At 47.7% G+C, this 72,089-nt stretch overlaps 2 protein-coding genes across 3 annotated transcripts in view; one reads left to right on the top strand and one right to left on the bottom strand.

The window, feature by feature from the left end:
- The window catches only part of LOC116958259 (uncharacterized), an 8,590-nt gene extending 60 nt beyond the window's left edge, over window positions 1–8,530 (top strand). The window contains exons 1-3 of the mRNA XM_032980785.2: window positions 1–317; window positions 2,109–2,295; window positions 4,657–8,530. The exon at window positions 1–317 is cut by the window's left edge and continues 60 nt beyond it. Of these exons, the coding sequence (XP_032836676.2) occupies window positions 247–317; window positions 2,109–2,295; window positions 4,657–5,445 (1,047 nt within the window). The 5' untranslated portion in view covers window positions 1–246 and the 3' untranslated portion in view covers window positions 5,446–8,530. The remainder of the gene's footprint in view (window positions 318–2,108; window positions 2,296–4,656) is intronic.
- A 19,556-nt stretch (window positions 8,531–28,086) lies between these two features.
- Window positions 28,087–41,618, bottom strand: EDF1 (endothelial differentiation related factor 1). Of its 2 annotated transcripts, none has more exons than XM_076056159.1 (5): window positions 40,774–41,618; window positions 34,271–34,322; window positions 32,899–33,059; window positions 32,333–32,426; window positions 28,087–32,002 (listed from the first exon to the last, which is right to left on the bottom strand). In XM_076056159.1, the coding sequence occupies exons 1-5, from the start codon at window positions 40,849–40,851 to the stop codon at window positions 31,935–31,937; spliced, it is 453 nt and encodes a 150-aa protein (XP_075912274.1). In that variant the 5' UTR covers window positions 40,852–41,618; the 3' UTR covers window positions 28,087–31,934. The 2 variants fall into 2 exon arrangements, with proteins under 2 accessions (XP_075912274.1, XP_075912273.1); XM_076056158.1 differs by lacking the exon at window positions 40,774–41,618 and adding an exon at window positions 34,856–35,183.
- Between the last annotated feature and the right edge of the window lie 30,471 nt (window positions 41,619–72,089).

Here is a 72,089-nt window from a genome sequence, read left to right as displayed (position 1 = left end):
TCGCACGTTTCCTTCTCACCCCCCCTCCCTCTCTCTCTACGCGATGACGTCCACCGGGGTGGATGGGCGGGCTGTGGGCGGGGCACGTTTGGGGGTGCCCACGTGACCCCGGGGTGAGGGAGAAGAAGCCCCGCGCGGCCGCCATCTTAGTCAAGGCGTTCGTGAGGCCCCCGCGGTTTTCCCGCGCAAGGCGGGCGGGAGGGGGGCGCCCCCCACAAAATAAAAAAGTAAAATCCCGGCTCCAGGATGCCCACGACGTGCGCGGCGTTCGGCTGCAAGTCCGTGGTAAGCAAGAACAACGACATCAGCTTCCACAGGTGAGCGTTGCGTGGACCGCGCGCCTTAGGCGACGGTGGGGGGGGGGTCTTTACGCGCGCGGTCTAAACGCCGTTGCGCGTGCGTGAGGAACGGCGCGAGATTTCAGGAGGAGGGGGGGGAATCGCCCGAAACGTCGGGCCCATTCGTTCGTTGTGTTCATTTTTTTTTAAACTTCGAGCGCCGCGCGGTGTTGTTGAGGTGAATTGTGTGTGGAGTCGGTGGCGCGTACGCGCGTGTGTGTGCGTGTCTGTGTGTGTGTCTGTGTGTGTGTGTACCTCGCTCACAGCACTTGCCCCCAGCAGCTCGTTGAGGCTATACGGGGGATCTTTGTGGGCGTGTGGTGGTGGTGGCGCGCGTGCGTGGTTGTGGCGGGGTTTGCGTTGGGAAGTGTCACTGAGGGAGCGGTGGCGCAGTGGTTAGCGCACCGCGGAGAGCGACTCGAGAGTTCGATTCCCGCTCAGGATGCCGACTGTTTGAACTCGGGTCGTGGGCCTCTCCCCTAGGTCGACTCGGCCCTCAAATGAGTATAACCCGGTGCTGTGTGTGTAGTGAACATCGCCACTGGGGGGAGACAAAGGCGGCCGGGCGTGGTTGCTGGCCACCCACCCCCCCTCGTGTGCCACAGTGCCGGTAGCCTTCATAGCTGCTGCTGCTACTCGCTAACAGCACTTGCCGCAGCAGTCTGCTACACGGGGGATCTTTGTCTTTGGTGGCTAACAGCTGTGAAGCTACGGGGGGGGGGCTTACTACGTGGTGAGCGGCGGAGTGCGCGAGTGGTCATCAATCGAGTGGCCGGGTGAGCGGGTGGGCGAGCGAGTGGCCGGGTGAGCGAGTAGGTAGGCGAGCGAGTGGGTGGTGGGTGAGCGAGTGGGTGAGCGGGTGGGTGGGTGAGCGAGTGGGTGAGCGGGTGGGTGGGTGAGCGAGTGGGTGGGCGAGTGGGTGAGCGGGTGGGTGGGTGAGCGAGTGGGTGGGCGGGTGAGCGAGCGGGCGAGCGGGCGAGCGGGCGGGCGAGTGGGTGGATGAGCGAGTGAGTGGGCGGGTGGATGCGTGAGCGAATGAGTGGGTGAGCGAGCGGGTGGATGGGCGAGCGAGCGGTTGGGCGGGCGAGCTTCCGAAGTGAACGATGGGTGACGATGATTCGGACGAGTGAGAGATGTGCGTGGGGCGAGAGGGGCGCCAGAGGTAACGGTCCCCACCCTGGCAACATCCCCTTGGTGCAAGGGAGTCACAAAGTGTGGCGGTGCACAACGCGGCGGGCTGCAACACCGCTGTGTGTAGGTGTGTGTGTAGGGGTGTGTGTGTAGGTGTGTGTGTGTAGGTTCGATTCCCGCTCACGGCCAACACCAGTGACGATTATCTGAACCGGTCCCGGGCCTCCCCTAGGTCGACTCAGCCTCAAATGAGTACCTGGGGCGGTGTGTAAAGGCGGTCGGGCGTGGTGCTGGCCACCCACCCCCTCGTGTACCGTTCCGGCCTTCATAGGTGCTCGCTAACAGCACTTGCCCCTACAGTCTGTTAAGGCTATACGGGGGATCTTTGTCTTGTGTGTAGGTGTGTGTAGGTGTGCGTACGTGTGTGTGCGTACGTGTCTGTGCGTACGTGGGGAGCGGTGGTGTAGCGGTTAGCTCTAACGCTGAGCTCCGAACCTGGCGACTTCCCCTGTCCACAGCCAACACCAAGTGACGATTATCCGAACCGGTCCTGGGCCTCCCCTAGGTCGACTCACGACTCAAATGAGTAACCTGTTGCGGCGTGTGAACATCACCTCCCCTCCACCACGACCCCCCAAGGTTCCCGCTGGACCCGCTGCGGCGCAGGGAGTGGGTGCGTCGCGTGCGGCGGATCAACTTCGTGCCGAGCCGCCACACCTCGCTGTGCTCCAAGCACTTCCACAGCTCGTGCTTTGACCGTACGGGGCAGACGACGCGGCTCCGCGACAACTCCCTCCCCTCCATCTTCAGCTTCCCCAAGTACACGGTGAGTCGTCCGTGAGCACACGTGTCGTCCGTGAGCGTGTCGTCTGTGAGAGTGTCGTCTGTGTGAGCACGCGTGTCGTCTGTGAGAGTGTCGTCTGTGAGAGTGTCGTCTGTGAGAGTGTCGTCTGTGAGAGTGTCGTCTGTGAGAGTGTCGTCTGTGAGAGTGTCGTCTGTGAGAGTGTCGTCTGTGAGAGTGTCGTCTGTGAGAGTGTCGTCTGTGAGAGTGTCATCTGTGAGCGTGTCGTCTGTGTGAGCACGCGTGTTGTCTGTGAGAGTGTCGTCTGTGAGAGTGTCGTCTGTGAGAGTGTCGTCTGTGAGCACGCGTGTCGTCTGCGTGTCGTCTGTGTGTGTCGTCTGTGAGCGCGTGTCTGCGCGTGCGTCTCCAAGTGTCTCTGCACAGAAGCATACACAGACAACAACAACCGCCATTCACCATGAAGTGCCGGTGACGTCACCACGGCGCTTGTACCAGGCTATGTGCACTTTAGGGCCAAGCCGAGTGCGATATTTTGCACGAACTTGAGTGAAGGTGGAGGGGTCACTGGGCCCCCCACACCCGTCCAGAGCCCCCGTTTGGCCGCTGCGGTGGCTATGAGCTCCATGAGAGATTTAGCGTTCCTTCCGTGTCATTGCTCACGTCCACGGTGTTACCGTCCGGCACCACACAGACAAAGACCCCCCGTGTAGCCCGAACAGACTGTTGGGGCAAAATGCTGTTAACGGGCACCTATGAAGCCTGGTACGGCACGTGACGGGGGGTGGGTGGCCAGCATCACGCCCGGCCGTCTTTGTCTCCCCAGTGGAGATGTTTACTCAACACCGCACCAGGTACTCATTTGAGGCTGCGTCGACCTAGGGGAGGCCCAGGACCGGTTCAGATAATCGTCACTGGTGTTGGTCGTGAGCGGGAATCGAACCCGGGTCGCCGGGTTTCTAAGCGCACCGTAGCGCTAACCGCTGCAGCACCTCTCTCCACTCGCTTGTGCACGCATAGACACACAGACATAGAGACAGGGACGCACAGACAAAGAGACACAGAGACACACGGACACAGGGACATACACAGACACACAGAGACGCCCAGACACACACAGAGACGCCCAGACACACAGAGACACACAGACTCACAGAGAGGCCCAGACGCACAGAGACACACAGAGACGCACAGACACACAGAGACGCACAGACACACAGAGACGCACAGACACACAAAGACGCACAGACGCACAGAGACACACAGACACACAGAGACGCACAGACACACAGACACACAGACGCACAGACACACAGACACACACACAGAGACAGAGACGCACAGACAAACACAGAGACACACAGACAGACACAGAGACACACAGACACACAGAGACGCACAGACGCACAGACACACAGACAGACACAGAGACACACAGAGACGCACAGACACACAGACACACACAGACACACAGGGACACACAGACAGACACAGAGACACACAGACACACAGAGACGCACAGACACACAGGAACAGACAGACACACAGAGACGCACAGACACAGAGACGCACAGACACACACAGACAGACACAGAGACGCACAGACATAGGGACGCACAGACACACATAGAGACGCACAGACACACAGTGACGCACAGACACAGAGACGCATAGACATACAGTGACACACAGAGACACCCAGACACAGGGACGCACAGAGACACACAGACAGACACACAGAAACGCACAGACACACAGGGACGCACAGACACACAGAGACACACAGAGACGGACACACAAAGAGACGGACAGACACAGAGACACCCAGACACAGGGACGCACAGACACACACAGGGACACACAGACACACAGAGACGCCCAGACACAGAGACGCACAGACATACAGAGACACAGAGACGCACACGCAGACACAGAGACGCACAGACAGACACAGTGACGCACAGACACACAGACACAGTGACGCACAGACACATAGACGCATAGACACAGAGACGCACAGACACACAGAGACGCACAGACACACAGAGACGCACAGACAGACACAGAAACACACAGACAGACACAGAGACGCCCAGACACACACAGAGACGCCCAGACACACAGTGACGCACACACACACACAGTGACGCACAGACAGACACAGAGACACCCAGACACAGGGACGCACAGACAGACAGACACACAGAGAGACAGACACAGAGACACCCAGACACAGGGACGCACAGACACACAGTGACACACAGACAGACATAGAGACACCCAGACACAGGGACGCACAGACACACACAGAGACGCACAGACAGACACAGAGACGCACAGACACACAGAGACCACCCCACGTAGCCTCCGTCTCTCTCTCTCCTCCAGGCCTCCACCTCCCGACGGCGACTCAAGAAAAAGAAGCTGCAGCTGCAACTGCAGCAGCAGCAGGAGGAGGAGGAAGAATCACAGTCCCAGCCGCCACCGCAGTTACAGCCGCTGTCTCAGGAGCAGGAGCAGCAGTATGAGCTGCAGCTACAGCAGCAGCAGCAGCTCCAGCAGCTGCTGCTGCTGGAACAGCCGCAGCCGCAGCTGCTGGACCCGCAGCTGCAGCAGCCGCAGCCGGGAGATGGCGCCGACCCCGCCGCCGACTCCGCCGCCGACCCCGCCGCCGCCGCGTCCCCTCACCCCAAGCGGCGGCGCCGGCGCGTCAAGCTCCTGGACGACGGCTCTGTCGCCGGCGAGCTGGCCACCTTCGTCAACGCCACGCACTTCATGCCGAGCCCCGGCCACGACGGCCACGACGGCCGCGACGGCGACTCGCCGGCCGACGCCGCCGGCGCCCCGAGCCGGGCGAGCGCCGTGGCGACGGTGGGGCGCCTCCTGTCGGTGGCGGGCGTGTGCGCCCCGCCGGCGCCTCGCGGCGTCGGCCTCGAGCACAACTACTCGCTGGGGACGCCCGGCGTGGCCAAGCGCAAGATCGTGCGGCTCGAGGAGGAGCTGGAGGGGGCGCGGCGCAAGCTGAAGCTGTGCCGGCAGCGCGCCCGCCGGGCCGAGCGCCGCTGGCGCGACCTCCGTGAACTCGTCGAGGAGCTGCAGGCCAAGGAGCTGCTGCCCAGCGGGAGGGCGAGCACCATCCTGCAGAGGGCGCTGACGGACATCTCCCTCACCATGTAGGGCGGCGGCGACGGCGGCGCCGGCGATTTCCCCGTTACAGCCTTGACAGATTGTTGGGGCGAGCGCTGTTAGCGAGCAGCAGCAGCAGCACCCCTACGAAGGCCGGCGCTGCGGCACACGAGGGGGGCGGGGTGGGCCAGCACCACGCCCGGCCGCCTTTGTCTCCCCCGGTGGCGATGTTTTACTGCACGTCGCACCAGATACTCATTTGAGGCCGAGCCGACCTAGGGGGAGGAGGCACCAGCACCGGTTCAGATAATCGTCAGCGGTGGTGTTCGTGGTGGCCGTGAGCGGGAATCGAACCCTGGTCGGCGGGTTCGCAGCGCTAAGGGGCTATCCATTTCGTACGTATGGAGGGGGGAGGGGGGGGGAGTGAACCCAAATGCGTTCGCTTGCGTATGGGGGGGGTCTACTGACAAGGTGCGTACGCATCGGAAACGGTGGGGGGGGGGGGGGGGTGGTGTTGAAGGATAACAATTTGTCTACATTGGCCTTCAAATGAGCCACAGTCCAGTTTCTTCAGCTGTACCACCGTGCGAAGTGGGCCTGTGGGAGAGGTGTCACCTGACTGCGGCTATCACGCAGCTCAGCAGTGAGTCTGACATCGTCTGGCAGGCCCGCCCCGCCATGGATCACCGCACATCCTTCAATCTGGCCTCACTGAGGACTGCCGCTGGCTCGAGGTTTTCGCTGCCGCGGTGATCCGTGTTAGTGCCGCTGCTGCTGCCGCTGCTGCTGCCCGGACTTCGGTACTGACTCTGGTCTGAACATGGGGCTGCTGTCACAGCAGATGTTCGCCGAGTTTGTGTTTTTAAGATCACAATAGACGTTTAAATCTCGACTGCCGGAATTCATATTCTTTGGGTGTTTCGGTAAAGTCACGTAGATAGCTTCAAAGAAAATAATAGATCCTTTGAACCGACACAAAATATCGGCCGTTCTGTAGGATTATGGGGGGTTGGGGGCGTGCGTCAAGCGAACGTACGCGGGGGTTTGGAACGGGGGGGAGGGGTCAAATTTCGACAGATTTTTGCGTACGTACTAAATGGGTGGCCCCTAACCGCTACGCTACTGCTCCCGACGTACACAAGTACGCACGCACGCGCACCAACTCATGTACGGCGTAGGGCGTGCGTGTCCACAGTACACACACACACTCACGTACGGCAAGTCCTCGCTTAAGCTGTGTTCGCACTGGTTAGCGGCGTTCGCTGTAACGCGCTTCTGCCATTTGGGAACGCCTTTTTGCACAACGCGGGGCGCCCGCCGTCGTGACGCTTGGGCGAGCGGCGTTGTGACGCGGGGCCAGCGGCGTTGTGACGCGGGGCGAGCGGTGTTGTGACGCGGGGCGAGCGGTGTTGTAAACGAACCCCGTTGTAACGCGGGACGTTCGAACCACACTTTATCATCGTTACATCATTTATGGGGAAATTGTTTTCGCTTAGCGGGGCACTTTCCAGGAACTCGCACGTTAAACGAGGACTCGCTGTGCGCACGCACGCACTCCAATACACGCACACACGCCAGTACACACACACACGCACGCCAGTACACACACACACGCACGCCAGTACACACACGCACGCCAGTACACGCACGCACGCGCCAGTACACACGCGCACGCTAGCACACACACGCGCCAGTACACACACACACACACGCCAGTACACACGCACGCACCAGTACACACGCACGCCAGTACACACACGCACGCCAGTACACACACGCACGCCAGCACACACACGCACGCCAGCACACACACACACGCCAGCACACACACGCCAGGACACACACGCACGCCAGTACACACACACACCAGTACACACACACCAGTACACACACGCACGCCAGTACACACGCACACACAAGCACGCCAGTACACACGCATGCACCAGTACACACACACGCATGCACTCTCACGTGTACGCAGAGTACCATGTACATATGATGATACAACCCTTTGTTAATCTACTGCCGGACGAAGGCCTTTTCCCAGTCGTGTCGGTCGTAGTAGGGTGGGGGGGGGGCTGTTTGACCATACTTCACCACGTTGGGTCAGCGCGGGTCGGTGAAGAAGTGGTGGGTAGGCTATCGGTTCGGACACCTCTCTTCATAGCCCCGGGCCCGCGGGTGAATTGAACTCGCACGCCAGTACATGCACGCCAGTACACGCACACGCGCACGCCAGTACACGTACACGCACACACGCACGCCAGTACACGCACACGCACGCCAGTACACGCACACCAGTACACACACACGCGCACGCCAGTACACGCACACACGCACGCCAGTACACGCACACACGCACGCCAGTACACGCACACGCACGCCAGTACACGCACACGCGCAAGCCAGTACACGCACACGCACGCCAGTACACGCACACGCACGCCAGTACACACGCACACCAGTACACGCACACGCACACACGCCCGCCAGTACACACACACGCCAGTACACACGCCCGCCAGTACACACACACGCCAGTACACACACACGCCAGTACACACACACGCCAGTACACACACGCACACACGCCCGCCAGTACACACACACGCCAGTACACACACACGCACACACGCACGCCAGTACACACGCCAGTACACACGCCCGCCAGTACACACACGCCAGTACACACGCCAGTACACACACGCACACACGCACGCCAGTACACACACACGCACACACGCCCGCCAGTACACACACACGCACACACGCCCGCCAGTACACACACACGCCAGTACACACACACGCACACACGCACACACGCCCGCCAGTACACACGCACACCCGGAGGGGTCTGCGCTCGGGACGGCCGCGGACGGCTCGCTCCCCCCCCCCCCCCCGCGGTCGCGGCAACACAGCAGCTCCACGCGAACGTTCGGTTCATATTGGATCGTCCTTAAGGGGGGGGGGGGGGGGGGCGGGAGCGGCGAGTTGGCCGCTACGACCTTCCCCCGCGTGACCTGATGGGATGACCCGTCAACGTATTCCGGACGCTCATTCGTTCGGCTCGAAGCGTTTTGAAATATTGCGTCGGGTATTTTTTTTTTGTTCAATAAAATAGCGCCCCCCACCACCACCACCACCACTGAGCTGGGGTCCCGTCTCCTGTGGCGGCGGCGTCGGCTATCCGGCGCGGCTTCGCGGTGTTTTGCTGTGCGTGCGGCGCGAAAGAAGTTGAACACGCAACACAAAGATCCCCCACCACCACCCCCAACTGAGCTGTGTAACTCTTTTGTTCACAAGCGACCCAGGCCAACGCAAATGATAGCAGCTCAACGCTGTGTCGGCTGATGATGATGATGATCATCGTCGTCGTCGTCATCGCGTGGCAATGTCTAGCAGAATGCAGGCCGTGTAGCCTGTTACAGACTGTCGGGGCAAGTGCTGTTAGCGAGCAGCACCGATGAAGGCTACCGGCACTGTGGGTGGGTGGCCAGCACCACGCCCGGCCGCCTTTGTCTCCCCGGTGGCGATGTTTTACTACGCACCGCACCGGGTACTCAATTTGAGGCCGAGCAGACCTGGGGGAGGCCCAGGACCGGTTCGGATAATCGTCACCGGTGTTGGCCGTGAGCGGGAATCGAACTCGGGTCGCCGGGGTTCGTAGCGCTCGCCGCTGCTGCGCCGGCGCTCCCCCTCCGCACGCTCGCTCGCGTGCGTCGGCGGCAAGTGCTTCCCCGCCCCCCGCCGTGCGTCGTCCACAGCGGTCTAGGACCGACTTTGCAGCCTTCATTTTTATGAAGCTCCGGGAACAATTCCTGCAGCCCATTCGGGACGGTCCGACGGCCGTGTCGACGGCGAATCCCGTCCCTGCACGTGCCCATCGATGCGCGGGGAGCGGCGGCCGCTGCAGCGAGCGCACCGAGCTCTGGCCCCCGCTCCAGAACATCAACGCTGCGTGCAAACATCGGCCCCGGGGAGACAAAGGCGGCCGGGCGTGGTTCTGGGCACACACATCCCACCCCCTTCGTGTGGCGAGCCGGCCTTCAAAGGTGCTCCCTAACAGCAATTGCCCCAACAGTCTGCTACAGGCTGTATGGGGGATCTTTGTTCTTATGTACACCTGTGTATGCTAGTGTGTGTGTGTGCATGACCGGCTCCGGTTTAACAGCAGAAGTCTCCGAATCAATCGAGCAGGATTATCTTTTCATCGGTTGCGTAACGCTGTGTGGAAGCTACCTGGTCTGTCGCTCCGCACGAAGCTTCAGGTCTTCTCGGCCACGGTCATTCCCTCCCTTCTCTTCGCTTGCGAAACGTGGACCCCCTTAATGGTAAATCTTCGCCGGTTAAAACATTTAGGTTGGCCTGCCTACGATCCCTCCTGGGTTTAACCAGGCTGGATTGTGAGAGGAGCTCACAAATCCTTGAAAGTCCCATCGGTGAGCTCTTCCGGCAGGCAAGGCTGCGTTGGCTGGGCCATGTACAGTGAGGGAAAAAAGTATTTGATCCCCTGCTGATTTTGTACGTTTGCCCATTGACAAAGAAATGATCAGTCTATAATTTTAATAGGTTCATTTGAACAGTGATAGACAGAATAACAAAATATCCAGAAAAACGCATGTCAAAATTTTTATAAATTGATTTGCATTTTAATGAGGGAAATAAGTATTTGACCCCTCTGAATCAGAAAGATTTCTGGCTCCCAGGTGTATTTTATACAGGTAACGAGCTGAGATGAGCACACTCTTAAAGGGAGTGCTCCTAATCTCAGCTTGTTACCTGTAAAAAAGACACCTGTCCACAGAAACAATAAATCAGATTCCAAACTCTCCACCATCGCCAAGACCAAAGAGCTCTCCAAGGATGTCAGGGCCAAGATTGTAGACCTACACAAGGCTGGATTGGGCTACAAGACCATTGCCAAGCAGCTTGGTGAGAAGGTGACAACAGTTGGTGCGATTATTCGCAAATGGAAGAAACACAAAAGAACTGTCAGTCTCCCTCGGCCTGGGGCTCCATGCAAGATCTCACCTCGTGGAGTTGCAATTATGAGAACGGTGAGGAATCAGCCCAGAACTACACGGGAGGATCTTGTCAATGATCTCAAGGCAGCTGGGACCATAGTCACCAAGAAAACAATTGGTAACACTGCGCCGTGAAGGACTGAAATCCTGCAGCGCCCGCAAGGTCCGTCTGAAGTTTGCCAATGAACATCTGAATGATTCAGAGGACAACTGGGTGAAAGTGTTATGGTCAGATGAGACCAAAATGGAGCTCTTTGGCATCAACTCAACTTGCCGTGTTTGGAGGAGGAATGCTGCCTATGACCCCAAGAACACCATCCCCACCGTCAAACATGGAGGTGGAAACATTATGCTGTGGGGGTGTTTTTCTGCTAAGGGGACAGGACAACTTCACATCAAAGGGACGATGGAGGGGGCCATGTACCGTCAAATCTTGGGTGAGAACCTCCTTCCCTCAGCCAGGGCATTGAAAATGGGTCGTGGATGGGTATTCCAGCATGACAATGACCCAAAACACACGGCCAAGGCAACAAAGGAGTAGCTCAAGAAGAAGCACATTAAGGTCCTGGAGTGGCCTAGCCAGTCTCCAGACTTTAATCCCATAGAAAATCTATGGAGGGAGCTGAAGGTTCGAGTTGCCAAACGTCAGCCTCGAAACCTTAATGACTTGGAGATCTGCAAAGAGGAGTGGGACAAAATCCCTCCTAAGATATGTGCAAACCTGGTGGCCAACTACAAGAAACGTCTGACCTGTGATTGCCAACAAGGGGTTTGCCACCAAGTACTAAGTCATGTTTTGCAGAGGGGTCAAATACTTATTTCCCTCATTAAAATGCAAATCAATTTGTAATATTTTTGACATGCGTTTTTTCTGGATTTTGTTGTTATTGTCTCTCACTGTTCAAATAAACCTACCATTAAAATTATAAACTGATCATTTCTTTGTCAGTGGGCAAACGTACAAAATTAGCAGGGGATCAAATACTTTTTTCCCTCACTGTAGCCTGCATGCCCAGCCACCGCATGCCTTAACAGCTTCTGTTTGGCCGCATAGAGATGGAGTGATGTGGTACAGGAGGACGTGGAGCTGAGTGGACTTGCCGATGACTGGTACAGCGTTGTCAAGATCGGTCTCTGTGGAGGAGGTTCGTGAAGGACGCTACTGGGCAGTTGGAGGCAGTCGCCCTCCAACAATGAGAGGGCAGAGGAGCGACGCTCACAACAACGAGCGAAGCGCCGGGTGGCTAAAGCACAGCAAGTTGGTACATGTTGTATATATAGGTGTTATGAAAATTGATGAAAATAATGAAAATTAAATGAAATTTTCATAATTTATCCGAAATTATGTTAGTGTAATTATGCGCATAAATTATGCTGATTCGAGAGATAATCGTATTCATTTATGCGAGTGGGCGTGGTTAGGATAATGCAGTCGTTATGGATTATCAGGTCGAGCCTCGGTGACTAGGATTGTGTTATGAATTGGAATGACGCAATTAATCGTATGCAGTGACGCAGGCGTTGTGAGCGTGAATGAGAGAGAGTCGATTCGACTCTGCTCTTTAATTCCGTATTATCGATAAGGATACGATTACTCTCGATTGAACATTACGAATTATGTGTGTTATGGATTATGTGTGGTGATAGTGTGCTTATGATAGGTCCCCAGGATTCAGATCTCATACGCAGAACAATATGCAGAATTTCAGGAAGAATCACACACAAACCTGCTTTAATCAATTTTATTTCTAGCTAACTTTAATTTTTGGATAATATGAAAACTCAATCTCGGGATTTTGGAATTTCAACACAGCGTTAACATGATACCATCACGATTGCGTTGTTTCACCTCGATAGCGGCACCTGTGGTTAATTCCCGACGCGTAACGCAATCGATCGGTTGTTGAGAGAGATTAAAAACATGCGAACTATTCTATCAAACCTTAACTTTATAATATGCAAACTCGTATACTTGAATTGTTACACAACACGGCACTTGGTCTTTGATTCGTATCCAATCCTTAATACATTCTGATATGCGAAGTTATGCTTGAAATCGTCAGCACAGTACCACGTTGATGTTCGTTCATTAATTCATAACGATTATGAATTTAAAGTGTTCGACTGAAATACTTCTAATTGCCTTATCAACACCACTCGATGGCCGCAATGCTTCGTTACTTGAATTGTCACAACACAGCATTCGGTCATTGATCATGCGCGGCCCTTAATGCAATTATTGTCACGTTGTTAACAATAGGATGACTGATTATTATGCAACGCTACTCGTTGAAAGGGCACTCCAACCAGTATTATTCTTGGAGGCACAAATATGCGTTTGAATTCGTTATTTCATTCGTGGATACCAGCAAGATTATGTAGAAAGAAAAATATTAACGAACGACTCAAGTATTTCTAATCGACTTCTCAACGCGACTCAATGGGTGGTGATGTTTCCTTTTGAGATCCTTATCTCAGGCCAATCTTTTAATTAATTGTGGCCAGACCCCTGACAGGGAACCGGTTGAACACGCTCTTCACCCCCGCGAGCGGCGCTCCGTGGTGAGGTGCCAAGAATTAATCCTTGTTAATGGGTCAGTTGGTAATTTATGCAGTTAGAAGTACAGCCCCAGCACAATATTACAGAGGAAAATTATGAACACTCTTAAAAACAACGGATTATTCACTCGGTCGTTGCGATGTTTCCACAATCACGGATGGTTCAATGGCTTGAGGTTTTAGGCTTTGTTAATGACCCGTGTGTGTGTCGAATGGTATGAGTGGTGAAAGAGTAGGCCAATGTTCGGAATCGATTCTTTGCATCAAGCAGACGTCTGGTTTGTCGTGTAGTGGGGGGCAGTGTATCATACGTATCAGTTGATTCTTCTTTCAGTAGTTGGTTCGGACTCGACGGACGTTGGTGAACGAGTAGATATGTTGTTGTAGCTGCGATGACCGTCTGGTAGATGGCGTTAGAAGCACGCCCGCAGCGGCGCGGTTGTGCGCGGACGGTAGGTAATGCGCGCAGTGCGTCTGCGAGCAGCTGGCACGCTGGTGCTCCGTCGTCGGCGGTTGTAGATTGCAGGCTCACGATTCGCTCGTGGTGGCGCTGGCCGCTAACAGCGGCAGTGGGTCGCCAATCGGCGACACTCGCCAATTCGGCGAGTTGTAGAGGCGTCTCTGGCGTCGGTGATGGCTGGTCTTCTGCTGAGATGAGTTGAGATGAGTCTTCTGTTGAGCTGAGTTGAGATGAGTCTTCTTCTGTTGAGCTGGCCCTGAGGGCTGATGAGTTTATTTCAATGCTGAAACGGCTCCTTTTTATGCCAAAAATCTCTCTCCTTCTCGGCTCCTCCTCACCAGGCGGAGCTATCTTTGATCTGATCATATGTCGTTGGGGGGGGGTTCGTGTGTCAGTGTGTATGTTTGTGTGTGTGTCATTTATGACACGGTTCTGTTCGGGTCTTTCCTCAAGCCATAAACATCAAGACAACAGACACTTCGATTCATCTTGAAGGTGTCTGGTTGTCTACTCCATCCATCCAGAGAGAGGGGCGGGTCCCCCCCCCCCCCCCTTTTTCGTACACGTTTTCGACGCACAAAGAAATGGTTAAGATTTTTAAAGTTTGACATTTCACATCACAGTTGGTATCTTATCATACACAGTTATGATCCTGCTTGTGATTCATAGTATTTGATTTATTTCCAAGTGAAGATGCTCTTCCGAGCGTATGCATTTTATCACGTGCTGCAGGGAGAGACAAAGGTGGTCGGGAGTACCTATCTCTTTATACTTTCGACTTTATATTTATCAAATACCATTTGGTCCCATGTTCGCCAAGACTCCCGACACCCCTCTCGGTTTACCGAGGTTCGCATTGTTATGATGGAATTATTAAAAAGAAAAATAATTTTCATCCTGAGTTTAAGGGGTCCGTTTCCAGATTGTTGGAATCCATATCCCTTGGTTCTGTAAGGTTCTATAATGGAATATCGTTTAACGTTATTATTGTTATATTGAAATTTCCTTTAAAACGTGTTTGCCTGGTTGCCGTGTGTGGGGTGGGGTGTGTCTCCTCATCAAACCCGGCTGGCTTTTCCAGATGGCCCCTTGTGATAAGGTGTAATTCCTGCTTCTCCGCGCTGTGAGAGAGACAAAGGTGGTCGGGGTTGCTTGGGATATTGTTTAAACTCTTTCGTAAGTTTGCCCGTTCGCCTCATTCCTTCTCGATAACCTTTGATGTGACTCGGTATTCCTGCTCCAAGCTTTGTTTTAACAGTAAAAGTATTAAAGGTGAAAATAATTTGATAGCGAATTAATCATTGAATAATAATTCACTGATGTGTCTGGTGGCCTGTTCTTAATTGGAGTGAGCGTTAGGACCGCTAATTTTATCTTATTCTTGTTGTTGCCTTTTAATTTTTGTTGTTGTTTTACTGGCAAATAAGGAAAAAAATATGTATACGATTTACCCTGTTGGCGTCTCCGTGTCTACTCTCTTGGTGTTCTGACCTCGGAGGGACCTTTCCTAAGGGGCCCATCAAACTCTTGTTCATCTGGAGATTTTCGCAGATAGCTGTTAACATCCTCGCCTTGAGAGTTTGATTATTTCTTTATTTATATGTGGCCTGTTTATGACCGACATCTGTTTTTTTCGTGTTTCTGGCTTACGGGTTTTATTCATTATTAAAAAAAATATTGTTTGTCACGAAAGAAAGGAAAAAGAAATCTATGTGTATGCATCCATAAATATTCTTATGGATATTAATTGTGGAAAAAGGGGCCGTATACAACATTCCGCCCTTTTAAAATTGATCGGTGGTCTGCCACCGGTTATTTTTAATATTAAAGAAAAATGCCTTTTTCCATCATGAACCATCGATTGTCTTCAATTTTTGGCTGATTTTCCTTACAATGCGCGTGTACGTGTCACAACTTAGCATGATTATATTTGAATTAATAAGGGAATGTTTATTTTATTTATTTTTTATTTTTTTGTAATGAAAAGGAAGTATTCTACTGACTACATGTTATAGGGGAAGTTGTTGATTGAATTTTTTTTTGTTATCCCTGGGGGGGGTTGTCAGGCCTTGACTCTACCTTTGTTCCTGGGCTCGAATGGTATGTGGCTTGTACCCGCGATTAGTCTCTTAAGTTCGGCATTCATTTTGGCAATATGGTATGCTAGGGTTAGGATAGCCATGGTTAATACGATCATTCCTGTTGCCCCTGTGATTCCCATTCCCATCTGTTGATTCCTCTGATATCCGGCTTCTTCGGTTGCCCAAGTTAGGTCTGTTACGTTGATCTCTGACTCGCTGATGGCTAATTTCACCGTATGAAATTCCTTGCTGTTCAACAGGTTAGACAGAGTGCTGCTTATTTCGAACTTGTGGCTTCGGAGTGTGTTTACTTCTGCTTGATGTAGGCTTTTGTCTAAATTATATAATACCTTGTCCCCTATGTGTACGAATGTTCCTCTTGGTACTGTGACCAGTGCGACGTGGCTTGGAATCGGCACTTTCATGGTTACGGAGTGTTGGTCCGTGGAAACGGTTGCCGTATCTAGAGGGGTGCTTACTAACCACTGAGCATCGGCTATCATGGCTACTGTTTCGGTTCTTTCTTTGGGTTTACTTAACTTGAACTTGCACGTTTCCCAGGAGCTTAGGTTTGACAGACCGCACATTATTTCTGCTGTATTGATTATAAATGGTTCCCCTGGGCAGAGCCAATGAACTTCTTTCATTATTTGGTACATGTTTAGGTCAGGCACTAGGTACTTAAGGGGACCCTCTTCCTGGTAGGCCACCACTAAGGGGGTTTCCATCTTGGAGTAAATGTCATTATTCCATGTACCCACGTTCAATACTGTCCGCAATCGAAATACATTTCCGGGTTTAACCAGTGGTAAATTTAACAGGAATGCCAGCTGTCTGGTTTGGGGGTCTACATGTATGGGTGTGGCTGTACCCATGTTAAAGGCAATTTGTACTTGTGTTGGACTGATCGTTTCTGGGGATGCTGCTTGCAGCACATTCTTTATCAGTGTTGGAGTTACCAGATATGAAGGGATTTGTCCTTGGATAAGATCACTGATGCTGCCGCTGGTGCTACGCAACCAGTCTTGGATCAACCATTGAATTGGCTGTCGAGTACTCTCTTCTTCGTATAGGTCTCGGATTGCGAAACCCAATTCTTGGATTGTTAAGTTAATCATGGCGGAATGCAGGTTAACAAGAACTACGGTGTCTCTGAGGGTAGATCCCATTTCGATCAGATTATTTTGTTGGTGTTGGATTTGCTGACGGATTTGACGCATATCGAGCTGTAAATTCTCGACGCCTTGTGTGAGGTGTCCAATCTTCACGGCGTTGGATATGGATACTCCTAGTGTGATTAAGGAGCTAAGGCCGGAGAGTATTCCGAAGGCCCCTCCCATGCCGATCGATCTCTTGGAGCGTGTGGTGTTGGCAGTGGTGGGGGGAAGTATCATGGTTCTTTGTAATTGCTTCAGGATCGTTCCGATATTCAGTTTACTGTATCTTAGGAAGTCATGGTACCAGATTCGGGTTGCTCTGGTAGCTGAGGGTGGTATCTTCCCGAAGTGTTTCTCTATTACTACGGCAGGTTCCAAGGAAACATAGACTTGTTGGGTTATTATTTTCGTTTCGGTCACTAGGAAGCTGGAAGAGTCTCTCAGCATCACCCAGGATTCTGGTCCTGGCTTGAGTAGATCTTGGCTGCCCTCTAGCTTGGCAAAGCAAGTTAGCAGGAGCGCGAGCAGGAGGGCTGCCATTCCCTGGAAAACATTTATACATTATCTTAGTGTGACATGCCCAATTTAGTTTAGTCCCCCCCCCCCTTTTTGTCTCTTTATTCTTCCTCTTGTTCTCCCAGCACAGGGTACGGTTTGATTTGATTGATGTGTACCCACTTGTACTGCTGCTCTCTTCCTGTATTTGTGATTTTTAGCTGATATACAACTGGGGACATTTTGTCAACAATCTCGTGTGGTCCTGTCCAGGAAGGGAGGAATTTCCTGCACTTCTTTCTTTTTTCGTAATTGAGGTACAACACCTGGTCTCCGAGCTGGTATTCTGCGTGGCTGGCTTTTTGGTCATAGTATGCTTTGCTCCCCTGAGCCTCTGCTTGCAACTGGTCTCTGACCATAGCGAATGTGCTCTGTAGGTGACTGTTCAGTCCCGCTAGGTATTCAGTGGGCGTCATTGCCGTCGGGGTCTCGTCCTCCAGTGGGACATACAGCAGGTGCACTGGGAGGGTCATTAGTCTCCCTGTCATGATCTCGAATGGTGTCCTGCCTGTAGCTCGGTTGGGTGTGGCTCGCATGGCCATCAAGACTAGGGGTAGTTTCGTATCCCAGTCGCGTCCCGTGGTGGACACATTTCTTTAGGAGGCTCACGATGGTCCTGTTGGCTCTTTCCACCTGTCCTGAGGATTGTGGATGGTAGGCGATGTGTAGTTGTCTTCTTACTCCCAACATCTTCCACACTTCTGTGATGACTTCGGCTGTGAAGTGGCTTCCTTTGTCTGAATCGATTGTTGACGGTAGGCCCCACCTACTGAATATTTGGTTGATCAGTAGGATAGCTGTCGTTTCCGCGGTGTTGTTGGGTGCTGGTAAACACTCTATCCATTTGGAGAATGCACAGGTCACAGTCAGCATGTACTTATTTCCTTTGCTTGATCAGTTGACAGGTCCTATCCAGTCGATTTGTAGGTTGGACCATGGATAGTCTTTTCCCCTCTTCTGTAGGGGTGCCCTATGCTGTGAGGTCGTTGGCTGGTACTTGCAACACACGAGGCAGTTGGACACATGTTCGTGTATGTCTTGACTCATTTTAGGCCAGTAGGCCACCTGCCGCAGCATCTGTCCTGTGTTCATCTCGCATCGGTGGCCGCTGCATGGTTCGTCGTTGGCGTGTTGTAACATTATCTCTCGATATTGTGAGGGGACTACCCATCTAGTTTTACCGTCTTTTTCGTTCGTATATACCAGTAGCCCTTTTCGCATTGAGAACCTTTTGATTTGGTTATGCATGATCTCGAGCTCTTTGTTGTCGTTCAGGTTGTCGGTAGTGATTGGTTTTCCTGTTGGATCCTGGATATGATCAACCAGTGTTTTTAGTGTTTCGTCCTCTTGTTGCATTCTGACTAGATCTTCGGAAGGCTGTGCACTGTTCAATTGGGCTCTGGCTCCAGCTTCTGCAGGGTTCTTCCCACTTCTGGTGATCAGTCTTATTACGGTGGGGTCTTGGTTCGTCGACTCTTGTTGTCCGTCTCTTTCGGTTTGGCTTTCTAGCTTCCACAGTGTGCCTTCCAGGCTTCCCGCTTTTGCTAGGGCGTATGCCTGGTCATTTCCAGTTTTCTCTTGGCCAGGTATCTTGGAGTGCCCTTTGACCTTCTTCCAAAATATCTTCATATCTTTGTTCTGAACCATCGTATCTATGGCCTCGAACAGTTCTTGATGGTGAATTGATTTATTTCTATGGTTCTTCATACCGTTCTTTTTCCATATGGGTAAGTGGTGTAGGAAGCTGTGCTGTACGTAGTTGGAATCAGTACACACCACCATGGTCTGTATTTGGTTATTGGATGCCATTTGGACGGCGATGTGTACCCCGGCCAATTCTGCATACTGGTTGGACTTTGGTCCCAGTTGAAATCCCACTTGAATCGCTGTGAGTGGGCCAGTTTCCCAAACGATTCCTGATCCGGCGTGGAGTTTGTTTTCCTTCATTTTGGAGCATCCATCGATGTACACCATTGGTAGGTCGGCACATGTTTCCTTTTTGAAGGGCAGGTGCCTGTTGTCCTCCGGAGGTACCTTTGCGGCACATGCTTCTATGCTGTTTAGGGTGCAATCATGTAAGTCAGCCAGACCTTGGGCCATTGGACTTTTCTTGTTTTTTGCGTATTTTACTGTGATTGGTAGGCCTTGGAGTGTCAGTGCCCAATTGGCTATCCGGCTGCTGGTTACGCAGCCCTCTCGAATCTTCTTACTGTTGAGGTACGCCAAGGATTCATGATTCGTTTCTAGGATGATTTTCTCTCCGTTCAACAAGTTCCGAAAATGTTGTATAGCCCAGATGTTTCCGAATATTGCCTTCTCGCACTCGGATAACTTTGTCTCTACCCCACGGAGGGCCTTGCTGGCATAGGCAATAATTCGTTTCCCTGCTTCCTGTATCTGGTACAGTACCGAGCTGATACTATGATCTGAGTATGCGGTCTCTAGGTAGTATTCTTTTCCTTTCTCTGGGTATGCCAGGCAGGATGCCCCTGTGATCTGTCGTTTTAATTCCTCCACTGCAGATTCCTGTTCTTGTCCCCATTCCCATGGTTCGTCTTTTTGAAGTAGTTTGACTAGGGGTCGAGCGATCCCTGCGTAGTCGTCCACGAACTGTCGAAGGTAGTTGCAGATCCCTAAGAAGCTCCGAAGGGTCGTGACTGTGGTGGGCGGTTTGAGCGCGTGGAGGGCTTCAAGTCTTTTCGTTTCGGGTAACATTCCTTCAGTGCCGATCTGGAACCCGAGGTAGTCCACCCTTTTACGTGCCCACTGTCCCTTTTGTATTGATATCTTTGCACCTGCTTCTTTTAACTGCTCGAGGGTATGCTGGAGGTTCTCGAGGTGTTCTTCCCATGAGGAGTCCTTGACCAGAATGTCGTCGACATAGACGATGGTGCCTCGCTCTTTTGCGTCACCCATTGCCTTGTGTAGGAATATGTTGAAGTCTGCAGGTGAATTTGAGTATCCAAATGGGCATCGGTTCCAAGTATACTGTATCCCGTTGAATGTGAAGGCCAACTTGTATTGATCTGCTTCTTTCACGGGCATGGTCCAGAAACCATTTGATAGGTCCATTGTGGTGAGTATTTTTGCGCCTTTTATTTGGTTGAGACTTTGGTCGATTTCCGCCATGGGCCATCGAGATAGGGGAACCGTTTTGTTGAGTTGCCTATAGTCGATGGTGAGTCGCCACTTGCCAGTGGGTTTTAGCACAGGCCAAATTGGTGAGTTGTAGGTTGAATTGCATTCTCGAATTATATTCTTCTTGAGTAGGTTTCCCAAGGTTTCTTGGATTGATTCGTAGGCGGCCAGTGGAATCTTGTATTGTTTCACGTATACCGCTGGTGCTCCCTCCAGTGTGGGAATAGATACCACATGTAGGTCGGTTTTGCCGCAGTCATAGGAGTCTTCTGAGAACAGGAAGTGGTATTTCTGGAGCAGTTGTCGGAGCTCGTTTCGTTGAGTGTCATTCTCAAGGGCGTCTGCCACTTCAATTTGTTGTTCAATTTGTTCTTCTATTGTAGGGACTCTTTTTCCTTGGTCTGGGTCTAAGGCTTCTGTGATTCCTGGTTGCTCAGTGGGTTGTTTCCCTTGCGTTATTATCGGTTGAATTGCCTTTGCTTTACTGGAGTGGAATATGCTCTTGATCTCGTGTTGTCCTTCAAAAGTCCCCTGTTCACCTGTTTGACCACTAGTGGGCGGTATATACCCCACGAGGGGACAGTCCTTGGGAACTGCTGGTCGTAGGTCGGCTTCCTCAAGGTCCTTTCCCAGTTTATTTGTCAGCAGTTGAGTGGTTCGTATTCTTGCTGGACGCTTGGTTCTGTTCTTGGTTGTCTGTGATAGGTCGTTGAGTTCTGGTGTGGTTACTTGAATTCCCATAGAGTCTTCTGCGACTTCTTCCTCTTCTGGATCCCTATGCTGCTCCGGCATTGACTGTGCCCGTATTTGTCGGGATTCAAGGTTCATAATGGGTTTAAGGCGATTCAGTAGTTCGATCCCAATGATCAGCTCTTTTCCTGGGTTCTGTACGACATATAATGGATGGCTCATGTTGACTTCGTTGAACTTGAGCTTCATCGTGACCTTGCCCAATGGTCGCATGTGGGTCCCTTCACATCCAGAGTAGGTAAGCTTGCTTGGCATCATCTGCAGTGCTTCATTCTTCCTCTGGAGGGCAGTCTGGAGTTCGTCAAATAGGTCCCTGGATTTTTCGATTTAAAGCTTTCGTGACTGCAATGATTCATCTTCTTTGGTTCTTTCGGTAAAGTCACGTAGAATGAGAATAAAATAATAAATTGATGAAATAAAATAACACAATAATATTCTCATTCTACGTGACTTTACCGAAAGAACCAAAGAAGAGGTCCCTGGTTATCATTGATATTTCTGCTCCAGTATCACAAAGGCCCTGGCTGGTCAGTGTGTCTTGCAGTGTTACTTCCATGTGGACTCGCTCGACCGGTCCTGCGGGAATTAATTATCCCAGATGGTACCCTTTGCCCTCTGGTATCACCTCGGCGACTGCTTTGGTGTTTCTTGAGTTTTCTATTACTTGGGCTACTTTGGCGTTGGGTGTGCCCTCTTCCTGTGTGTGTTCTGTTGGTCTTCTTGTCTTTGGTGTTGGTATCGGAATCTTCATACTCTCTTGGTGTCCTCTTTCCATCCGAATGTGATGGGCGTATCGACTCCTGTTGGCTGACTGTGGTCTATGCTCGATTGCTAGTGGAGGCGGCAGTGGAAGACGATATGGTGTTTGATTCGGTGGGCGTCGGCCCCCGTGGTGTAGGTATGATTCATCACTCACTCTTCCTCCTCCATAGTTCCAGGATCCACCTCCTTCTGTATTCCATGGCTGTGTTGTCCGTGGATGCCAAGTCCCTCTTGCCTCGCTCCTCTCCCCACGTGGAGTGATATTCAGCATGCCGTTGATGGGTGTTGATTGTAGTAGATTAGGCGCCCTCTCCAGGGGGGTTTCATGTCCGTCCCGTATGGTGTTGTTATTATTTCTTGGACATTCGCTTCCCTCCAGATCAAGTCGTTCTTTATCTTTGGTGATGATGTGTGTTTTGGCTATGTTTGTGGTTCTTCGGCCGTTCACCCAGGCCGTGTGAGCCTTGCTTTCAATCTGGCACAGGGAGGCAGTCTCGGGATCCAACATCATTCCTACTATCTTCATTATTTCAGGTCTTAGGGATTGGAAGAACATAACTTTTAATGTTTTCCCTTCTTCTTGGGCGTTATCCACGTCGCTTGCATAATACGCTCTCTTGAGGCGTAGGAGATAATCTCGTGGGTCCTCGTCTGCACGCTGAGTCATCAATTTTGCCGCGTTCAATCCTTCAGACAGTGTGGAGTATTCCCCGAATCTATTAACTACTACTCGGCTTAATTGCTTGAAATCGCTCCTGACCCTATTGGGCAGGGAGGTTACCCATGGTCTGGCTGACTCATGCAAGCTCCTTGATAATAGACATGCTTTTTCTGCTGATTTACACAGACCCCGGATCTTAGCCTCCTGTCCTACTGTGGCTATGTGAGTGTGGATATCCCTGTTCTTGTTGTGTGGATCGAAGTAGGGAATTCTCACGAGCGCTTTATCCATTCGTTTGACGGTTTTACTGTTAAAAGTGTGTTGTTCGTCGTCAGTGGTGTCTGTTCCTGAGGAGTGCTCACTCGAGCTGTCGCTATCACTGTCATGTTTCCCTTGACTGTGCCGTGGTCTCCCTCTGTCCGAGGATTTGTATCTGTCCCGTGGCTTGTGTCCTTTGTTTTTCCTATGTGGGTCTGGTGAATCGTGCTTGTGGGTTGGTGTGTGTGATCTCCTTGAGCTGTGTCTATGTGGTGAGTGTCTTTGTCCTTGACCTTCATGCCGTCTATCACGTGCGTGGTGTCTGCTGGGTGATGTGCTGTGTTTACGTTGGTCTCGTATTTTGTGACTGTCAGGATTCCTGTGTCTGTCCTCTGTGGTGCGGGTTGTTTTGCGTTGGTGAGTTTTATGTGTTGCGCATCTCTCTGGGGAGCTGTCCCTGGTACCCGTGTCATGTCGGTCATGTTTACGTGAGGTGCGTTCCTCTGGTGAGCCGTCTGTGTCTGACTGGTCATTTTTGCGTGCTGTGCGCCTCTCTGGAGAGCTGTGGGTTCCACGTCGGTCGGGCTTGTGTGGAATGTGTCTTCCTAGTGAGCTGTCTCTGTCCTCTGCATCATATCGGTCATTTTTGCGTAGCGTGCGTCTTTCTGGCGAACTGTCTCTGTGCCGCTCATTCCGCCCTGGTTCCGCCCCTTTTGGTGCTATTCGTACTGCGTATCCTGGAAATTTTATTTTGGGTTTTTGTGTCTCTCTAATTTCGAGGTTGTCATCCGCATGTTTTTCCACTTTTATCCCTGTTTCTCCTTCCTTAATCTCGAATTGCAAGGGGGTCTCTCTGTCAAAATTGCTTTCTTTGGTGGCCATACTTTTTGGGGAATTTGGCCCTGGGCTACGTACGCGTGGCTCGGAGTATGGTAAACTGCTACTCTCGTATGTGTTATGTGTATCAACGTCTGGGGGTTTCACTGGTGCAGCTAGCTCTGATCCTTTCTCTCCCACGAGGGCGCGCAGACGTTCTATCTCCCCCATCAGGGACAGTTTATCCTCTCTTTCCCTTTCAAATTTTTCCGCATTCCATGCCCTTTCCCTGTCTGTCTGTATGAGGAGGTGTGAGTCTAACCTTGCTATTTCCGCAATTTTTACATCACGTTCGGCTTTGTTACATTTTATCACGTCCTTAAGAAGTTTTTTTCCGATGTTCCTTAATGTCCTCGATATGTGTCCCCTCCCATATTTCTCTCTGTTCTGCCTGCTCTTTAGCAGTCCGGCCAGTACGTTTTAACACAAGTTCACGGTATTGTTTTTCCATAGATTCCATCTCTTCTGGGGAGGTCCCCTCTGAGTCAGTGGTATGCGTTGGGGTGTCAGCCTCCGAATGTTGCAGATCCAGTTCCATCTATCTTATGTGGTGTAGTTAATAGACTTAAGAGTGTATCTTAATTCTGACATTTCATGTGTGGTGTGAGTTACTCTGGAAATTCCCTTCAGAGCACGTATAAAACAATTGTATCACAGGATATGGTCAGTTTGACTCGAGCAAATAATCTTACTTCAACTGTCTTTGTTATACCCTGCTACTCTGGAATTTCCCTTCAGAGTGCGTTTTTTTGTTTGTTTTACACCCGTTACAGTCACAGGGTAACGTTAGATCATAAAACCTTGGTTAATACAACAGTGATTTGTTCCTTAAAGCATAAACTGTCTGCGAGAGATCCCGGACGACGCCCCCAATATGGTGTATATATAGGTGTTATGAAAATTGATGAAAATAATGAAAATTAAATGAAATTTGAAATGTGCATAATTTATCCGAAATTATGTTAATCAGTGTAATTATGCGCATAAATTATGCTGCTTCGAGAGATACTCGTATTAATTTATGCGAGTGGGCGTGGTTATGATAATGCAGGTCGTTATGGATTATCAGGTCGAGCCTCGGTGACGAGGATTGTGTTATGAATTGGAATAACGCAATTAATCGTATGCAGTGACGCAGGCGTTGTGAGCGTGAATGAGAGAGTCGATTCGACTCTGCTCTTTAATTCCGTATTATCGATAAGGATACGATTACTCTCGATTGAACATTATGAATTATGTGTGTTATGGATTATGTGTGGTGATAGTGTGCTTATGATAGGTCCCCAGGATTCAAATCTCATACGCAGAACAATATTATGCAGAATTTCAGGAAGAATCACACACAAACCTTCTGCTTTAATCAATTTTATTTTCTAGCTAACTTAAATTTTTGGATAATATGAAAACTCAATCTCGGGATTTTGGAATTTCAACACAGCGTTAACATGATACCATCACGATTACGTTGTTTCACTTTGATAACGGCACCTATGGTTAATTCCCGACGCGTAACGCAATCAATCGGTTGTTGAGAGAGAGATTAAACATGCATACTATTCTATCAAAACCTTAACCTTATAATGTAAATTCGTATTTAAACATTGCCCACACAGTACCACATCCATTCATAGACCTTCAAGTCAATTCTTATCACGTTTTTAACAGTAGGGCGATTGGTTATTATGCAACTCAATGACATCAGTATTTTTCGTTATGAATTGATTTTTAATGCACCACCTTGGAGTGGCAACCCTTCTTGATTATCCCGATATGCGTATCGTGTGTCTTCGTTATCACTGGTTCAATTCTTTGCGTAAAGCAGACGCCGAGGTTAGCATCTCGTGTGTCCAAAATGTGTTTCCTGTGTGTTGCGGCGCGGTGGGGGAGTGAGGGGAAGAGTGTGGGGGAGGGGTTTGGGCATACGAACGGCTGCCAGTTTCTGTCCACTGCTGGCTGGAAGAGTCAGCACGACGCTCGCCGTCGTCGCGCTGATGGGTGTTGAGTGCGGGGCCGCTTCCCTCTCAGCCCTGGTGACGCGAAGTTGCGCGCTGTAGCACGCTGGTGGCACGCTGTTGGCACGCGCTGGTGCTGGTGGCACGCTGGTGGCGCGCTGTTGGCACGCGCTGGTGCTGATGCTGGTGCTGATGGCACGCTGGTGGCGCGCGCTCCCTCTCCTTGAAGATGCGCGAACGCGCCCGTGCTGGTTCGCTGACAGCAGTTTCTCTCCACTGCTGGCTGAGCTGCTGCACGCTCTTGCTTGGCGTTGCTGGCCGCGCTCTTTCTCCTTGAAGATGCGCGAACGCGCCCGTGCTGATTCGCTGACAGCAGTTTCCTCCACTGCTGGATGAGCTGCGCCGGTGCGCGCTCTTTCCGCTGCTGTAGTATCTGACGCTGCGCTCGCGGGCGACAGGTTAAGTTTTCTTCTGCTGAGTGAGCCGAGTCGCACGCGCTCTCTTTGTTGAGGTTGTTGGCGGCTCTCTGACAGCAGGTTTCCTCCACTGCTGTATGACTCAAGTCACACGCGCTTGGTCACTGGTTTGCTGAAGTTGTTGGCGGCTGCTCGTGCTTTTCCGCTGCTGGTTGAGCCACGTTGCACGTGCTTTCTTTGTGGAGATGCTCGAGCGCTCTCAGCGCTGATTCGCTGATACTTTGTTGGCGGCTGGCCAAGCTTTTTCTTCAGTTGAGTGAGTTGAGTCGCACGTGCTCTCTCTGTTGAAGTGCGCGAACGCGCCAGTGCTGGTTCGCTGACAGCAGGTTTCCTCCACTGCTGTATGACTCACTTTTGTTGATACATCGCGACTCAGTGATCCTCGCTACTCAGCGAGGCTCGGAGCCAGCCGCTCCATGCGACTGCTCGTCCTGTGGACGTCTTGACTCGCTGATCTGTCTTGACTCTTGACTTAACTTCACTGACTTTTGAAAATGTGGCTGACCGTTATATTCAAAGACAATTCTCTCTGCGCAGTGGAAAAGGGGGGGGGGGGGGGGCGGGGTCTATGTGTGTACAGATGGCTCCTGGATAACGATCTGTTTGCCCTGGCGTGAAATTCCTCTCTCGCGCTCTTCGGGAGAGACAAAGGTGGTCGGGAGTACCTATCTCTTTATAATTTCGACTTTATATTTCTCAAATACCATTTGGTCCCATGTTCGCCAAGACTCGTGTTTGTAACTACGTCCTCCCGACACCCCTCTCGGGTTACCGAGGTTCGCATTGATATGATGGAGTTATTAGAAAGAAAAATAATTTTCATCCTGAGTTTAAGAGGTCCGTTTCCAGATTGTTGGAATCCATATCCCTTGGTTCTGTAAGGTTCTATAATGGAATATCGTTTAACATTATTAATGTTATATTGCAATTTCCTTTAAAACTTTGTTTGCCTGGTTGCCGTGTGTGGGGTGGGGTGTGTCTCCTCATCAAACCCGGCTGGCTTTTCCAGATGGCCCCTTGTGATAAGGTGTAATTCCTGCTTCTCCGCGCTGTGAGAGAGACAAAGGTGGTCGGGGTTGCTTGGGATATTGTTTAAACTCTTTCGTAAGTTTGCCCGTTCGCCTCATTCCTTCTCGATAACCTTTGATGTGACTCGGTATTTTGTCTCCAAGCTTTGTTTTAACAGTAAAAGTATTAAAGGTGAAAATCATTTGATAGCGAATTATTGGATAATAATTCACTGATGTATCTGGTGGCCTGGTCTTGATTGGAGTGAGCGCGAGGACCGCTAACTTAAGCTTATTCTTGTTATTGCATTTTAAATTTGAACTGTTGTTTTAATGACAAAGGAAAAAATATATATATGGTTTAACCCGTGGGCGTCCTCGTTTCTGGCTTGCGGAGGGCTTCCCTCTGCGTGACCTCCCTTAGGGCACATCAAACTTTTGTTCATCTGGAGATCTTCGCAGATAGCTGCTAACATCCTCGCCTCGAGAGTTGTATTATTTCTTAATTTTTTAATGGTCTGTTTATGATCGACATCTGGTTTTTCGTGTGCCTGGCTTACGGGTTTTATTGATTTTTTGTTTGTTAAAAAAATATATTATATAACGCAAATATTATTGTTAATATCAATTTTGGAAAAGGCTCATATACAACATACAGTAGGGGACAGGTGGTGCATCAGCCAGTCATCTGTCGGCCCATGGCACCTGCTGAGTCTGCCCCGTGACCTCTTGCCGGCGGGCGTTCGACACTTCACGTGGCCTTAGCGTGCACATAGCCTGGCACAAGTGTTGTGATAACGTCACCGCCACTTAGTGGCGAATGGCAGTTGTATGCTTGTGTGTGTGTATGCCAGTGTGTACACACACACACGAGGTGCTGCTGCTCCTCGCGAAAAGGACTCTGCACCAAGTCTGTTGGAGGGAATTCTTTATCCCTGCGTCTGCGCGAGAGTGCATCGACCGAAGGCTCGAGGGCTTTTTATCTTTTTCAATGACATTTTTATTTATTAACGAAAATGTGAATTGTGGTGATGGTGGAACGGGGAGGGGGCGGGGGGGGGAGGAGAGAGCTCGGCAAAAAAACAAAACAAAAATCACAAGCGTGCTTTTAGCCCAACACTGTTGTCCGTCGCGAGACAACAACTTGCAACAACCAACAACAGCAGCAGCCACCGCAACCAGCACCAGATTAATGCTCCCTCCCCCCGGCAAGTCCGCGGTTACCGCTCCTCCAGCACCGAGGCAGCAGCAGCAGCAGCAGCGGCGGCAACAACGGCTTCAGCGCTCAACCCAAACCGCTCGGAGATATTGACCGGGAATCGCCGGTTACGTGCGAGCGGTGTGGCCGCGTTGCAACCCGACTGTGGCTGCATGCAACCCCGATTGCATTGCAACTCCGATTGCGTTGCAACCCCGATTGCGTTGCAACCCACCGTTCGGATGCGGACCCCCGCCCCCCCCCCCACCCCCTCCGCTCCCTTCCCCGAGCTTCGAAGGCCGTGACACAGCGGGGAAATTTCTGTATGGCAACCGTCACGGGCAATGGTTGCTGCAGCAATTCTAAATAAAAAAAAAGTATTTTGTGGATTACAAGAAGCAACTTTTGGGTCGGTTAAAAAACGAGGGTACAGTGGGGGGTGGTGATGGTAAATGTACGGTGGTGACCACCGCACACGGCGTGGGGGGGGGGGGGGTGGCGACGGTAAACCCCGTGCCGCCGGCATGGCGACGGCGCGGCCCCCCCGCGCTGCTGCTGCTGCTGCTGCTCCACCACGCCAACGGCGGCGACCCCGAGCGGCTGAACGACGAGCGACCCCAGGGGCGGCGATCTGCCCATTCCGGAGCCGCCGCGTGCGGACCCGCCCCCACGGTTATTTACTAACGGAGCCGCCGCCGCCGCCGTCGTATATTCGCCACTTCGCACTGCGGCTCGGTAACCGGCCCGAGCGACCGTGGCGCTGCCGAGGTTGACCGAGCGACTACGCCGCCCCCCCCCCCCCAACCACGCATCGGATCTGCCGCCCCCGTACACTCCACCCGACCGCCCCTCCTCCGGTCCGCCGACCCCCCGATCAGCCGGGGCACTAATCGGTGGGGGGCGAGGGGGGCGAGGTTGCCCATACGAAAGAAAGAGAAAAGAAAACCAGGTGTGTCAATTAGAATATAAAAACATTTCCTTATTTAGCTGTTTAGAACTGGCAGGGTGGGGAAGTAGTGGGTGGGCTGGGTGGTGGTGGTGGTGAGTGGGGAGACTGAGTAGTTTTGCTTCCGAGAGGAATTGGGAGTCGGAGCGCCGGTAGTGTGGGCGATGGGAGCCGGGGGAAAGGCCGGTGACAGGCGAGGAACAGCAGCAGTAGCTGCTGCTGCAGTTACGACAACGTCGCCAATTAGCGGATGACAAGAAGAACCAAATTGCGGTTAAGTCGGCAAAAACCCCGGATGGCCGAGAGAGGACGCAAGTAATTGTAGCCCCAAGTACTCACCGTAGCTTTGCAACCAACACTGAACCCTAACACTAACCCCACTAGCCCCAACCTTACAGCCGGCCATGAGACTGACATCATCCCTACACACGAGTCCTAACACTTGACACCCCAACCACACAGCTAATCATAAGACCAAAGCACCAGCCTCCTGCCACGTCTACCCTGAACCCTTGAACAATGACCCCCCACCCCTCCCCGAAGTCTCTCGGACGCCCAGCTGGACCTAGCCCGTGCCACCCGACCCTAGCGACGACGGAGCGGGGGTAAGGGGGGTAAGGGGGGGGGGGAGTCACAGCCGTAGCAATCCGTCCCTCCGGCCCCTTTGTCCACATCCGAGCGAGTGGTTGTGCAGCAAGGGGGGGAGGGGGGCGAGGTGTGTGACTGAAGTGTGTGGGGCCGCGTTCAAGCGTGTCCGTGGTGAGTGGCTGTGGTGAGTGGCCGTGTCTGTGGTGAGTGTCCGTGGTGAGTGTCCGTGGTGAGTGTCCGTGGTGAGTGGCCGTGGTGAGTGGCCGTGGTGAGTGGCCGTGGTGAGTGGCCGTGGTGAGTAGCCGTGTCTGTGGTGAGTGGCCGTGTCTGTGGTGAGTGGCCGTGTCTGTGGTGAGTGGCCGTGTCTGTGGTGAGTGGCCGTGTCTGTGGTGAGTGGCCGTGGTGAGTGGCCGTGGTGAGTGGCCGTGGTGAGTGGCCGTGGTGAGTGGCCGTGGTGAGTGGCCGTGGTGAGTGGCCGTGGTGAGTGGCCGTGGTGAGTAGCCGTGTCTGTGGTGAGTGGCCGTGGTGAGTGGCTGTGGTGAGTGGCCGTGGTGAGTGGCCGTGGTGAGTAGCCGTGTCTGTGGTGAGTAGCCGTGTCCATGGTGAGTGGCCGTGGTGAGTGGCCGTGGTGAGTGGCCGTGGTGAGTGGCCGTGTCTGTGGTGAGTGGCCGTGTCTGTGGTGAGTGGCCGTGTCTGTGGTGAGTGGCTGTGTCTGTGGTGAGTGGCCGTGGTGAGTGGCCGTGGTGAGTGGCCGTGGTGAGTGGCCGTGGTGAGTGGCCGTGGTGAGTGGCCGTGGTGAGTGGCCGTGGTGAGTGGCCGTGTCCGTGGTGAGTGGCCGTGTCCGTGGTGAGTGTCCGTGGTGAGTGTCCGTGGTGAGTAGCCGTGTCCGTGGTGAGTGTCTGTGGTGAGTGTCCGTGGTGAGTATCGGTGGCCGTGGTGAGTAGCCGTGGTGAGTAGCCGTGGGCTGTGGTGAGTAGCCGTGGGGGTTCACAATTGACAGAGCGACCACCGCGGACCGGTGATCGAGGTTGGAGTTGTTGCTGCGGTGAGGTGGTCCGAATGTGTGTGGGTGTGTGGCGCTGTGTGGGTGTGTGGTGTTGTGTGTGGTGCTGTGTGCGGTGCTGTGTGCGTGTGTGGCGCTGTGTGCATGTGTGGCGCTGTGTGTGTAGGTGTGCGGTGTGTGCGTGGCGCTGTGTGCGTGGCGCTGTGTGCGTTGGTAGGTGTGTGTGGGTAGGTGTGTGTGTGGCGCTGTGTGCTGTGTGTGTGGCGCTGTGTGTGTGGGTAGGTGTGCGTGTGTGGTGCTGTGTGCTGTGTGTGTGGCGCTGTGTGCTGTGTGTGTGGGTAGGTGTGCAGTGTGTGGGTAGGTATGCGGTGTGCGTGTGTGGCGCTGTGTGTGCGTGGGTAGGTGTGCTGTGTGTTTGGAGGTGTGCTGTGTGTGGGTAGGTGTGCGATGTGGTGTAAGGTGGTGAGTAGCTGCGTACGCACGCACATGCATGGTAGGTGCTCGCTAACAGCACTTGGCCAACAGCACAGTCTGTTCAAGGCTACACGGGGGATCTCTGTGTATGCGCGTGTACCGGTGCCTGTACATCCGTGCGCGTGTGCGCATGTGTGTGTGCGAGTGCATGAGTGTGTGCGTGTGTGTGCGCGAGTGTGAGTGTGCGTGCATGTGTGTGCGAGTGTGTGTGCGAATGTGCGCGCGTGTGAGTGCATGAGTGTGTGTGCGCGAGTGTGAGTGTGCGTGCATGTGCGTGCGAGTGTGTGTGCGAGTGTGCGTGCGAGTGTGCGTGCGAATGTGCGTGCATGTGTGTGCGAGTGTGTGCGAGTGTGTGCGAGAGTGTGTGCGAGTGTGTGTGCGAATGTGCGCGTACACGAGTGCGTGCATGTGTGTGTGCGAGTGTGTGTGCGAATGTGCGTGCATGTGTGTGCGAGTGTGTGTGTACGCGTGTGCGCGCATTAACCAGCGCAGCACTGGCGGGCGTCGTCGTCGTCAGCCCAGCCGAAGCAGCTTCACGTCACGCAGGGGACCGACAGGGAGAAGGGCAGGCGGGCGGCAGGCAGGCAGGGGCAGGGCTGGAAGGGCAGCAGGGCTTCATTTCTTCTTGCTGGGGATGACTGCACCCATCGGCTCTCCCAGCTCCTTGCCCCTCAGCTTCAACCCTAGACACGGAGACGCAGGCACCACCACTGAGGCCTTGTCGAGGCCGATGCCCTTAGCGAGTAGCAGCAAGGCCGGCACCGCGCCCGGCCGCCTTCGTCTCCCCAGCGGCCGCGTTTACCGCGCACCACGCCAGGTGCTTGTCTGAGGCCGAGTCGACCTAGGGGAGGCCACAGGACCGGTTCAGGCAATCGTCACTGGCGTTGGCCGTGAGCGGGAATTGAACTCGGGTCGCCGTTGTTCGTAGCGCAGCGTAGCGCTAACCGCTACACCACCGCTCCCCACGCGCACCCAAATACACCACGCGCACACGCCCACACTCCCTAACTCACCGATGATTCTCTCGATCTTGCCCAGGATCTGGTTGTTGGGGATCGCCTTGCCAGACTCGTAATCCGTGATCACGTTGGGCTTCTCGTTGATTCTCTGCGGCAAAAGGGAGGCGCGGATAGTCAGACGCAGTGAAACATTGGGAGAGAGACAGCGAGACACACAGAGACGCGCGGGGGGAGAGAGACGCGCGGGGGGAGAGACGCACGGGGAGAGAGACGCGCGGGGAGAGACACGCGCGGGGAGAGAGACGCGCGGGGAGAGATGCACGGTGAGAGAGACGCGCGGTGAGAGACGCGGGGAGACACACGGTGAGAGAGATGGGGAGACATGGTGAGAGAGACGGGGAGACATGGTGAGACACGGGGAGAGAGACGCACGGGGAGAGAGACGCACGGGGGGAGAGACGGGGAGAGACAAACAGGGAACACGGGGAGAGACAGAGAAACATGGTGAGACACACACGTGGAGAGACACGGGGAGAGACGCACGGAGAGAGCGAGCAAGAGCTGCACGGCGAGTGGAGAGCGCACGGCGGGCACAGCGGCACACTCCGGTAGCTCCTCACCGTGGCGAGGTCCTTCTGCGTGAGCCCCTTGTCCTGGCGGCCCTTCTGGATGATCTTGCCCACCTCGTGGGGCACGCGGTCGTGGTGCAGCTCCTCCGTCTCGCGGTCCAACTTCGCCGTGTTGCGGTGAGTGACGTGCTGCCGGTTCTGACCCGCCGACCCTGCGTCGTCAACGGCGAGTCGGTCGGCAAGTCAGTAGGTATAAACTAAACGTTTATATTAGCAGGTAAGGGCCACTGAGATGCGTCGTCATCTCTTTTTTCAGAAGCGACGTCGCCATCGCAAATGATAGCAGGCTCAACGAAGTGGCTCATCATCGCCCTCGCGTGGAGATTTGCAGCAGCCAAATGCCCTTAACGCGTGGCGACGTCGATTCGGAATGTGGAGGGGAAGAACCGGAGGACCCGGAGGATATTCCCCACGACCACGGGGAGAGAGAGACACGCAAACTCTAAATATACAGCAGCAGGCGTTGGGGTCGGGATCGAACCCACAACCTCCTTCCTGTAAACCAGGCGAGGTAGTCAACATCTCCTACCCACCGTGATGATGATGAGAGAGACACGCAAACTCCACATACACAGCAGCAGGCATCGTCAGGGGTTATGGTGGAACCCACGATCTCCTGTATACCAGGCGAGGTAGTCAACATCTCCTACCCACCGTGATGATGATGAGAGAGACACGTAAACTCCCAATACACAGCAGCAGGCGTCAGGGTCGGGATCGAACCCACGACCTCCTGTACACCAGGCGAGGTAGTTAACATCTCCTACCCACCGTGATGATGATGATGAGCGAGACACGCAAACTCCAAATATACAGCAGCAGGCATCGTCAGGGTCGGGGTGGAACCCACGACCTCCTGTATACCGGGCGAGGTAGTTAACATCTCCTAGCCACCGTGATGATGATGAGAGAGACACACACAAACTCCCAATATACACAGCAGGGGTCAGGATCGGGATCGAACCCACGACCTCCTGCCTACCAGGCGAGGTAGTTAACATCTCATAGCCACCGTGATGATGATGATGAGAAAGAGACACACAAACTCCAAATACACAGCAGCAGGCATGGTCAGGGTTTGGGTGGAACCCACGACCTCCTGCACACCAGGCGAGGGAGTTGACATCTTGCCACTGTGGCACCCCAGACAGTTCGTCACTCTGTGCACGAGTTGATAGGTCAAGCAGCCGTGGCAACAACTCCGCACACGGGGTGTCTGTACGTGTCGTGTGTGTGTGTGTGCGTGCGTGTGGGTGTGTGTGTGCCTGTCCGTGTGTCCATGCGTCGCTGTTCATGTCCGTGTGTGGTTGTCCCGCGTCTCTTTTCGCCGTGTCTCGTCTGTGCCCACGTTGGATGCACTCACACTTCTTAGACGTCTCCACGTCTTCTCCCTTCCTCATGGCCGTGGTGACGGCCTGAACCACGGGCGAGAGACGGAGAGAGAGAGATGGAGTGAGAGACACAAGACAACAACAACAACCGCTATTCGTCACGAAGTGACGGTGGCGACACCATGGGGCTTGTGCCAGGCTATGTGCTAGTTCAGACACAAGGCAATACACAGAGAGACACACACACAGACGCAGGGAAAAGGACACAAGAGACACGTACCATATATATATTTGTGTTTGCCGTAGCAAGTACAAAAGTGTAAGAAAATAAGAGCAGCCCTGAGAATGATATCCCTGCATCAACCAACATGCTCACAGTACAACATAAACACTCACTACACAACAATACCCACCCACTACACACTCACTACCCAACCTAAACACTCACTACACCACACAACCCACCCACTGCACCACCTAAACACTCACTACACAACACCACCCACCCACTACACAACACAACCAATACACCACCTAAACACTCACTACACACCACCCACCACACAACCCAACCAATACACCACCTAAACACTCACGACATATCACAACAGGCTTACCATGTTGTGTAGGGTTGGTGGCCATGTTGTGTAGGGTGACAAGACACGTGTAGGTTGGTGGCCATGTTGTGTAGGGTGACAAGTCACGTTGTGTAGGGTGGTGGCCATGTTGTGTAGGGTGACGATCTGATTGACAAATCCAACTACAACACTCCATTTGCCACAAACACAACCCATCACACCACACTCACCACACACCAACTGGCGTCGTTCACTACAATGTAGCGGTGACGCCACCACGGCCCTTGTTCAATGCGAGGTGCACCTACAACGTCCACTCCTAACATCACACACAGCACATGCGTACACTCACTCACCACACCCTCACCACACACAGCACACCCTCACCACACACTCCTAACACCACACACATCACACCCTCACCACCCTCACCACACACACCACACCCTCACCACACACACCACACCCTCACCACACACATCACACACACACATCACACCCTCACCACACTCACCACACCCTCACCACACACACCACACCCTCACCACACACACCACACCCTCACCACACACACCACACCCTCAAAACACACTCACCACACACATCACAACCTCACCACACACACCACACCCTCACCACACACACCACACCCTCACCACACACATCACACCCTCATCACACCCTTACCACACACCACACACACCTTCACCACACACACCACACACATGACACACACACTCACCACACGCCCCACACACACCACACCCACCTTCACCACACACACCCTTACCACACACACACATCACACCCTCACCACACCCTTACCACACACACCACACACACACTTACCACACACACATCACACCCTCACCACACCCATCACACACTCCCCCAGGCACGCCCTGCAGCCAAGAATGGCCTGGGTTGCATCAGCTGTGACCTCCAGTGCTGTACAAAGACAAAGATCCCCCGTGTAGCCTTTAACAGACGGTTTGGGGCAAGTGCCGCAAGCTCATCAACATCACTGCTGCTAGCGAGTGAAACATCGCTGTAGCCACAGCTGTCGACCCCGTATCACAGTGCCCGACCTCACTACAGACAAACTCAGACCTTATAAAGACAGAGACACACTGAGAGACACACAGAGAGACATAGAGACCCACAGAGACACAGAGACCCATAGAGATAGAGACATGGAGACACACAGAGACCCATAGAGATACAGAGACCCACAGAGACCCATAGAGACACAGAGACTCATAGAGACCCATAGAGACACACTGAGAGACATACAGAGACACATATAGACACAGAGACACACAGAGACCCATAGAGACTCACAGAGACCCATAGACACACAGAGACCCACAGAGACACACAGAAACCCACAAAGACCCACAGAGACCGACAGACACACAGAGACACACAAAGACCCACAGAGACCGGCAGAGACCCACAGAGACACACAGAGACCCATAGAGACACACACAGAGACCCATAGAGACACACACAGAGACTCATAGAGACACACACAGAGACCCATAGAGACACACACAGAGACCGACAGAGACATAGAGACACACAGAGACCCATAGAGACTCACAGAGACCCATAGACACACAGAGACCCACAGAGACACACAGAAACCCACAAAGATCCACAGAGACCGACAGACACACAGAGACACACAAAGACCCACAGAGACCGGCAGAGACCCACAGAGACACACAGAGACCCATAGAGACACACACAGAGACCCATAGAGACACACACAGAGACTCATAGAGACACACACAGAAACCCATAGAGACACACACAGAGACCGACAGAGACATAGAGACACACAGAGACATAGAGACACAGAGACCAACTCAGACCTTATTAGGTCGCCCCGTGCCCCTTCTACATCTCAAAGTTCATCCTACAAAGTCCCACCACAAGGGAGAAACACGAACAAACAAGACTGTGTTTTTGTGGCCAACATTGAAACGGCTGTACACCGCATGGACACGCAAACTCAAGTATTTCGTACAAGAATACGGGCTCAGCCCGCCTGGGTCGTCAGATATGCTACGAACTATATTTGTGTGTTTATTTTACGAGGCATCGGGCCCCACGTGACCCAGGCCGTCACAAATGGTCGCAGCTTGAACAAGTGGCTCACCATCATCGTCGTCACGTTGCAATGTACAGCGGACAAATACTCTAAACTCACAGAGACCCATAGAGACACACAGAGACACAGAGACCCACAGATTCCCAGAGAGACCCACAGAGACCCACATAGATACATAGAGACACACAGAGACACATACAGACACACAGAGACCCAAAGACCCATACAGACACATACAGACAGAGACACACAGAGACCCATAGAGACAGAAACACACATAGACACATAGAGACACATAGAGACCCATAGAGACTCATAGAGACACATACAGACACACAGAGACACACAGAGACCCATAGAGACACACAGAGACACACAGAGACACACAGAGACACATATAGACCCATAGAGACACACAGAGACCCATAGAGACCCAGACACCCATAGAGACCCACAGAGATGACTAGGGACCCACAGAGATGACTAGCGATGATAGAAGACTATTGTAGTTGTAGTGTGTAGTGTATTGTAGTAGTGGTGTAGTGTGTGTAGTTGTAGTGTAGTGTGAGTAGTTGTAGTGTGTGTGTAGTTGTAGTGTGAGTAGTTGTAGTGTGTGTAGTTGTGTAGTGAGTGTGTGTTTTTTAGTAGTGTAGTGTGTAGTGTTGTAGTAGTGGTGGTGTGTGTAGTAGTGTAGTGTGAGTAGTTGTAGTGTGTGTAGGAGTGTGTGTGTGTAGTGTGTAGTAGTGTAGTGTGTTTTTAGTAGTGTGTGTGTAGTGTTGTAGTAGCGTGTGTAGTAGTGTGTGTGTAGTAGTAGTGTGTGTGTGTAGTAGTAGTGTGTGTGTGTAGTAGCAGTGTGTGTAGTAGTAGTGTGTGTGTGTAGTAGTAGTGTGTGTGTGTAGTAGTAGTAGTGTGTGTGTAGTAGTAGTGTGTGTGTAGTAGTAGTGTGTGTGTAGTAGTAGTAGTAGTGTGTGTAGTAGTAGTGTGTGTAGTAGTAGTGTGTGTAGTAGTAGTGTGTGTGTAGTAGTGGTGTGTAGTAGTAGTGTGTGTAGTAGTAGTAGTGTGTGTAGTAGTAGTAGTGTGTGTAGTAGTGTGTAGTAGTGTGTGTGTAGTAGTGTGTGTGTAGTAGTAGTGTGTGTGTAGTAGTAGTGTGTGTGTAGTAGTAGTGTGTGTAGTAGTGTGTGTAGTAGTGTGTGTAGTAGTAGTGTGTGTGTGTAGTAGTGTGTGTAGTAGTAGTGTGTGTAGTAGTAGTGTGTGTAGTAGTAGTGTGTGTGTAGTAGTAGTGTGTAGTGTGTGTGTAGTAGTAGTAGTGTGTGTAGTAGTAGTGTGTGTAGTAGTGTGTGTGTAGTAGTGTGTGTAGTAGTAGTAGTGTGTGTAGTAGTAGTAGTGTGTGTAGTAGTAGTGTGTGTTGTAGTAGTGTGTGTAGTAGTGTGTGTAGTAGTAGTAATGTGTGTAGTAGTAGTGTGTGTAGTAGTAGTGTGTGTAGTAGTAGTGTGTGTAGTGTGTGTGTAGTAGTAGTGTGTAGTAGTAGTGTGTGTAGCAGTGTGTGTGTGTAGTAGTGTGTGTAGTAGTGTGTGTAATGTGTGTAGTAGTAGTGTGTGTGTAGTAGTAGTGTATAGTAGTAGTAGTGTGTGTAGTAGTGTGTAGTAGTAGTAGTGTGTGTAGTAGTAGTAGTGTGTGTAGTAGTAGTAGTGTGTAGTGTGTGTAGTAGTGTGTGTAGTAGTAGTAGTGTGTGTAGTAGTAGTGTGTGTAGTAGTAGTGTGTGTAGTAGTAGTGTGTGTAGTAGTAGTGTGTGTGTAGTAGTAGTGTGTAGTAGTAGTGTGTGTAGTGTGTGTGTAGTAGTGTGTGTGTAGTAGTAGTGTGTAGTAGTAGTGTGTGTAGTAGTAGTGTGTGTAGTGTGTGTGTAGTAGTGTGTGTGTGTAGTAGTAGTGTATAGTAGTGTGTGTAGTAGTAGTGTGTAGTAGTAGTGTATAGTAGTAGTAGTGTATAGTAGTAGTAGTGTATAGTAGTAGTGTGTGTAGTAATAGTGTGTAGTAGTAGTAGTGTGTGTAGTAGTAGTAGTGTGTGTAGTAGTAGTAGTGTGTGTAGTGTGTGTGTAGTAGTAGTGTGTGTAGTAGTAGTGTGTGTAGTAGTGTGTGTGTAGTAGTGTGTGTGTAGTAGTGTGTGTGTAGTAGTGTGTGTGTGTGTGTAGTAGTAGTGTGTAGTAGTGTGTGTGTGTAGTAGTGTGTGTGTAGTAGTAGTGTGTGTAGTGTAGTAGTGTGTGTAGTAGTAGTGTGTGTAGTAGTGTGTGTAGTAGTAGTGTGTGTAGTAGTAGTGTGTGTAGTAGTATTAGTGTGTGTAGTAGTAGTGTGTGTAGTAGTAGTGTGTGTAGTAGTATTAGTGTGTGTAGTAGTAGTGTGTGTAGTAGTGTGTGTAGTAGTAGTGTGTGTAGTAGTAGTGTGTGTAGTAGTAGTGTGTGTGTAGTAGTAGTGTGTGTAGTTGTAGTAGTGTGTGTAGTGTGTATAGTTGTAGTGTGTAGTGTTGTGCGAGTGTGGGTTTGTAGACTGTTGCTTCAACACTTCACCTGGACACCTCTCAACCCCCCAGGTGCTGGTGTTTACTGCATGTTGTTTTGTTATTGTTACCAGCTGTCATGCCCCACTAAGCTGCTGTGTGTAGCTCTGTTTCACAAGCTCAAAGCAAGTGTCTCACCACCACCACCATCATTACGTGGACATTGACAGCAGCTGCCAAGCCCTCTGAACGCGTGGTGGTAGTGGTGGTGGTAGTGGTGGTGGTAGTGGTGGTAGTGGTGGTGGTAGTGGTGGCAGTAGTGGTGGCAGTAGTGGTGGTAGTGGTGGTGGTAGTGGTGGTGGTAGTGGTGGTAGTGGTGGTGGTGGTAGTGGTGGTGGTAGTGGTGGTGGTGGTAGTGGTGGTGGTAGTGGTGGCGTCGATTTTAAATGAGGGGGGGAACCGGAGGACCCCGAGAAAAAATCTACGCAGTGACCACGGGGAGAGACACACACACAGCAAACAGTGTTGGTGTAGTGAGTGTGAGTGTAGTTAGTGAGTTGGAGTTGGTGTAGTTAGTGTGTTGGTGTAGTTAGTGTAGTTAGTGAGTTGGTGTAGTTAGTGTGGGTGTGTTGGTGTAGTGAGTGTGTTGGTGTAGTGTGTGTTGGTGTAGCTAGTGTGTGTTGGTGTAGTTAGTGTGTGTTGGTGTAGTGAGTGTGTGTTGGTGTAGTGAGTGTGTTGGTGTAGTGAGTGTGTTGGTGTAGTGAGTGTGTTGGTGTAGTGAGTGTGAGTGTGTTGGTGTAGTGAGTGTGTTGGTGTAGTTAGTGTGTTGGTGTAGTGAGTGTGTTGGTGTAGTGTGTTGGTGTAGTGAGTGTGTTGGTGTAGTGACTGTGTTGGTGTAGTGAGTGTGAGTGTGTTGGTGTAGTGTGTTGGTGTAATTAGTGTGTTGGTGTAGTGTGTTGGTGTAGTGAGTGTGAGTGTGTTGGTGTAGTTAGTGTGAGCGTTGGTGTAGTGAGTGAGTTGGTGTAGTGAGTTGGTGTAGTGAGTGAGTTGGTGTAGTGAGTGTTGGTGTAGTGAGTTGGTGTAGTAAGTGAGTTGGTGTAGTGAGTGTGTTGGTGTAGTGTGTTGGTGTAGTTAGTGTGAGTGTGTTGGTGTAGTTAGTGTGTGTTGGTGTAGTGAGTGTGTTGGTGTAGTGTAAGAGTTTTTGGGGTGTAGTCGTGGTGGTAGTGCTGTTGTGTAGTTGTTGCTGTGAGTGTTGTGTAGTCGTGGTGGTAGTAGTGTTGTTGGGGTGTAGTTAGTGTAGTGTGGTTGTTGTATAGGTGTTGTGTGGTTGTTGTGTAGCTGTTGTTGTTACCGCTTTGGATTTGCTCTGCGCGGTAGTGGAGCCCCTCTTCCTCAGCACGGTCACAGTGTCCCAGTCATTGTCTCCCATCGCCTCTCCTGATACCAACACCACCACCACCACCAAACTACACCACCACCAAACTACACCACCACCACTCAACTACACCACTACCAGTCTACACACTACACCACCACCACCAGTCTACACACTACACCACTACCACTCAACTACACCACCACTACCACCAGTCTACACACTACCACCCAACTACACCACTACCACCAGTCTACACACTACACCACCACCACTCAACTACCCCACTACCAACAGTCTACACACTACACCAGTCTACACAGGACTACACCAAGACTACACCAGTCTACACCACACTGCTACTAACATACACCCCACCACCACCGCACGCTCCACCAACCCCCACACTAGCAGCTGCTATGGCAACTCCGCTGAACAGGCCCCACTTGACTATCCTACTGCCCGGCCTACACAAGGTTCTCAGCTGCGGCCCGACACGCGACGACTACACTACGACTTTGACTACACACACAGCCTGCGAGTCACCACCACCAACCTAACAACAACCACCACCAACAACAACAACCACCACCAACAACAACAACCACCACCCTCTCTTCGCGATCAGGCCAACAACAACAGCAGCGGCTCCTGCCCAAGCTATCTCCTCTCTCTCTCCACAACACGGGGGAAAACCAATAACTAAACGGGGGAAACTGTGGTGGTGGGGAGGGCGAGATTATATAGCGAGGTAGCCGACGTTTCGGACGACGCCTCTCTCTCTCTCTCTCGAGATCAACGTGGAGGAAGGTTCCAGGCGGGATCGAATCGATTCCTGATTTTTGTTGTTGAATCGTCGCGCGCAATCGATTCGATTCAACGCGTCGCTTTAACGCCGCACAACCGGGGCGATGCTCAGGGTGGGGGAGCGGGGTAGAATAGATTCTCAAGCTTATGAGAATCGATTCTAAAATCGGAGGGGATCCGTCTTGAGCTGAGGGATCGGCGGAATCGAAATAGATTGAATCGGTGGCACCCAATTAGTTAGATCCGGAATCGATGCTGGCGCGTGATGTCACGTCCGGGCACGAGGCGGGGTGGGGGGCACTCGTAGGTGGTGATTACCCCGGAAACCCAAGAATCTCACGTCACCATCAGCCAGCCAGGGTCTATCCACTGCTGGATGGGCGCTCCAGCCAGGGTCTATCCACCGCTGGATGGACACTTCAGCCAGGGTCTATCCACCGCTGGATGGACACTTCAGCCAAGGTCTATCCACCGCTGGATGGACACTTCAGCCAGGGTCTATCTACCGCTGGATGGGCACTACAGCCAGGGTCTATCTACCGCTGGATGGGCACTACAGCCAGGGTCTATCCACCGCTGGATGGGCGCTTCAGCCAGGGTCTATCCACCGCTGGATGGGCACTTCAGCCAGGGTCTATCCACCGCTGGATGGGCACTTCAGCCAGGGTCTATCCACCGCTGGATGGGCACTTCAGCCAGGGTCTATCTACCGCTGGATAGACGCTCCAGCCAGGGTCTATCCACTGCTGGATGGGCACTCCAGCCAGGGTCTATCCACCGCTGGATAGACACTTCAGTCAGGGTCTATCCACCGTTGGATGGACACTTCAGCCAAGGTCTATCTACCGCTGGATGGACACTTCAGCCAGGGTCTATCCACCGTTGGATGGACACTTCAGCCAAGGTCTATCCACCGCTGGATGGACACTTCAGCCAGGGTCTATCTACCGCTGGATGGACACTTCAGCCAAGGTCTATCTACCGCTGGATGGGCACTTCAGCCAGGGTCTATCTACCGCTGGATATACGCTCCAGCCAGGGTCTATCCACCGTTGGATGGACACTTCAGCCAGGGTCTATCCACCGTTGGATGGACACTTCAGCCAGGGTCTATCCACTGCTGGATGGGCGCTACAGCCAGGGTCTATCCACTGCTGGATGGGCGCTACAGCCAGGGTCTATCCACCGCTGGATAGACGCTTCAGCCAGGGTCTATCCACCGCTGGATAGACGCTTCAGCCAGGGTCTATCCACCGCTGGATGGGCACTTCAGCCAGGGTCTATCCACCGCTGGATGGACACTTCAGCCAGGGTCTATCTACCGCTGGATGGACACTTCAGCCAGGGTCTATCTACCGCTGGATGGGCACTACAGCCAGGGTCTATCTACCGCTGGATGGGCACTACAGCCAGGGTCTATCCACCGCTGGATGGGCGCTTCAGCCAGGGTCTATCCACCGCTGGATGGGCACTTCAGCCAAGGTCTATCCACTGTTGGATAGACACTTCAGCCAGGGTCTATCCACCGCTGGATGGACACTTCAGCCAGGGTCTATCTACCGCTGGATGGACACTTCAGCCAGGGTCTATCCACCGCTGGATGGACACTTCAGCCAGGGTCTATCTACCGCTGGATGGGCACTACAGCCAGGGTCTATCTACCGCTGGATGAGCACTACAGCCAGGGTCTATCCACCGCTGGATGGACACTTCAGCCAGGGTCTATCCACCGCTGGATGGACACTTCAGCCAGGGTCTATCCACCGCTGGATGGACACTTCAGCCAGGGTCTATCCACCGCTGGATGGACACTTCAGCCAGGGTCTATCCACCGCTGGATGGACACTTCAGCCAGGGTCTATCCACCGCTGGATGGGCACTTCAGCCAGGGTCTATCCACCGCTGGATGGGCACTTCAGCCAGGGTCTATCTACCGCTGGATGGGCACTTCAGCCAGGGTCTATCTACCGCTGGATGGGCACTCCAGCCAGGGTCTATCCACCGCTGGATAGACGCTCCAGCCAGGGTCTATCCACAGCTGGATGGACACTTCAGCCAGGGTCTATCCACCGCTGGATGGGCACTCCAGCCAGGGTCTATCCACAGCTGGATGGGCACTCCAGCCAGGGTCTATCCACTGCTGGATGGGCACTCCAGCCAGGGTCTATCTACCGCTGGATGGGCACTCCAGCCAGGGTCTATCCACCGCTGGATAGACGCTCCAGCCAGGGTCTATCCACCGCTGGATGGGCACTTCAGCCAGGGTCTATCCACCGCTGGATGGGCACTTCAGCCAGGGTCTATCCACCGCTGGATGGGCGCTCCAGCCAGGGTCTATCCACCGCTGGATGGGCACTTCAGCCAGGGTCTATCTACCGCTGGATGGACACTTCAGCCAGGGTCTATCCACTGCTGGATGGGCGCTCCAGCCAGGGTCTATCCACCGCTGGATGGGCACTTCAGCCAGGGTCTATCCACTGCTGGATGGGCGCTACAGCCAGGGTCTATCCACTGCTGGATGGGCGCTCCAGCCAGGGTCTATCCACCGCTGGATGGGCACTTCAGCCAGGGTCTATCCACTGCTGGATGGGCACTACAGCCAGGGTCTATCCACTGCTGGATGGGCGCTTCGGTCAGGGTCTATCCACCGCTGGATGGGCTGGACTCCCATGGTAATTTGGAATTCCATGATAAACTGGAATTCCATGATAAACTGGACTTTCATGGTAAACTTGACTCCCGTGGTAAGCTGAACTTTTAATGGTAAACTGGACTCCCGTGGTAAATAGACTCCCATGGTAAACTGCACTGAACTGCCCATATAGGACTCACCACTCTGATCTCTACATTGGGTCAAACTTAACATCTCTTAATGTTCGACGGCTTGTGCACCAGATCTTATTTATTCACGATGTACTTACAAAAAAATCCGCAGACTACCTGCTGCTGGATCTCCTCTCTGTTTCAAAGAACAAATTTGACCTCAGGTCTTCGCTCATTTACCAGCTTCACATTCCCTATTGCCGTACAAAAACCGGAGGAAGGGCCTTTGCTATTGATGCCCCCAGGGTCTGGAATGCTATTGCCAATAAACTGCAACTTGAATAGCTACCTATGAGATCTTCACTCAAAACTGCTCTAGAGAAGTTGTACACCCCTAGCTGCCACTGCTATTCAGTGGCCTAAAATAAAATGTTTCGCTCCGGATGATCGCTGCAAAGTATTATCTGTATTTTGATTTAGCGTGCTGATCTTAAAGGTGCATTGAAGAATGTGATACTCCGACCGATGCTCCTGTTGTTTGTGGAGTAACTCATGCAGCCAGCTTTGGCTCTAGGATTTGGTGTTACATGTTATTTATGGAGTTTATTGTAAAAATTCGGTCACAGTCCCTGTGGTCACTGTTACATTGCTTTTATGGCTTTATTTTGGTGATTTCTAAACGTTTTTTGGTTTGGCCATGTATGTTGTAGTACGGAGTTAGACTGATGGCCTTAATCTAAGTTGTCTGGTTGTTGTTTGACTTGCATCCCACTGGGATTTTTTGCACACAGCGTTGATGGTGTACGGTGATTTTTTCAGGAATATTTTGCTGTTTTTTTAATGGCTGTTCTGTTTGTACAGTCACACAAAGTCACTTTAAGATGTTTTATTGTTCGTGTTTTTGTGTTTGTTGCGGTTGCACCCGATTCAAGAGCCAAATGGCTCACAGGGCTATACCAAGATAATGAAGCTGAAACTGAAGTGAACTTCCACGGTAATTTGGACTTCCATGGTAAACTTTACTTTCATGGTAAACTGGATTCCCGTGGTAAACTGAACTTTCATATTTAAACTGGATTCGCGTGGTAAACGTAACTTTCATGGTAAACTGGATTCCCGTGGTAAACTTAACTTTCATGGTAAACTGGATTCCCGTGGTAAACGTAACTTTCATGTTAAACTGGATTCCCATGGTAAACGTAACTTTCATGGTAAACTGGATTCCCGTGGTAAACTTAACTTTCATGGTAAACTGGATTCCCGTGGTAAACGTAACTTTCATGGTAAACTGGGCTCCCGTGGTAAACTTTACTTTCATGGTAAACTGGATTCCCATGGTAAACGTAACTTTCGTGGTAAACTGGATTCCCGTGGTAAACGTAACTTTCATGGTAAACTGGATTCCCGTGGTAAACTTAACTTTCATGGTAAACTGGATTCCCGTGGTAAATGTAACTTTCATGGTAAACTGGATTCCCGTGGTGAACGTAATTTTCATGGTAAACTGGATTCCCGTGGTAAACTTTACTTTCATGGTAAACTGGATTCCCGTGGTAAACTTAACTTTCATGGTAAACTGGATTCCCGTGGTAAACGTAACTTTCATGGTAAACTGGATTCCCATGGTAAACTGAACTTTCATGGTTAAACTGGATTCCCGTGGTAAACTTTACTTTCATGATAAACTGGGCTCCCGTGTTAAACGTAACTTTCATGGTAAACTGGATTTCCGTGGTAAACGTAACTTTCATGGTAAACTGTATTTCCGTGGTAAATGTAACTTTCATGGTAAACTGGATTCACGGGGTAAACGTAACTTTCATGGTAAACTGGATTCCCGTAGTAAACGTAACTTTCATGGTAAACTGGATTCCCGTGGTAAACGTAAGTTTCATGGTAAACTGGATTCCCGTGGTAAACGTAACTTTCATGGTAAACTGGATTCCCGTGGTAAACTTTACTTTCATGGTAAACTGGGCTCCCGTGGTAAACGTAACTTTCATGGTTAAACTGGATTCCCGTGGTAAACTTTACTTTCATGGTAAACTGGATTCCCGTAGTAAACGTAACTTTCATGGTAAACTGGATTCCTGTAGTAAACTTAACTTTCATGGTAAACTGGATTCCCGTGATAAACGTAACTTTCATGGTAAACTGGATTTCCGTGGTAAACGTAACTTTCATGGTAAACTGGATTCCCGTGGTAAACGTAACTTTCATGGTAAACTGGATTCGCGTGGTAAACTTTACTTTCATGGTAAACTGGATTCCCGTGGTAAACTGAACTTTCATATTTAAACTGGATTCGCGTGGTAAACGTAACTTTCATGGTAAAATGGATTCCCGTGGTAAACTTTACTTTCATGTTAAACTGGATTCCCGTGGTAATCATAACTTTCATGGTAAACTGGATTCCCGTGGTAAACTTAACTTTCATGGTAAACTGGATTCCCGTGGTAAACGTAACTTTCATGTTAAACTGGATTCCCATGGTAAACGTAACTTTCATGGTAAACTGGATTCCCGTGGTAAACTTAACTTTCATGGTAAACTGGATTCCCGTGGTAAACGTAACTTTCATGGTAAACTGGGCTCCCGTGGTAAACTTTACTTTCATGGTAAACTGGATTCCCATGGTAAACGTAACTTTCGTGGTAAACTGGATTCCCGTGGTAAACGTAACTTTCATGGTAAACTGGATTCCCGTGGTAAACTTAACTTTCATGGTAAACTGGATTCCCGTGGTAAATGTAACTTTCATGGTAAACTGGATTCCCGTGGTGAACGTAATTTTCATGGTAAACTGGATTCCCGTGGTAAACTTTACTTTCATGGTAAACTGGATTCCCGTGGTAAACTTAACTTTCATGGTAAACTGGATTCCCGTGGTAAACGTAACTTTCATGGTAAACTGGATTCCCATGGTAAACTGAACTTTCATGGTTAAACTGGATTCCCGTGGTAAACTTTACTTTCATGATAAACTGGGCTCCCGTGTTAAACGTAACTTTCATGGTAAACTGGATTTCCGTGGTAAACGTAACTTTCATGGTAAACTGTATTTCCGTGGTAAATGTAACTTTCATGGTAAACTGGATTCACGGGGTAAACGTAACTTTCATGGTAAACTGGATTCCCGTAGTAAACGTAACTTTCATGGTAAACTGGATTCCCGTGGTAAACGTAACTTTCATGGTAAACTGGATTCCCGTGGTAAACGTAACTTTCATGGTAAACTGGATTCCCGTGGTAAACTTTACTTTCATGGTAAACTGGGCTCCCGTGGTAAACGTAACTTTCATGGTTAAACTGGATTCCCGTGGTAAACTTTACTTTCATGGTAAACTGGATTCCCGTAGTAAACGTAACTTTCATGGTAAACTGGATTCCTGTAGTAAACTTAACTTTCATGGTAAACTGGATTCCCGTGATAAACGTAACTTTCATGGTAAACTGGATTTCCGTGGTAAACGTAACTTTCATGGTAAACTGGATTCCCGTGGTAAACGTAACTTTCATGGTAAACTGGATTCGCGTGGTAAACGTAACTTTCATGGTAAACTGGATTCCCGTGGTAAACTTAACTTTCATGGTAAACTGGATTCCCGTGGTAAACGTAACTTTCATGGTAAACTGGGCTCCCGTGGTAAACTGAACTTTCATGGTTAAACTGGATTCGCGTGGTAAACGTAACTTTCATGGTAAACTGGATTCCCGTGGTAAACTTAACTTTCATGGTAAACTGGATTCCCGTGGTAAACTTTACTTTCATGTTAAACTGGATTCCCGTGGTAAACGTAACTTTCATGGTAAACTGGATTCCCGTGGTAAACTTTACTTTCATGGTAAACTGGATTCCCGTGGTAAACGTAACTTTCATGGTAAACTGTATTTCCGTGGTAAATGTAACTTTCATGGTAAACTGGATTCCCGGAGTAAACGTATCGTTCATGGTAAACTGGATTCCCGTAGTAAACGTAACTTTCATGGTAAACTTGATTCCCGTGGTAAACGTAACTTTCATGGTAAACTGGATTCCCGTGGTAAACGTAACTTTCATGGTAAACTGGATTCCCGTGGTAAATGTAACTTTCATGGTAAATTGGATTCCCGTAGTAAACGTAACTTTCATGCTAAACTGGATTCCCGTGGTAAACGTAACTTTCATGGTAAACTGGATTCCCGTGGTAAACGTAACTTTCATGGTAAACTGGATTCCCGTGGTAAATTTTACTTTCATGGTAAACTGGGCTCCCGTGGTAAACGTAACTTTCATGGTAAACTGGATTCCCGTGGTAAACGTAACTTTCATGGTAAACTGGATTCCCGTGGTAAATGTAACTTTCATGGTAAATTGGATTCCCGTAGTAAACGTAACTTTCATGGTAAACTGGATTCCCGTGGTAAACGTAACTTTCATGGTAAACTGGATTCCCATGGTAAACGTAACTTTCATGGTAAACTGGATTCCCGTGGTAAACTTTACTTTCATGGTAAACTGGGCTCCCGTGGTAAACTTAACTTTCATGGTTAAACTGGATTCCCGTGGTAAACTTTACTTTCATGGTAAACTGGATTCCCGTAGTAAACGTAACTTTCATGGTAAACTTGATTCCCGTGGTAAACTTAACTTTCATGGTAAACTGGATTCCCGTGGTCAACGTAACTTTCATGGTAAACTGGATTCTCGTGGTAAACGTAACTTTCATGGTAAACTGGATTCTCGTGGTAAACGTAACTTTCATGGTAAACTGGATTCCCGTGGTAAACTTAACTTTCATGGTAAACTGGATTCCCGTGGTAAACGTAACTTTCATGGTAAACTGTATTCCCGTGGTAAACGTAACTTTCATGGTTAAACTGGATTCCCGTGGTAAACTTTACTTTCATGGTAAACTGGATTCCCGTAGTAAACGTAACTTTCATGGTAAACGGGATTCCCATGGTAAACGTAATTTAATGGAAAACTGGATTCCCGTAGTAAACGTAACTTTCATGGTAAACTGGATTCCCGTGGTAAACGTAACTTTCATGGTAAACTGGATTCCCGTGGTAAACTTTACTTTCATGGTAAACTGGATTCGCTTGGTAAACGTAACTTTCATGGTAAACTGGATTCCCGTGGTAAACGTAACTTTCATGGTAAACTGGATTCCCATGGTAAACATTACTTTAATGGTAAACTGGATTCCCGTGGTAAACGTAACTTTCATGGTAAACTGGATTCCTGTGGTAAACGTAACTTTCATGGTAAACTGGATTCCCGTGGTAAACTTAACTTTCATGGTAAACTGGACTCCTGTAGTAAACTTAACTTTCATAGTAAACTGGATTCACGTGGTAAACTTAACTTTCATGGTAAACTGGATTCCCGTAGTAAACGTAACTTTCATGGTAAACTGGATTCCCGTGGTAAACTTTACTTTCATGGAAAACTGGATTCCCGTGGTAAACGTTACTTTAATGTAAACTGGATTCCCGTGGTAAACGTAACTTTCATGGTAAACTGGATTCCCTTCGTAAACCTAACTTTCATGGTAAACTGGATTCCCGTAGTAAACTTTACTTTGATGGTAAACTGGGCTCCCGTGGTAAACGTAACTTTCATGGTAAACTGGATTCCCGTAGTAAACTTAACTTTCATGGTAAACTGGATTCCTGTGGCACACGTAACTTTCATGGTAAACTGGGCTCCCGTGGTAAACTGAACTTTCATGGTTAAACTGGATTCCCGTGGTAAACTTTACTTTCATGGTGAACTGGATTCCCGTGGTAAACGCAACTTTCATGGTAAACTGTATTCCGCTTGGTAAACGTAACTTTCATGGTAAACTGGATTCCCGTGGTAAACGTAACTTTCATGGTAATCTGGATTCCCGTGGTAAACGTAACTTTCATGGTAAACTGGATTGCCGTGGTGAACGTAATTTTCATGGTAAACTGGATTCCCGTGGTAAACGTTACTTTAATGGTAAACTGGATTCCCGTGGTAAACGTAACTTTCATGGTAAACTGTATTCCCGTGGTAAACTTTACTTTCATGGTAAACCGGATTCGCGTGGTAAACATAACTTTCATGGTAAACTGGATTCCCGTGATAAACGTAACTTTCATGTTAAACTCGATTCGCGTGGTAAACGTAACTTTCATGGTAAACTGGATTCCCGTGGTAAATGTAATTTTCACGTAAACTGGATTCCCGTGGTAAACTTTACTTTCATGGTAACTGAATTCCCGTGGTAAACGTAACTTTCATGGTAAACTGGATTCCCGTGGTAAACGTAACTTTCATTGTAAACTGGATTCCCATGGTAAACGTAACTTTCATGGTAAACTGGATTCCCGTGGTAAACATAACTTTCATGGTAAACTGGATGCCCGTGGTAAACGTAACTTTCATGGTAATCTGGATTCCCGTGGTAAACGTAACTTTCATGGTAAACTGGATTCCCGTGGTGAACGTAATTTTCATGGTAAACTGGATTCCCGTGGTAAACGCAACTTTCATGGTAAACTGGATTCCCGTGGTAAACGTAACTTTCATGGTAAACTGGATTCCCGTGGTAAACGTAACTTTCATGGTAATCTGGATGTCCGTGGTAAACGTAACTTTCATGGTAAACTGGATTGCCGTGGTGAACGTAATTTTCATGGTAAACTGGATTCCCGTGGTAAACGTTACTTTAATGGTAAACTGGATTCCCATGGTAAACGTAACTTTCATGGTAAACTGGATTCCCGTGGTAAACGTAACTTTCATTGTAAACTGGATTCCCATGGTAAACGTAACTTTCATGGTAAACTGGATTCCCGTGGTAAATGTAATTTTCACGTAAACTGGATTCCCGTGGTAAACTTTACTTTCATGGTAACTGAATTCCCGTGGTAAACGTAACTTTCATGGTAAACTGGATTCCCGTGGTAAACGTAACTTTCATTGTAAACTGGATTCCCATGGTAAACGTAACTTTCATGGTAAACTGGATTCCCGTGGTAAACATAACTTTCATGGTAAACTGGATTCCCGTGGTAAACGTAACTTTCATGGTAATCTGGATTCCCGTGGTAAACGTAACTTTCATGGTAAACTGGATTCCCGTGGTGAACGTAATTTTCATGGTAAACTGGATTCCCGTGGTAAACGCAACTTTCATGGTAAACTGGATTCCCGTGGTAAACGTAACTTTCATGGTAAACTGGATTCCCGTGGTAAACGTAACTTTCATGGTAATCTGGATGTCCGTGGTAAACGTAACTTTCATGGTAAACTGGATTGCCGTGGTGAACGTAATTTTCATGGTAAACTGGATTCCCGTGGTAAACGTTACTTTAATGGTAAACTGGATTCCCATGGTAAACGTAACTTTCATGGTAAACTGGATTCCCGTGGTAAACGTAACTTTCATGGTAAACTGTATTCCCGTGGTAAACTTTACTTTCATGGTAAACCGTATTCGCGTGGTAAACGTAACTTTCATGGTAAAATGGATTCCCGTGATAAACGTAACTTTCATGTTAAACTCGATTCGCGTGGTAAACGTAACTTTCATGGTAAACTGGATTCCCGTGGTAAATGTAATTTTGACGTAAACTGGATTCCCGTGGTAAACTTTACTTTCATGTAACTGAATTCCCTTGGTAAACCTAACTTTCATGGTAAACTCGATTCGCGTGGTAAACGTAGCTTTCATGGTAAACTGGATTCCCGTGGTAAACGTAACTTTCATTGTTAACTGGATTCCCATGGTAAACGTAACTTTCATGGTAAACTGGATTCCCGTGGTAAACGTAACTTTCATGGTAATCTGGATTCCCGTGGTAAACGTAACTTTCATGGTAATCTGGATTCCCGTGGTAAACGTAACTTTCATGGTAAACTGGATTCCCGTGGTGAACGTAATTTTCATGGTAAACTGGATTCCCGTGGTAAACGTTACTTTAATGGTAAACTGGATTCCCGTGGTAAACGTAACTTTCATGGTAAACTGGATTCCCGTTTTAAACGTAACTTTCATGGTAAACTGTATTCCCGTGGTAAACTTTACTTTCATGGTAAACTGTATTCGCGTGGTAAACGTAACTTTCATGGTAAACTGGATTCCCGTGATAAACGTAACTTTCATGGTAAACTGGATTCCCGTGCTAAATGTAATTTTCACATAAACTGGTTTCCCATGGTAAGCTTTACTTTCATGGTAACTGAATTCCCGTGGTAAACGTAACTTTCATGGTGAACTGGATTCCCGTGTTAAACGTAACTTTCATGGTAAACTGGATTCCCATGGTAAACGTAACTTTCATGGTAAACTTGATTCGCGTGGTAAATGTAACTTTCATGGTAAACTGGATTCCCGTGGTAAACTTAATTTTCAATGTAAACTGGATTCCCGTGGTAAACGTAACTTTCATGGTAAACTGGATTCCCGTGGTAAACGTAACTTTCATGGTAAACTTGATTCCCGTGGTAAACTTAACTTTCATGGTAAACTGGATTCCCATGGTAAACTTAACTTTCATGGTAAACTGGATTCCCGGAGTAAACGTAACTTTCATGGTAAACTGGATTCCCGTAGTAAACGTAACTTTCATGGTAAACTGGATTCCCGTGGAAAACTTAACTTTCATGGTAAACTGGATTCCCGTGGTAAACGGAACTTTCATGGTAAACTGGATTCCCTTAGTAAACTGAACTTTCATGGTAAACTGGATTCCCGTGGTAAACTTTACTTTCATGGTAAACTGGGCTCCCGTGGTAAACGTAACTTTCATGGTAAACTGGATTCCCGTGGTAAACGTAACTTTCATGGTAAACTGGATTCACGTGGTAAACTTTACTTTCATGGTAAACTGGATTCGCTTGGTAAACGTAACTTTCATGGTAAACTGGATTCCCGTGGTAAACATAACTTTCATGGTAAACTGGATTCCCATGGTAAACATTACTTTAATGGTAAACTGAATTCCCGTGGTAAACGTAACTTTCATGGTAAACTGGATTCCCGTGGTAAACGTAACTTTCATGGTAAACTGGATTCCCGTGGTAAACTTAACTTTCATGGTAAACTGGACTCCTGTAGTAAACTTAACTTTCATAGTAAATTGGATTCACGTGGTAAACTTAACTTTCATAGTAAACTGGATTCCCGTAGTAAACGTAACTTTCATGGTAAACTGGATTCCCGTGGTAAACGTAACTTTCATGGTAAACTGGATTCCCGTGGTAAACTTTACTTTCATGGTAAACTGGATTCCCGTGGTAAACGTTACTTTAATGTAAACCGGATTCCCGTGGTAAACGTAACTTTCATGGTAAACTGGATTCCCGTGGTAAACCTAACTTTCATGGTAAACTGGATTCCCGTGGTAAACTTAACTTTCATGGTTAAACTGAATTCCCGTGGTAAACTTTACTTTCATGGTAAACTGGATTCCCGTAGTAAACGTAACTTTCATGGTAAACTGGATTCCCGTGGTAAACGTAACTTTCATGGTAAACTGGATTCCCGTGGTAAACGTAATTTTCATGGAAAACTGGATTCCCGTGGTAAACGTAACTTTCATGGTAAACTGGATTCCCGTGGTAAACGTAACTTTCATGGTAAACTGGATTCCCGTGGTAAACTTAACTTTCATGGTAAACTGGACTCCTGTAGTAAACTTAACTTTCATAGTAAACTGGATTCACGTGGTAAACTTAACTTTCATGGTAAACTGGATTCCCGTAGTAAACGTAACTTTCATGGTAAACTGGATTCCCGTGGTAAACGTAACTTTCATGATAAACTGGATTCCCGTGGTAAACTTTACTTTCATGGAAAACTGGATTCCCGTGGTAAACGTTACTTTAATGTAAACTGGATTCCCGTGGTAAACGTAACTTTCATGGTAAACTGGATTCCCTTCGTAAACCTAACTTTCATGGTAAACTGGATTCCCGTAGTAAACTTTACTTTGATGGTAAACTGGGCTCCCGTGGTAAACGTAACTTTTATGGTAAACTGGATTCCCGTAGTAAACTTAACTTTCATGGTAAACTGGATTCCTGTGGCACACATAACTTTCATGGTAAACTGGGCTCCCGTGGTAAACTGAACTTTCATGGTTAAACTGGATTCCCGTGGTAAACGTAACTTTCATGGTAATCTGGATTCCCGTGGTAAACGTAACTTTCATGGTAAACTGGATTGCCGTGGTGAACGTAACTTTCATGGTAATCTGGATTCCCGTGGTAAACGTAACTTTCATGGTAAACTGGATTGCCGTGGTGAACGTAATTTTCATGGTAAACTGGATTCCCGTGGTAAACGTTACTTTAATGGTAAACTGGATTCCCGTGGTAAACGTAACTTTCATGGTAAACTGTATTCCCGTGGTAAACTTTACTTTCATGGAAAACTGGATTCCCGTGGTAAACGTTACTTTAATGTAAACTGGATTCCCGTGGTAAACGTAACTTTCATGGTAAACTGGATTCCCTTCGTAAACCTAACTTTCATGGTAAACTGGATTCCCGTAGTAAACTTTACTTTGATGGTAAACTGGGCTCCCGTGGTAAACGTAACTTTCATGGTAAACTGGATTCCCGTAGTAAACTTAACTTTCATGGTAAACTGGATTCCTGTGGCACACGTAACTTTCATGGTAAACTGGGCTCCCGTGGTAAACTGAACTTTCATGGTTAAACTGGATTCCCGTGGTAAACTTGACTTTCATGGTGAACTGGATTCCCGTGGTAAACGCAACTTTCATGGTAAACTGGATTCCCGTGGTAAACGTAACTTTCATGGTAAACTGGATTCCCGTGGTAAACGTAACTTTCATGGTAATCTGGATTCCCGTGGTAAACGTAACTTTCATGGTAAACTGGATTGCCGTGGTGAACGTAATTTTCATGGTAAACTGGATTCCCGTGGTAAACGTTACTTTAATGGTAAACTGGATTCCCGTAGTAAACGTAACTTTCATGGTAAACTGTATTCCCGTGGTAAACTTTACTTTCATGGTAAACCGGATTCGCGTGGTAAACGTAACTTTCATGGTAAACTGGATTCCCGTGATAAACGTAACTTTCATGTTAAACTCGATTCGCGTGGTAAACGTAACTTTCATGGTAAACTGGATTCCCGTGGTAAATGTAATTTTCACGAAAACTGGATTCCCGTGGTAAACTTTACTTTCATGGTAACTGAATTCCCGTGGTAAACGTAACTTTCATGGTAAACTGGATTCCCGTGGTAAACGTAACTTTCATGGTAAACTGGATTCCCGTGGTAAACGTAACTTTCATGGTAAACTGGATTCCCGTGGTAAATGTAACTTTCATGGTAAATTGGATTCCCGTAGTAAACGTAACTTTCATGGTAAACTGGATTCCCATGGTAAACGTAACTTTCATGGTAAACTGGATTCCCGTGGTAAACGTAACTTTGATGGTAAACTAGATTCCCGTGGTAAACGTAACTTTCATGGTAAACTGGATTCCCGTGGTAAACTTTACTTTCATGGTAAACTAGGCTCCCGTGGTAAACGTAACTTTCATGGTTAAACTGGATTCCCGTGGTAAACTTTACTTTCATGGTAAACTGGATTCCCGTAGTAAACGTAACTTTCATGGTAAACTGGATTCCTGTAGTAAACGTAACTTTCATGGTAAACTGAATTCCCGTGATAAACGTAACTTTCATGGTAAACTGGATTTCCGTGGTAAACGTAACTTTCATGGTAAACCGGATTCCCGTGGTAAACGTAATTTTCATGGTAAACTGGATTCGCGTGGTAAACGTAACTTTCATGGTAAACTGGATTCCCGTGGTAAACTTAACTTTCATGGTAAACTGGATTCCCGTGGTAAACGTAACTTTCATGGTAAACTTGATTCGCGTGGTAAACGTAACTTTCATGGTAAACTGGATTCCCGTGGTAAACGTAACTTTCATGGTAAACTGGATTCCCGTGGTAAACTTAACTTTCATGGTAAACTGGATTCCCGTGGTAAACGTAACTTTCATGGTAAACTGGGTTCCCGTGATTAACGTAACTTTCATGTTAAACTCGATTGCCATGGTAAACGTAACTTTCATGGTAAACTGGATTCCCATGGTAAATGTAATTTTCACGTAAACTGGATTCCCGTGGTAACCGTAACTTTCATGGTGAACCGGATTCCCGTGGTAAACGTAACTTTCATGGTAAACCGGATTCCCGTGGTAAACATAATTTTCATGGTAAACTGGATTCGCGTGGTAAACGTAACTTTCATGGTAAACTGGATTCCCGTGGTAAACTTAACTTTCATGGTAAACTGGATTCCCGTGGTAAACGTAACTTTCATGGTAAACTTGATTCGCGTGGTAAACGTAACTTTCATGGTAAACTGGATTCCCGTGGTAAACGTAACTTTCATGGTAAACTGGATTCCCGTGGTAAACTTAACTTTCATGGTAAACTGGATTCCCGTGGTAAACGTAACTTTCATGGTAAACTGGGTTCCCGTGATTAACGTAACTTTCATGTTAAACTCGATTGCCATGGTAAACGTAACTTTCATGGTAAACTGGATTCCCATGGTAAATGTAATTTTCACGTAAACTGGATTCCCGTGGTAACCGTAACTTTCATGGTGAACCGGATTCCCGTGGTAAACGTAACTTTCATGGTAAACTGGATTCCCATGGTAAACGTAACTTTCATGGTAAACTGGATTCCCGTGGAAAACGTAACTTTCTTGGTAATCTGGACTCCCGTGGTAAACTTTACTTTCATGGTAAACCGGATTCGCGTGGTAAACGTAACTTTCATGGTAAACTGGATTCCCGTGATAAACGTAACTTTCATGTTAAACTCGATTCGCGTGGTAAACGTAACTTTCATGGTAAACTGGATTCCCATGGTAAATGTAATTTTCACGTAAACTGGATTCCCGTGGTAAACTTTACTTTCATGGTAACTGAATTCCCGTGGTAAACGTAACTTTCATGGTGAACCGGATTCCCGTGGTAAACGTAACTTTCATGGTAAACTGGATTCCCATGGTAAACGTAACTTTCATGGTAAACTGGATTCCCGTGGAAAACGTAACTTTCTTGGTAAACTGGACTCCCGTAGTAAACTTAACTTTCATGGTAAACTGGATTCCCGTGGTAAACTTAACTTTCATGGTAAACTGGATTCCCGTGGTAAACTTAACTTTCATGGTAAACTGGATTCCCGTGGTAAACATAACTTTCATGGTAAACTGAATTCCTGCGTTAAACGTAACTTTTCATGGTAAACTGGATTCCCGTGGTAAACGTAACTTTCATTGTAATCTGGACTCCCATGGTAAACGTGACTTTCATGGTAATCTGGATTCCCGTGGTAAACGTAACTTTCATGGTAAACTGGACTCCCATAGTAAACTTAAATTTCATGGTAAACTGGATTCCCGTGGTAAACGTAACTTTCATGGTAAACTTGAATCCCGTGGTAAACGTAACTTTCATGGTAAACTGGATCCCCGTGGTAAACGTAACTTTCATGGCAAACTGGATTCCCGTGGTAAACGTAACTTTCATGGTAAACTAGATTCCCGTGGTAAACCTAACTTTCATGGTAAACTGGATTCCCGTAGTAAACTTTACTTTGATGGTAAACTGGGCTCCCGTGGTAAACGTAACTTTCATGGTAAACTGGATTCCCGTAGTACACTTAACTTTCATGGTAAACTGGGTTCCTGTGGCACACGTAACTTTCATGGTAAGCTGGGCTCCCGTGGTAAACTGAACTTTCATGGTTAAACTGGATTCCCGTGGTAAACTTTACTTTCATGGTGAACTGGATTCCCGTGGGAAACGTAACTTTCATGGTAAACTGGATTCCCGTGGTAAACGTAACTTTCATGGTAAACTGGATTCCCGTGGTAAACGTAACTTTCATGGTAATCTGGATTCCCGTGGAAAACGTAACTTTCTTGGTAAACTGGACTCCCGTAGTAAACTTAACTTTCATGGTAAACTGGATTCCCGTGGTAAACGTAACTTTCATGGTAAACTGGATTCCTGTGGTAAACTTAACTTTCATGGTAAACTGGATTCCCGTGGTAAACTTTAACTTTCATGGTAAACTGGATTCCCGTGGTAAACGTAACTTTCATGGTAAACTGGATTCCCGTAGTAAACATAACTTTCATGGTAAACTGGATTCCCGTGGTAAAGTTAACTTTCATGGTAAACTGGATTCACGTGGTAAACGTAACTTTCATGGTAAACTGAATTCCTGCGGTAAACGTAACTTTTCATGGTAAACTGGATTCCCGTGGTAAACGTAACTTTCATTGTAAACTGGACTCCCATGGTAAACGTAACTTTCATGGTAATCTGGATTCCCGTGGTAAACGTAACTTTCATGGTAAACTGGACTCCCGTAGTAAACTAAAATTTCATGGTAAACTGGATTCCCGTGGTAAACATAACTTTTATGGTAAACTTGATTCGCGTGGTAAACGTAACTTTCATGGTAAACTGGATCCCCGTGGTAAACGTAACTTTCATGGTAAACTAGATTCCCGTGGTAAACGTAACTTTCATGGTAAACTGGATTCGCGTGGTAAACGTAACTTTCATGGTAAACTGAATTACTGCGGTAAACGTAACTTTTCATGGTATACTGGATTCCCGTGGTAAACGTAACTTTCATTGTAAACTGAACTCCCATGGTAAACGTAACTTTCATGGTAATCTGGATTCCCGTGGTAAACGTAACTTTCATGGTAAACTGGACTCCCGTAGTAAACTTAAATTTCATGGTAAACTGGATTCCCGTGGAAAACGTAACTTTCTTGGTAAACTGGACTCCCGTAGTAAACTTAACTTTCATGGTAAACTGGATTCCCGTGGTAAACGTAACTTTCATGGTAAACTGGATTCCCGTGGTAAACGTAACTTTCATGGTAAACTGGATTGCCGTGGTGAACGTAATTTTCATGGTAAACTGGATTCCCGTGGTAAACGTTACTTTAATGGTAAACTGGATTCCCGTGGTAAACGTAACTTTCATGGTAAACTGTATTCCCGTGGTAAACTTTACTTTCATGGAAAACTGGATTCCCGTGGTAAACGTTACTTTAATGTAAACTGGATTCCCGTGGTAAACGTAACTTTCATGGTAAACTGGATTCCCTTCGTAAACCTAACTTTCATGGTAAACTGGATTCCCGTAGTAAACTTTACTTTGATGGTAAACTGGGCTCCCGTGGTAAACGTAACTTTCATGGTAAACTGGATTCCCGTAGTAAACTTAACTTTCATGGTAAACTGGATTCCTGTGGCACACGTAACTTTCATGGTAAACTGGGCTCCCGTGGTAAACTGAACTTTCATGGTTAAACTGGATTCCCGTGGTAAACTTGACTTTCATGGTGAACTGGATTCCCGTGGTAAACGCAACTTTCATGGTAAACTGGATTCCCGTGGTAAACGTAACTTTCATGGTAAACTGGATTCCCGTGGTAAACGTAACTTTCATGGTAATCTGGATTCCCGTGGTAAACGTAACTTTTATGGTAAACTGGATTGCCGTGGTGAACGTAATTTTCATGGTAAACTGGATTCCCGTGGTAAACGTTACTTTAATGGTAAACTGGATTCCCGTAGTAAACGTAACTTTCATGGTAAACTGTATTCCCGTGGTAAACTTTACTTTCATGGTAAACCGGATTCGCGTGGTAAACGTAACTTTCATGGTAAACTGGATTCCCGTGATAAACGTAACTTTCATGTTAAACTCGATTCGCGTGGTAAACGTAACTTTCATGGTAAACTGGATTCCCGTGGTAAATGTAATTTTCACGAAAACTGGATTCCCGTGGTAAACTTTACTTTCATGGTAACTGAATTCCCGTGGTAAACGTAACTTTCATGGTAAACTGGATTCCCGTGGTAAACGTAACTTTCATGGTAAACTGGATTCCCGTGGTAAACGTAACTTTCATGGTAAACTGGATTCCCGTGGTAAATGTAACTTTCATGGTAAATTGGATTCCCGTAGTAAACGTAACTTTCATGGTAAACTGGATTCCCATGGTAAACGTAACTTTCATGGTAAACTGGATTCCCGTGGTAAACGTAACTTTCATGGTAAACTAGATTCCCGTGGTAAACGTAACTTTCATGGTAAACTGGATTCCCGTGGTAAACTTTACTTTCATGGTAAACTAGGCTCCCGTGGTAAACGTAACTTTCATGGTTAAACTGGATTCCCGTGGTAAACTTTACTTTCATGGTAAACTGGATTCCCGTAGTAAACGTAACTTTCATGGTAAACTGGATTCCTGTAGTAAACGTAACTTTCATGGTAAACTGAATTCCCGTGATAAACGTAACTTTCATGGTAAACTGGATTTCCGTGGTAAACGTAACTTTCATGGTAAACCGGATTCCCGTGGTAAACGTAATTTTCATGGTAAACTGGATTCGCGTGGTAAACGTAACTTTCATGGTAAACTGGATTCCCGTGGTAAACTTAACTTTCATGGTAAACTGGATTCCCGTGGTAAACGTAACTTTCATGGTAAACTTGATTCGCGTGGTAAACGTAACTTTCATGGTAAACTGGATTCCTGTGGTAAACGTAACTTTCATGGTAAACTGGATTCCCGTGGTAAACTTAACTTTCATGGTAAACTGGATTCCCGTGGTAAACGTAACTTTCATGGTAAACTGGGTTCCCGTGATTAACGTAACTTTCATGTTAAACTCGATTGCCATGGTAAACGTAACTTTCATGGTAAACTGGATTCCCATGGTAAATGTAATTTTCACGTAAACTGGATTCCCGTGGTAACCGTAACTTTCATGGTGAACCGGATTCCCGTGGTAAACGTAACTTTCATGGTAAACTGGATTCCCATGGTAAACGTAACTTTCATGGTAAACTGGATTCCCGTGGAAAACGTAACTTTCTTGGTAATCTGGACTCCCGTGGTAAACTTTACTTTCATGGTAAACCGGATTCGCGTGGTAAACGTAACTTTCATGGTAAACTGGATTCCCGTGATAAACGTAACTTTCATGTTAAACTCGATTCGCGTGGTAAACGTAACTTTCATGGTAAACTGGATTCCCATGGTAAATGTAATTTTCACGTAAACTGGATTCCCGTGGTAAACTTTACTTTCATGGTAACTGAATTCCCGTGGTAAACGTAACTTTCATGGTGAACCGGATTCCCGTGGTAAACGTAACTTTCATGGTAAACTGGATTCCCATGGTAAACGTAACTTTCATGGTAAACTGGATTCCCGTGGAAAACGTAACTTTCTTGGTAAACTGGACTCCCGTAGTAAACTTAACTTTCATGGTAAACTGGATTCCCATGGTAAACTTAACTTTCATGGTAAACTGGATTCCCGTGGTAAACTTAACTTTCATGGTAAACTGGATTCCCGTGGTAAACATAACTTTCATGGTAAACTGAATTCCTGCGTTAAACGTAACTTTTCATGGTAAACTGGATTCCCGTGGTAAACGTAACTTTCATTGTAATCTGGACTCCCATGGTAAACGTAACTTTCATGGTAATCTGGATTCCCGTGGTAAACGTAACTTTCATGGTAAACTGGACTCCCATAGTAAACTTAAATTTCATGGTAAACTGGATTCCCGTGGTAAACGTAACTTTCATGGTAAACTTGAATCCCGTGGTAAACGTAACTTTCATGGTAAACTGGATCCCCGTGGTAAACGTAACTTTCATGGCAAACTGGATTCCCGTGGTAAACGTAACTTTCATGGTAAACTAGATTCCCGTGGTAAACCTAACTTTCATGGTAAACTGGATTCCCGTAGTAAACTTTACTTTGATGGTAAACTGGGCTCCCGTGGTAAACGTAACTTTCATGGTAAACTGGATTCCCGTAGTACACTTAACTTTCATGGTAAACTGGGTTCCTGTGGCACACGTAACTTTCATGGTAAGCTGGGCTCCCGTGGTAAACTGAACTTTCATGGTTAAACTGGATTCCCGTGGTAAACTTTACTTTCATGGTGAACTGGATTCCCGTGGGAAACGTAACTTTCATGGTAAACTGGATTCCCGTGGTAAACGTAACTTTCATGGTAAACTGGATTCCCGTGGTAAACGTAACTTTCATGGTAATCTGGATTCCCGTGGAAAACGTAACTTTCTTGGTAAACTGGACTCCCGTAGTAAACTTAACTTTCATGGTAAACTGGATTCCCGTGGTAAACGTAACTTTCATGGTAAACTGGATTCCTGTGGTAAACTTAACTTTCATGGTAAACTGGATTCCCGTGGTAAACTTTAACTTTCATGGTAAACTGGATTCCCGTGGTAAACGTAACTTTCATGGTAAACTGGATTCCCGTAGTAAACATAACTTTCATGGTAAACTGGATTCCCGTGGTAAAGTTAACTTTCATGGTAAACTGGATTCACGTGGTAAACGTAACTTTCATGGTAAACTGAATTCCTGCGGTAAACGTAACTTTTCATGGTAAACTGGATTCCCGTGGTAAACGTAACTTTCATTGTAAACTGGACTCCCATGGTAAACGTAACTTTCATGGTAATCTGGATTCCCGTGGTAAACGTAACTTTCATGGTAAACTGGACTCCCGTAGTAAACTAAAATTTCATGGTAAACTGGATTCCCGTGGTAAACATAACTTTTATGGTAAACTTGATTCGCGTGGTAAACGTAACTTTCATGGTAAACTGGATCCCCGTGGTAAACGTAACTTTCATGGTAAACTGGATTCCCGTGGTAAACGTAACTTTCATGGTAAACTGGATTCGCGTGGTAAACGTAACTTTCATGGTAAACTGAATTACTGCGGTAAACTTAACTTTTCATGGTATACTGGATTCCCGTGGTAAACGTAACTTTCATTGTAAACTGAACTCCCATGGTAAACGTAACTTTCATGGTAATCTGGATTCCCGTGGTAAACGTAACTTTCATGGTAAACTGGACTCCCGTAGTAAACTTAAATTTCATGGTAAACTGGATTCCCGTGGAAAACGTAACTTTCTTGGTAAACTGGACTCCCGTAGTAAACTTAACTTTCATGGTAAACTGGATTCCCGTGGTAAACGTAACTTTCATGGTAAACTGGATTCCCGTGGTAAACTTAACTTTCATGGTAAACTGGATTCCCGTGGTAAACTTTAACTTTCATGGTAAACTGGATTCCCGTGGTAAACGTAACTTTCATGGTAAACTGGATTCCCGTGGTAAACATAACTTTCATGGTAAACTGGATTCCCGTGGTAAAGTTAACTTTCATGGTAAACTGGATTCACGTGGTAAACGTAACTTTCATGGTAAACTGGATTCCCGTAGTAAACTTAACTTTCATGGTAAACTGGATTCCTGTGGCACACGTAACTTTCATGGTAAGCTGGGCTCCCGTGGTGAACTGAACTTTCATGGTTAAACTGGATTCCCGTGGTAAACTTTACTTTCATGGTGAACTGGATTCCCGTGGGAAACGTAACTTTCATGGTAAACTGGATTCCCGTGGTAAACGTAACTTTCATGGTAAACTGGATTCCTGTGGTAAACGTAACTTTCATGGTAATCTGGATTCCCGTGGAAAACGTAACTTTCTTGGTAAACTGGACTCCCGTAGTAAACTTAACTTTCATGGTAAACTGGATTCCCGTGGTAAACGTAACTTTCATGGTAAACTGAATTACTGCGGTAAACGTAACTTTTCATGGTATACTGGATTCCCGTGGTAAACGTAACTTTCATTGTAAACTGAACTCCCATGGTAAACGTAACTTTCATGGTAATCTGGATTCCCGTGGTAAACATAACTTTCATGGTAAACTGGACTCCCGTAGTAAGCTTAAATTTCATGGTAAACTGGATTCCCGTGGAAAACGTAACTTTCTTGGTAAACTGGACTCCCGTAGTAAACTTAACTTTCATGGTAAATTGGATTCCCGTGGTAAACGTAACTTTCATGGTAAACTGGATTCCCGTGGTAAACTTAACTTTCATGGTAAACTGGATTCCCATGGTAAACTTTAACTTTCATGGTAAACTGGATTCCCGTGGTAAACGTAACTTTCATGGTAAACTGGATTCCCGTGGTAAACATAACTTTCATGGTAAACTGGATTCCCGTGGTAAAGTTAACTTTCATGGTAAACTGGATTCACGTGGTAAACGTAACTTTCATGGTAAACTGAATTCCTGCGGTAAACGTAACTTTTCATGGTAAACTGGATTCCCGTGGTAAACGTAACTTTCATTGTAAACTGGACTCCCATGGTAAACGTAACTTTCATGGTAATCTGGATTCCTGTGGTAAACGTAACTTTCATGGTAAACTGGACTCCCGTAGTAAACTTAAATTTCATGGTAAACTGGATTCCCGTGGTAAACGTAACTTTTATGGTAAACTTGATTCGCGTGGTAAACGTAACTTTCATGGTAAACTGGATCCCCGTGGTAAACGTAACTTTCATGGCAAACTGGATTCCCGTGGTAAACGTAACTTTCATGGTAAACTGGATTCCCGTGGTAAACGTAACTTTCATTGTAAACTGGACTCCCGTAGTAAACTTAAATTTCATGGTAAACTGGATTCCCGTGGTAAACGTAACTTTCATGGTAAACTTGATTCGCGTGGTAAACGTAACTTTCATGGTAAACTGGATCCCCGTGGTAAACGTAACTTTCATGGTGAACTGGATTCCCTTACTAAACGTAACTTTCATGGTAAACTGGACTCCCGTGGTAAACTTAACTTTCATGGTAAACTGGATTTGCGTGGTAAACGGAACTTTCATGGTAAAATGGATTCCCGTGGTAAACTTTACTTTCATGGTAAAATGGGCTCCCGTGGTAAACTGAACATTCATGGTTAAACTGGATTCCCGTGGTAAACTTAACTTTCATGGTAAACTGGATTCCCGTGGTAAACGTAACTTTTATGGTAAACTGGATTCCCGTGGTAAACTTTACTTTCATGGTAAAATGGGCTCCCGTGGTAAACGTACCTTTCATGGTAAACTGGATTCCCGTGGTAAACTTAACTTTCATGGTAAACTGGATTCCCGTGGTAAACTTAACTTTCATGGTAAACTGGATTTCCGTGATAAACGTAACTTTCATGGTAAACTGGATTCCCGCGGTAAACGTAACTTTCATGGTAAACTGGATTCCCGCGGTAAACGTAACTTTCATGGTAAACTGGATTCCCGTGTTAAACGTAACTTTCATTGTAAGCAGGATTCCCGTGGTAAAAGTAACTTTCATGGTAAACTGGATTCCCGTGGTAAACTTTACTTTCATGGTGAACTGGATTCCCGTGGTAAACGTAACGTTTATGGTAAACTGGATTCCCGTGGTAAACGTAACTTTAATGGTAAACTGGATTCGCGTGGTAAACTGAACTTTCATGGTAAACTGGATTCCCTTGGTAAACTTTACTTTAATGGTAAACCGGATTCCCGTGGTAAACGTAACTTTCATGGTAAACTGGATTTCCGTGGTAAACTTAACTTTCAGGGTAAACTGGATTCCCCTGGCAAACGTAACTTTCATGGTAAACTTGATTCCCACGGTAAACGTAACTTTCATGGTAAACTGGATTCACGTGGTAAACTTTACTTTCATGGTAAACTGGGCTCCCGTGGTAAACTGAACTTTCATGGTAAATTGAATTCCCGTGGTAAACTTTACTTTCATGGTAAACTGGGCTCCCGTGGTAAACTGAACTTTCATGGTAAACTGGATTCCCTTGGTAAACTTTACTTTCATGGTAAACTGGATTCCCGTGGTAAACGTAACTTTCATGGTAAACTGGATTTCCGTGGTAAACGTAACTTTCATGGTAAACTGGATTCCCGTAGTAAACGTAACTTTCATGGTAAACTGGATTCCCGTAGTAAACGTAACTTTCATGGTAAACTGGATTCCCGTGGTAAACGTAACTTTCATGGTAAACTGGATTCCCGTGGTAAACGTAACTTTCATGGTTAAACTGGATTCCCGTGGTAAACATAACTTTCATAGTAAACTGGATTCCCGTCGTAAACGTAACTTTCATGGTAAACTGGATTCCCGTGGTAAACGTACCTTTCATGGTAAACTGGATTCCCGTGGTAAACTTAACTTTCATGGTAAACTGGATTCCAGTGGTAAACTTAACTTTCATGGTAAACTGGATTTCCGTGATAAATGTAACTTTCATGGTAAACTGGATTCCCGCGGTAAACGTAACTTTCACGATAAACTGGATTCCCGGGGTAAACGTAACTTTCACGATAAACTGGATTCCTGGGGTAAACGTAACTTTCATGGTAAACTGGATTCCCGTGGTAAACTTTACTTTCATGGTAAACTGGATTCCCGTGTTAAACGTAACTTTCATTGTAAGCAGGATTCCCGTGGTAAAAGTAACTTTCATGGTAAACTGGATTCCCGTGGTAAACTTTACTTTCATGGTGAACTGGATTCCCCTGGTAAACGTAACTTTCATTGTAAGCAGGATTCCCGTGGTAAAAGTAACTTTCCTGGTAAACTGGATTCCCGTGGTAAACGTACCTTTCTTGGTAAACTGGATTCCCGTGGTAAACGTAACTTTCATGGTAAACTGGATTCCCGTGGTAAACGTAACTTTCATGGTAAACTGGATTCGCGTGGTAAACGTAACTTTCATAGTAAAATGGATTCCCGTGGTAAACTTTACTTTCATGTTAAACTGTATTCCCGTGGTAAACGTAACTTTCATGGTAAACTGGATTCCCGTGGTAAACGTAACTTTCATGGTAAATTGGATTCCCGTGGTAAACGTAACTTTCATGGTAAACTGGACTCCCATGGTAAACGTAACTTTCATGGTAAACTGAATTCCCGTGGTAAACTTAACTTTCAGGGTAAACTGGATTCCCATGGCAAACGTAACTTTCATAGTAAACTTGATTCCCATGGTAAACGTAACTTTCAAGGTAAACTGGATTCACGTGGTAAACTTTACTTTCATGGTAAACTGGGCTCCCGTGGTAAACTGAACTTTCATGGTAAATTGAATTCCCGTGGTAAACTTTACTTTCATGGTAAACTGGGCTCCCGTGGTAAACTGAACTGTCATGGTAAACTGGATTCCCTTGGTAAACTTTACTTTCACGGTAAACTGGATTCCCGTGGTAAACGTAACTTTCACGGTAAACTGGATTTCTGTGGTAAACGTAACTTTCATGGTAAACTGGATTCCCGTAATAAACGTAACTTTCATGGTAAACTGGATTCCCGTAGTAAACGTAACTTTCATGGTAAACTGGATTCCCGTGGTAAACGTAACTTTCATGGTAAACTGGACTCCCATGGTAAACGTAACTTTCATGGTAAACTGGATTCCCGTGGTAAACTTAACTTTCAGGGTAAACTGGATTCCCATGGCAAACGTAACTTTCATGGTAAACTTGATTCCCATGGTAAATGTAACTTTCATGGTAAAGTGGATTCACGTGGTAAACTTTACTTTCATGGTAAACTGGGCTCCCATGGTCAACTCAACTTTCATGGTAAATTGAATTCCCGTGGTAAACTTTACTTTCATGGTAAACTGGGCTCCCGTGGTAAACTGAACTTTCATGGTAAACTGGATTCCCTTGGTAAACTTTACTTTCATGGTAAACCGGATTCCCGTGGTAAACGTAACTTTCATGGTAAACTGGATTTCCATGGTAAACTTAACTTTCAGGGTAAACTGGATTCCCCTGGCAAACGTAAATTTCATGGTAAACTTGATTCCCATGGTAAACGTAACTTTCATGGTAAACTGGATTCACGTGGTAAACTTTACTTTCATGGTAAACTGGGCTCCCGTGGTAAACTGAACTTTCATGGTAAATTGAATTCCCATGGTAAACTTTACTTTCATGGTAAACTGAACTTTCATGGTAAACTGGATTCCCTTGGTAAACTTTACTTTCATGGTAAACTGGATTCCCGTAGTAAACGTAACTTTCATGGTAAACTGGATTTCCGTGGTAAACGTAACTTTCATGGTAAACTGGATTCCCGTAGTAAACGTAACTTTCATGGTAAACTGGATTCCCGTGGTAAACGTAACTTTCATCGTGAACTGGATTCCCGTACTAAACGTAACTTTCATGGTAAACTGGACTCCCGTGGTAAACTTAACTTTCATGGTAAACTGGATTCCCGTAGTAAACGTAACTTTCATGGTAAACTGGATTCCCGTAGTAAACGTAACTTTCATGGTAACTGGATTCCCGTCGTAAACGTAACTTTCATGGTGAACTGGATTCCCGTACTAAACGTAACTTTCATGGTAAACTGGACTCCCGTGGTAAACTTAACTTTCATGGTGAACTGGATTTGCGTGGTAAACGTAACTCTCATGGTAAAATGGATTCCCGTGGTAAACTTTACTTTCATGGTAAAATGAGCTCCCGTGGTAAACTTAACATTCATGGTTAAATTGCATTCCCGTGGTAAACTTAACTTTCATGGTAAACTGGATTCCCGTGGTAAACGTAACTTTCATGGTAAACTGGATTCCCGTGGTAAACTTTACTTTCATGGTAAAATGGGCTCCCGTAGTAAACGTACCTTTCATGGTAAACTGGATTCCCGTGGTAAACGTAACTTTCATGATGAACTGGATTCCCGTGGTAAACTTTACTTTCATGGTAAAATGAGCTCCCGTGGTAAACTGAACATTCATGGTTAAACTGGATTCCCGTGGTAAACTTAACTTTCATGGTAAACTGGATTCCCGTGGTAAACGTAACTTTCATGGTAAACTGGATTCCCGTGGTAAACTTTACTTTCATGGTAAAATGGGCTCCCGTGGTAAACGTACCTTTCATGGTAAACTGGATTCCCGTGGTAAACGTAACTTTCATGATGAACTGGATTCCCGTGGTAAACGTAACTTTCATAGTAAACTGGATTCCCGTAGTAAACTTAACTTTCAGGGTAAACTGGATTCCCATGGCAAACGTAACTTTCATGGTAAACTTGATTCCCATGGTAAACGTAACTTTCATGGTTAACTGGATTCACGTGGTAAACTTTACTTTCATGGTAAACTGGGCTCCCGTGGTAAACTGAACTTTCATGGTAAATTGAATTCCCGTGGTAAACTTTACTTTCATGGTAAAATGGGCTCCCGTGGTAAACGTACCTTTCATGGTAAACTGGATTCCCGTGGTAAACGTAACTTTCATGATTAACTGGATTCCCGTGGTAAACGTAACTTTCAGGGTAAACTGGATTCCCGTGGTAAACTGAACTTTCATGGTAAATTGAATTCCCGTGGTAAACTTTACTTTCATGGTAAACTGGGCTCCCGTGGTAAACTGAACTTTCATGGTAAGCTGGATTCCCTTGGTAAACTTTACTTTCATGGTAAACTGGATTCCCGTGGTAAACGTAACTTTCATGGTAAACTGGATTTCCGTGGTAAACGTAACTTTCATGGTAAACTGGATTCCCGTAGTAAACGTAACTTTCATGGTAAACTGGATTCCCTTGGTAAACGTAACTTTCATCGTGAACTGGATTCCCGTACTAAACGTAACTTTCATGGTAAACTGGACTCCCGTGGTAAACTTAACTTTCATGGTAAACTGGATTCCCGTAGTAAACGTAACTTTCATGGTAAACTGGATTCCCGTAGTAAACGTAACTTTCATGGTAAACTGGATTCCCGTCGTAAACGTAACTTTCATGGTGAACTGGATTCCCGTACTAAACGTAACTTTCATGGTAAACTGGACTCCCGTGGTAAACTTAATTTTCATGGTAAACTGGATTCGCGTGGTAAACGTAACTTTCATGGTAAAATGGATTCCCGTGGTAAACTTTACTTTCATGGTAAAATGAGCTCCCGTGGTAAACTTAACATTCATGGTTAAATTGGATTCCTGTGGTAAACTTAACTTTCATGGTAAACTGGATTCCCGTGGTAAACGTAACTTTCATGGTAAACTGGATTCCCGTGGTAAACGTAACTTTCATGGTAAACTGGATTCCCGTGGTAAACTTTACTTTCATTGTAAAATGGGCTCCCGTGGTAAACGTACCTTTCATGGTAAACTGGATTCCCGTGGTAAACGTAACTTTCATGATGAACTGGATTCCCGTGGTAAACGTAACTTTCATATTAAACTGGATTTCCGTAGTAAACTTAACTTTCAGGGTAAACTGGATTCCCATGGCAAACGTAACTTTCATGGTAAACTTGATTCCCATGGTAAACGTAACTTTCATGGTTAACTGGATTCACGTGGTAAACTTTACTTTCATGGTAAACTGGGCTCCCGTGGTAAACTGAACTTTCATGGTAAATTGAATTCCCGTGGTAAACTTTACTTTCATGGTAAACTGGATTCCCGTGGTAAACTTTACTTTCATGGTAAAATGGGCTCCCGTGGTAAACGTACCTTTCATGGTAAACTGGATTCCCGTGGTAAACGTAACTTTCATGATTAACTGGATTCCCGTGGTAAACGTAACTTTCAGGGTAAACTGGATTCCCGTGGTAAACTGAACTTTCATGGTAAATTGAATTCCCGTGGTAAACTTTACTTTCATGGTAAACTGGGCTCCCGTGGTAAACTGAACTTTCATGGTAAACTGGATTCCCTTGGTAAACTTTACTTTCATGGTAAACTGGATTCCCGTGGTAAACGTAACTTTCATGGTAAACTGGATTTCCGTGGTAAACGTAACTTTCATGGTAAACTGGATTCCCGTAGTAAACGTAACTTTCATGGTAAACTGGATTCCCGTGGTAAACGTAACTTTCATCGTGAACTGGATTCCCGTACTAAACGTAACTTTCATGGTAAACTGGACTCCCGTGGTAAACTTAACTTTCATGGTAAACTGGATTCCCGTAGTAAATGTAACTTTCATGGTAAACTGGATTCCCGTAGTAAACGTAACTTTCATGGTAAACTGGATTCCCGTCGTAAACGTAACTTTCATGGTGAACTGGATTCCCGTACTAAACGTAACTTTCATGGTAAACTGGACTCCCGTGGTAAACTTAATTTTCATGGTAAACTGGATTCGCGTGGTAAACGTAACTTTCATGGTAAAATGGATTCCCGTGGTAAACTTTACTTTCATGGTAAAATGAGCTCCCGTGGTAAACTTAACATTCATGGTTACATTGGATTCCTGTGGTAAACTTAATTTTCATGGTAAACTGGATTCCCGTGGTAAACGTAACTTTCATGGTAAACTGGATTCCCGTGGTAAACTTTACTTTCATGGTAAAATGGGCTCCCGTGGTAAACGTACCTTTTATGGTAAACTGGATTCCCGTGGTAAACGTAACTTTCATGATGAACTGGATTCCCGTGGTAAACTTTACTTTCATGGTAAAATGAGCTCCCGTGGTAAACTGAACTTTCATGGTAAACTGGATTCCCGTGGTAAACGTAACTTTCATGGTAAACTGGATTCCCGTGGTAAACTTTACTTTCATGGTAAAATGGGCTCCCGTGGTAAACGTACCTTTCATGGTAAACTGGATTCCCGTGTTAAACTGAACTTTCATGGTAAATTGAATTCCCGTGGTAAACTTTACTTTCATGGTTAAACTGAATTCCCGTGGTAAACTTTACTTTCATGGTAAACTGGATTCCCGTAGTAAACGTAACTTTCATGGTAAACTGGATTCCCGTGGTAAACGTAACTTTCATGGTAAACTGGATTCCCGTGGTAA

Source organism: Petromyzon marinus, chromosome 74 (genome assembly GCF_048934315.1).
Source record: "Petromyzon marinus isolate PM22_M1 ecotype Great Lakes invasive population chromosome 74, UKy_Petmar_22M1.pri1.0, whole genome shotgun sequence".
In the NCBI taxonomy this organism is placed as follows: Eukaryota; Metazoa; Chordata; class Hyperoartia; order Petromyzontiformes; family Petromyzontidae; genus Petromyzon; species Petromyzon marinus.
Note: the sequence above shows the minus strand (reverse complement) of the source record. Positions and strands in the feature narration are given on the sequence as shown.

Excerpts from the sequence above, each read along its gene's own strand:
- EDF1 (XM_076056158.1), bottom strand. The coding sequence starts at position 35,032 with ATGGGTTGTGTTTGTGGCAAATGGAGTGTTGTAGTTGGATTTGTCAAT. Across the intron at positions 33,060-34,270 it reads CGTGGAGACGTCTAAGAAGT|GGTCGGCGGGTCAGAACCGG; the intron begins GTGAGTGCATCC and ends TTGACGACGCAG. Across the intron at positions 32,427-32,898 it reads CGCAGAAGGACCTCGCCACG|AGAATCAACGAGAAGCCCAA; the intron begins GTGAGGAGCTAC and ends CTTTTGCCGCAG.